The sequence below is a fragment of the Balaenoptera physalus genome, assembly GCF_965194825.1.
Source record: "Balaenoptera physalus genome assembly, chromosome: 18".
In the NCBI taxonomy this organism is placed as follows: Eukaryota; Metazoa; Chordata; class Mammalia; order Artiodactyla; family Balaenopteridae; genus Balaenoptera; species Balaenoptera physalus.
The window spans coordinates 54118425-54190513 of NC_138899.1; positions in this window are offsets into that span (position 1 = coordinate 54118425).

Here is a 72089-nt window from a genome sequence, read left to right on the forward strand (position 1 = left end):
AGTAATGTATCATGAGAATTCTTTAGGAAAAAACCCCTTTCCACTAATACTGTGATATTTCATAGAGAAATAAATTACAGTCTATTTATTGAAAATCTTGCTTTCATAACTGGTTGGTTAATTAGCTGTTTTTGGAAAGGGATAGTGACATTTCAGGAAAGCTTCATTACTTTGGAGCTTTAAAAGTAAAATGGGATTTCAAAGGAAAAAAGAGTAAAACCAAAACACTAGAAGTAAAATATTTTTAGCTATTCTAAAAATTATCAAGTAGACAAGGGAGATGATGCATAGAGTTTATTTATCCATTCATTAGATGTATTCAGCTATCCACCATACGCCATGTACTGTATTAGCTCCCAGGCCTAGACTTCCAGGCTGACCAAATGCATGCATTCAGGGAGTTTATACACAGTTGGGATAATAGAACAAGTAAGAACATAAATACATTAAATAATTATAAATTGTGATAACGCTTGAAAAGAGAACAAATTAGGGTTTAAAACAGGTAAAAGAAAAGGTTGCCTATCATGTTTTGGTCTTCAGGGAAGATTTCTCTGATAATGAGATACTTTTGGTGAGAGTTGAAAGAAGAGAAAGGCTTATCTTGGGATTATGGGTAAAATGGAAGTAAATGTATGTGCAAAGTCCTGAATCTGGTGAAAGCATGGTATAGTGAAGGGGATTAGAGCAGCTGGTAAGAACAGCAGGAGATGAGGCAGAAGAGGTAAGCAGAACCAAGATCCTGCAGGGCTTCTAAAATTATGTTGCGGAATTTGAATTTTATTTCAAAGAATAGTTTGGAGGGTGGAAAGAATTAAAATATAGAGACTAGTTAGAAAGAAGCCATAGTTCAAGCAAGGAGAGGCAATAATCTAAAGCTAATTGTTATATGAATATAAATTTGCTGATGAATTGGGTTCAGAGGCTCGATAGAAGAATGAAATAGATAATAAATGTGGATTTCTCATTTCAGCAAATGGGAAAATGGCATTATTTACTATGAAGAGAAACACCTGTGTAGAGGTACAGATGTCAGAGGTTAAGAAAAATGCTCTTTTGGACAAGTGAGTTCTGAGATAGAAGAGAGTGACATAGAATTGACAAGTAGGGAATTTAATGTATGCTTTCTAGAGATATTAAGCTAGAGATATATATTTGGAACTCAGCATATGATAACTTAGATGTCATGTGAATAATGGAGGTGATCTGGAGAGAGCATGTAAGGAGAAAAAGATAGAGAATGAATACTAATGTAGTAGAATGTAGTAGAATAAACAATAATATGTGGCATCACAGGACTCAGAAAAGGAAAATGTTTCCATAAGCATCATGAAAAAGATGTTTAAACAATGAATAAACTGAATTTAATTTTACAGGCTGTAAGGAGTCTTCAAATGTTTTTCAACATGAGTGTCATGTAATCTTCATTGTGGTATCATAAGACCAGTCTAATAGTATCATCCGGGATGGACTGAAGGAGAAGCAGTTATGGACAAATTAATAAGCTAAGACCAGGGTGCACATTAGATGGAAGGAATTAGAGGCAGGGCAATTTTGGATTCCTTGATGCTGGTGTTAGTGGGAATAGAAAACAGGATGTATTTAAGGTGTATGTAAGGCCAATGTCCCCAGTGTATTGCAGTGAGGGGAAAAACAAGTTTGACTGTTATCAAAGATTCATTAAGTAAATCCTTTGCAAAACACCTGGAAGCAAGAAGATACTGGATATTTTTTTCACAGATTGCTGTGGACATGCCTAATAACCATCCTATGGAGATGTCCATAAAATGTTTAACAATTTCCCAGAAGTTACTGGTAGATTTCATGGTCATAAAGATAATATTTTAAAGCATGGGTATGGATATTATCACCAGTGGAGAGTGATGACACTATATCTAATGAGAGGGATGGAAAAGTAGTAACGTAAAGAGCTAACAAATGAAGTGAAGGATAGAATGCATGTTCTAAGAGGAGTTAACTAGGGAAGGATGGCATCTTTCTAGTCTGGAGGAAAGGCTTCATAAAGTAAAACAGTCAACAGTAGCAAATTCTGCAGGGTTGGAAGAGACTGCAGAGTTTGAGGACATCTGTTTGTTTGGTACTAAGATATGGGGTATTTTCTAAACTTTTCTTTAGGGTATGTTTCTTCTACATTTTTAGCTTAATTCCTCTTTTCTTTTTTTAAACGAATTTTTATTTCAGCTTTAAAAATTGAGATGGGGTGAGGGGTTGGGTGAAATAGGTGAAGGGGATTAAGAAGTACAGACTTCCAGTTATAAAATAATTAAGTCACAGGGAGGTAATATACAGCATAAGGAATAGAGTCAATAACACTGTAATGATGGTTTATTAGACTTATCATGGCGATCATTTCATAATGTATTTTAAATGTTGAATCACTAAGTTGTACACCTGAAACTAACATAATATTGTACATCAAATATACTTCAATTTTTAAAATTGAGACAGGTTCTATCAAAGATGTTTGTGGGTTCAACTTTGCCAAATTAGGCCTGCTTGCACTTTGGGCAGAAGAATTCTACAGCATTAAGAAAACATTTGTCTGTTTGATTTTATTTCATTCTCACCCTCCCTTCTTCACTCTCTAGCTCTTCCTTTCATTTTATTCCATTAACTACAATAAGGTGATTTAATGATCACATTCTCTAAGTGGTAGGATTAATCTTCTACTGAATCAGCAGCAGGCATGTATCTGTTAATTTTTGGCCCACTTTCTGCAGTAAATGGGAAATGGGTTAGGTCAACTTTGAAATTTTTGGTCTATGTAGTTCCAACATGTGCAAAAATGTCCAGAGTTGCTCACATAATCTTTTTTTTTATTATATAAATATTTAATACAGTTTTCAAGCATAGGTATAATATAACATAATCCTTACATTACTCTCCTCAAGGAATAAGATGAAAAATAATCACATTCAATATTTATGAAATCAGTATTTGAAAATGAAGGAGTGTTTACAATGAGAATCTAAATATCAATAACATAAAGTATTTTCAGAATTTGCTGGGTATCTCTTTTTTTAATAATTTTTATTGGAGTATAGTTGATTTACAATGTTGCGTTAGTTTTAGGTGTACAGCAAAGTGAATCAGTTATACATACACATATATCCACTCATTTTTAGATTCTTTTCCCATATAGGCCATTACAGAGTATTGAGTAGAGCTCCCTGTGCTATACAATAGGTACAGATTATTTTCATACAATCCTAATATACTGCTTCAAGTCTCAGCTTCCCTTGAGCTGGGAATTAATACAGAGAAAGTAATGGGATTCTTAAGTGGTCCTTTAATTATTGCTAAAATGGATATTTTTTTAAATTTGTTCTTACAATTCAGTCTCGCAACACATAGTGTTGCATTCCTCAATGTTTTGAATGTATAAAAAGTGTATTTTCCCAGTTTCTAGAACAGATATTAATTTCACCCCTTTTCTGTTGTTTTTATTGTAACCACTTGAGTTTGTGAGAGGACTGGAGTTTATATATTTAATTATGTTGCTTTCTTGAACATGAAGACTCTTTATCTTAAAAATGTTCATACTTCTCTGTTTCCAAAAACAGTACATGTTTATTGTAGATAGTTGGTAGTGTTCTGGTGTACTAATATGTATACATTAATTAGATTATTGATTTGGCTGCTTTAACAGAGACTAAAATAATGGAGGTTTTTAACAAGATAGGTATTGTATTTCTTTACCTAATAAAAGGCAGAGCTGGTTAATGAGGACTTCATTAAAACTTTTGCTTATTTAAGGACACTTTAAAAATTGAAAAGGCAAGCTTCATATTGGGAAAAAATACTTCACAAAGCCATCATAATCTATATCTATATTCATATCTACCTATTTATCTATCATCTATGTCATATGTCAGATCTATCTGATATATATATATATATATCCTTACATGACAAAGGATTTGTCCTTTATGTAAGGAACACTTATAACTTATAATTCAATAAGAATACAAATATAATTTAAAAACTGACAAAAGATTTGAAGGACATTTAATAAACGAATATATTAAAATTACAAAAAACACATTAAAAACACTCAGCATCATTAATCATTAGGAAAGTGTAAATTAAAACCATAATGAGTTATTACTATACACTCACAAGAATAGCTTAAAAGAAAGCTGAGGGACTTCCTTGGTAGCGCAGTGGTTGGGAGTCTGCCTGCCTATGCATGGGACACGCGTTCGAGCCCTGGTCTGGAAAGATCCCACATGCCATGGAGCAGCTGAGCCCATTTGCCACAACTACTGAGCCTGCTCTCTAGAGCCTGCGAGTCACAACTACTGAGCCCTAGTGCCACAACTGCTGAAGCCAGCATGCCTGGAGCCTGTGCTCTGCAAAAAGAGAGGCCACCGCAATAAGAGGCACACGCACTGCAACAAGGAGTGGCCCCCGCTCGCCGCAACTAGAAGAGAGCCCGTGTGCAGCAATGAGGAACCAACACAGCCAAAAATAGTTAAAGTAAATAAATTTTTTTTAAAAAGCTGAAAATATTTTTTTAATTTATTTTTATTTTTTAATTTTTTTATTTTATATTGAAGTATATTTGATTAGCAATTTTGTGATAGTTTCAGATGTACAGCAAAGTGATTCAGTTATACATATACAGGTATCTATTCTTTTTCAAATTATTTTCCCATTTAGGTTGTTACATAATATTGAGCCACTTTTTCTTAATAATTTATTTTAATGACGAATCTTTAAGAGATCAGATATGTGAAAGCTTTAGATTCCTCCTGATTTATTTACAGTGTTCTGGAGTATCTCACTTTGTATTATTTTCCTAGTGCTCTTGGTATTACCATACATGTATTTCACTAACACAGCCTACTGGTATCAACATTTTGGCAGTTCATGTGAAGTGTAGAAACCTCACTTTCATTTAAGTCCCTTAATCTTTCCATGGAAGAAGAAGAAGCAAAAGCTTTCTTTTGTTTCCTTTCTCTGTAGAGACATTCCTTTAGCAATTCTTACAGGGTGGGTTTGTTAGCGATATTTCTCTATGTTTTCCTCATCTGAAAATGTCTGTGTTCCTCCTCCATTCATGAAGGGCATGTTCACCAGCTGGAGAATTCACATCTCACAGTCCTTTCATCTCAGAACTTGAAAGATGTAGTGGCTCTTTCTTTTGGCCTCCATGGTTTCAGATGAGAAATCTGATGTCATTCTAACTGGTCTTCCCCATCAGCCATGCATTATTTCTCTCTGGCCCTTGTCAATTCTTGTCTTTGCCTTTAGTTTTCAGAAATTTAATTATGAGGTGTCATGGACATTGACTTCTTTTTTTCTTTTTTTTTTTGAATTTTATTTTATACAGCAAGCTCTTATTAGTTATCTATTTTATTCATATTGGTGTATATATGTCAATCCCAACCTCCCAATTCATCCCATACCACCACCTCACCTCTCCCGCTTTCCCCCCTTGGTGTCCATACATTTGTTCTCTAAATCTGTGTTTCTATTGCTGCCTTGCAAACTGCTTCATCTGTATGATTTTTCTAGATTCCACATATATGCATTAATATATGATATTTTTCTCTTTCTGACTTGCTTCACTCTGTATGACAGTCTCTAGGTCCAACCACATCTCTAAAAATGACCCAATTTCGTTCCTTTTTATGGCTGGGTAATATTCCATTGTATAAATGTACCACATTTTCTTTATCCATTCATCTGTTGATGGGCACTTAGGTTGCTTCCATGACCTGGCTATTGTAAATAGTGCTGCAATGAGCATTGGGGTGCATGTGTCTATTTGAATTACGGTTTTCTCTGAGTATATGCCCAGTAGTGGGATTGCTGGGTCATATGGTAATCCTATTTTTAGTTTTTTAAGGAACCTCCATACTGTTCTCCATAGTGGCTGTATCAATTTATATTACCCTCAACAGTGCAAGACAGTTCCCTTTTCTTCACACCCTCTCCAGCATTTGTTGTTTGCAGATTTTCTGATGATGCCCATTCTAACCAGTGTGAAGTGATACCTCATTGTAGTTTTGATTTACATTTCTCTAATAATTAGTGATGTTGAGCAGCTTTTTATGTGCCTCTTGTCCATCTGTATGTCTTCCTTGGTGAAATGTCTATTTAGTTCTTTTTTTTTTTTTTTTTCTGTTTTTTTTTTTTTTTAAGATTTTTAGAAATTTCATGTAATGTCTGAAACATTTATATTAACATATTTCCATACATATTTCCATACAAATACAAATATAAGATTTTTAGAAATTTCATGTAATGTCTGAAACATTTATATTAACATATTTCCATACAAATAACCCAATGAAAGTTTAGTATTAGTTGTTTTGTTTGTTTTTTTATACTGCAGGTTCTTATTAGGCATCAATTTTATACACATCAGTGTATACATGTCAATCCCAATCGCCCAATTCAACACACCACCATCCCCACCTCACCGCAGTTTTCCCCCCTTGGTGTCCATATGTCCATTCTCTACATCTGTGTCTCAACTTCTGCCCTGCAAACTGGCTCATCTGTACCATTTTTCTAGGTTCCACATACATGCATTAATATATGATATTTGTTTCTCTCTTTCTGACTTACTTCACTCTGTATGACAGTCTCTAGATCCATCCACGTCTCAACAAATGACTCAATTTCATTCCTTTTTATGGCTGAGTAATATTCCATTGTATATATGTACCACAACTTCTTTATCCATTCGTCTGTTGATGGGCATTTAGGTTGCTTCCATGACCTGGCTATTGTAAATAGTGCTGCAATGAACATTCGGGTGCATGTGTCTATTTGACACTATTTAGTTCTTCTGCCCATTTTTTGATGGGGATTTTTTTTTTTCTAAATATTGAGCTACATGAGTTGTTTATATACTTTGAAGATTAATCCTTTGTCCATTGATTTGTTTGCAAATATTTTCTCCCATTCTGAGAGTTGTCTTTTTGTCTTGTTTATAGTTTCCTTTGCTGTGCAAAAGCTTTTAAGTTTAATTATGTCCCATTTGTTTATTTTTGTTTCTATTTCCATTACTCTAGGAGGTGGGTCAAAAAAGATCTTGTTGTGGTTTATGTCAAAGAGTGTTTTTCCTATGTTTTCCTCTAAGAGCTTTATAGTGTCTGGTCTTACATTTAAATTTTTAATCCATTTGGAGTTTATTTTTGTGTATGGTTTTAGGGAGTGTTTTAATTTCATTCTTTTACATGTAGCTATCCAGTTTTCCGAGCACCATTTATTGAAGAGGCTGTCTTTTCTCCATTGTATGTTCTTGCCTCCTTTGTCATAAACTAAGTGCCCATATGTACGTGGGTTTATCTCTGGGCATTCTATCCTGTACCATTGATCTATATTTCTGTTTTCATGCCAGTACCATACTGTACCTTAGGTAGGTACCTTAAGTAGTTTTATTCCTAGGTATTTTATTCTTTGTGTTGCAATGGTGAATGAGGTCATTTCCTTAATTTCTCTTTCTGATCGTTCGTTGTCAGTGTATGGGAATACAAGAGATTTCTGTGCATTAATTTTATATTCTGCAACTTTACCAAATTCATTCATTATCTCTAGTAGTTTTCTGGTGGAATCTTTAGGATGATCTATGCATATTATCATGTCATCTTCAAACAGTAACAGTTTTACTTCTTCTTTTCCAATTTAGATTCCTTTTATTCCTTTTTCTTCTCTGATTGCTGTGGCTAAGACTTCCAAAACTATGATGAATAATAGTGGCGACAGTTGACATCCTTGTTCCTGATCTTAGAGGAAATACTTTCAGTTTTTTACCATTAAGATTGATGTTTGCTATGGGCTTGTCGTATATGGTCTTTATTATGTTGAGGTAAGTTCTTTCTATGCCCACTTTCTGGAGAGTTTTTATCAAAAATAGGTATTGAATTTTGTTAAAAGATTTTTCTGCATCTAATGAGATGATCATATGGTTTTTATCCTTCAAACTGTTAGTATGGTGTATCACATTGATTGATTTCCATGTATTGAAGAATTCTTGCATCCCTGGGATAAATCCCACTTGATCATGGTGTATCATCTTTTTAATGTGTTGTTGGATTCTGTTTGATAGTGTTTTGTTGAGGATTTTTGCATCTATATTCATCAATGATATTGATCTGTAATTTTTTTTTTCGTAGTATCTTTGTCTGGTTTTGGTATCAGGGTGATAGTGGCTTCATAGAATAAGTTTGGGAGTGTTCCTTCCTCTGCAATTTTTCGGAACAGTTTGAGAAGGATGGATGTTAACTCTTCTCTAAATTTTTGATAGAATTCACCTGTGATGCCACATGGTCATGGACTTTTGTTTGTTGGAAGATTTTTAATCACAGTTTCAATTTCATTACTTGTGATTGGTCTGTTCATATTTTCTATTTCTTCCTGGTTCAGTCTTGGAAGGTTATACCTTTCTAAGAATTTGTCCATTTCTTCCAGGTTGTCCATTTTATTGGCATAGAGTTTCTTGTAGTAGTGTCTTATGATGCTTTGTATTTCTGTGTTGTCTATTGTAACTTCTCCTTTTTCATTTCTAATTTTATTGATTTGAGTGCTCTCCCTCTTTTTCTTGATGGGTCTGGAAAAATGTTTCTCAATTTTGTTTATCTTCTCAAAGAACCAGCTTTTAATTTTATTGATCTTTGCTATTGTCTTCTTTGTTTCTATTTCATTTATTTCTGCTCTAATCTTTATGACTTCTTTCCTTCTACTAACTTTGGGTTTTGATTGTTCTTCTTTCTCTAGTTCCTTTAGGTGTAAAGTTAGATTGTTTATTTGAGATTTTTCTTGTTTCTTGACCAATGGTTGTATTGCTATAAACTTTCCTCTTAGAACTGCTTTTGCTGCATCTCACAGGTTTTGGATCATCGTGTTTTCCTTGTCATTTGTCTCTAGATATTTTTTGATTTCCTCTTTGATTTCTTCAGTGATCTCTTGGTTATTTAGTAACGTATTGTTTAGCCTCCATGTGTTTGTGTTTTTATGATTTTTTCACTGTAATTGATTTCTAATCTCATAGCACTGTGGTCAGAAAAGATGCTTGATATGATTTAAAGTTTCTTAAATTTACCAAGGCTTGATTTGTAACCCAAGAAGTGAACTATGCTGGAGAATGTTCTCTGTGCACTTGAGAAGAAAGTGTAATCTGCTGTTTCACATGGAATTTCCTATAAATATCAATAAAATCTATCTGGTCTATTGTGTCATTTAAAGGTTCTGTTTCCTTATTAATTTTCTCTCTGGATGATCTGTCCACTGGTGTAAGTGAGTTGTTAAATTCTCCCACTATTATTGTGTTATTGTCGGTTTCCTGTCTTATAGCTGTCAGCATTTGCCTTATGTATTCAGGTTCTCCTATGTTGTGTGCGTATATATTTATAATTGTTATATCTTCTTCTTGGATTGATCCTTGTCTCTTGTAACATTCTTTATTTTATCTGATATGAGTATTGCTATTCCAGCTTTCTTTTGATTTCCATTTGCATGGGATATCTTTTTCCATCCCTTCACTTTCAGTCTGTATATGTCCCTAGTTCTGAAGTGGGTCTCTTGTAGGCAGCATATAGATGGTTCTTTTCTTGTATCCATTCAACAAGCCTGTGTCTTTGGTTTGAGCATTTAATCCATTCACATTTAAGGTAATTATCGATATGTATGTTCCTATGACCATTTTCTTAATTTTTTTGTGTTTGTTTTTGTAAGTCCTTTTCTTCTCTTGTGTTTCCCATTTAAAGAAGTTCCTTTAGCATTTGTTGTAGAGCTGGTCTGGTGGTGCTGAATTCTCTTAGCTTTTGCTTGTCTGTAAAGCTTTTGATTTCTCCATCGAATCAGAATGAGATCCTAGCTGGGTAGAGTAATCTTGGTTGTACGTTCTTCCCTTTCATCACTTTAAATATATTATGCCACTCCCTTCTGGCTTGTAGGGTTTCCACTGAGAAATCAGCTCTTAACCTTATAGACGTTCCCTTGCATGCTATTTGTCACTTTTCCATTGCTGCTTTCAATAATTTTTCTTTGTCTTTAATTTTTTCCAATTTTATTACTATGTGTCTCAGCATGTTTCTCCTTGGGTTTATCCTGTATGGGACCCTCTGTGCTTCCTGGACTTGGGTGGCTGTTTCCTTTCCCATGTTAGGGAAATTTTTGTCAATAATCTCTTCAAATATTTTCTCAGGTCCTTTCTCTCTCTCTTCTCCTTCTGGAACCCCTGTAATATGAATGTTGGTGCATTTAATGTTGCCCCAGAGGTCTCTTAGGCTGTCTTCATTTCCTTTCAATCATTTTTCTTTATTCCATTATGCAGCAGTGAATTCCACCATTCTGTCTTCCAGGTCACTTATCCATTCTTCTGCCTCAGTTATTCTGCTATTGATTCCTTCTAGTGTATTTTTCATTTCAGTTACTGTATTGTTCATCTCTATTTTTTTGTTCTTTAATTCTTCTAGGTGTTTGTTCTTTCATTCTTCTACTTCTTTGTTAAACATTTCTTGCATCTTCTCGATCTTTGCCTCCATTCTTTTTCCAAGATCCTGGATCATCTTCACTATCATTATTCTGAATTCTTTTTTCTGGAACGTTGCCTATCTCCACTTCATTTAATTCTTTTTCTGGGGTTTTATCTTGTTCCTTCATCTGGTACATAGTCCTCTGCCTTTTCATTTTGTCTATCTTTTTGTGAATGTGGTTTTCATTCCACAAGCTGCAGGATTGTAGTTCTTCTTGCTTCTGCTATCTGCCCTCTGGTAAATGAGGCTATCTAAGAGACTTACACAAGCTTCCTGATGTGAAGGACTGGTGGTAGGTAGAGCTGGGTGTTGCTCTGGTGAGCAGAGCTCAATAAAACTCTAATCCACTTGTCTGCTGATGGTTGGGGCTGAGTTCCCTCATTGTTGGTTGTTTGGACTGAGGCAACCCAACACTGGAGCATACCTGGGCTCTTTGGTGGGGCTAATGGCAGACTCTAGGAGGGCTCATGCCAAGGAGTACTTCCCAGAACTTTTGCTGCCAGTGTCCTTGTCCCTGCAGTGAGCCACAGCTACCCTTGCCTCAACTGGAGACCCTCCAACACTAGCAGGTAGTTAGGTCTTATATGGGGTCACTTCTCCTTCCCCCTTTGTCCTGATGTGCACCCTACTTTGTGTGTTCCTCCAAGAGTGGAGTCTCTGTTTCTGCAACTCCTGTCGAAGTCCTGCAATCAAATCCTGCTAGCCTTCAAAGTTTGATTCCCTGGGAATTCCTCCTCCCATTGCTGGACCCCCAGGTTGGGAAGCCTGACATGGGACTCAGAACCTTCACTCCAGTGGGTGGACTTCTGTGGTATAATTGTTCTCCAGTTTGTGAGTTACCCACCCAGCAGTTATGGGATTTGATTTTATCATGATTGTGCCCCTCCTACTATCTCACTGTCACTTCTCCTTTGTTTTTGGATATGGGGTATCTTTTTGGTGAGTTCCAGTGTCTTCCTGTCAATGATTGTGCAGCAGTCAGTTGTGATTCCAGTGCTCTCGCAAGAGGGAGTAAGTGCATGTCCTTCTACTCCACCATCTTGAACCAGTCTCGAAAGCTGAAAATATTGACACACAAAGTACTGGCAAAGATGTGCAGAAACTGAAGCCTTCATATGAGGCTATAGGAAATGCAAAATAATGCAACCACTTTGGAAAACTAGTTGATGGTTTGTTAACAAGTAAACATATACTTACAGTTTGACCGATGTATTTATCCTAGTTATCTATCAAAAATAAATGGAGCATTTGGCCATGATAGCCCCTAAATGGACAAAATCCATATGTCCATCAACTGGGGAATGGATTTTTTTTAAAAAGTGATATACTCATAAAATGCAATCTACTCAACAAGAAAAAGGGGACAAACTATCACAAAACAATGTGGATAAATCTCAAAAATATCGTGTTACGTAATATATAATTATATTCATATAAAATTCTGTAAAAGGCAAACTATGGTGATAAAGCAGATCAATTGTTGCCAGGGGTTGGGGTTGAGGATAAGAATTCACTGCAAAAGAACCTAATGGGACTTTCTGGAGTGTTCCAGAAATCTGGAGTGTTCTAAATGTTCATTCTGAAGGTAGCTGCATAACTGTGCATTTATCAAAGCTTATCAAACTGTACAAGTAAAAGATGAATTTCCTTTCAATAAATTATATTTCTTTCAAGTTCTAAAAAAAAATGCTGAGCTGTTCTACGGAGAGGAGCAACTCAGCTTCTCCAGGATATCATTCAGGTCTCCATCACTTCTATGTGTTTTTCCTCCCTATCCTTTTGTGCTGTCCTCTTGTTCTTGGTTAAAGCTGGCTGACCCCTTCCATTCCCACATTTCAGCCTGTAAGAAAAGGAAAAATGTGAAAGTGGAGAGTCAGTGGCCTTTTTAAAGGAACTAACTGCTCATCTTGCACTGACCTGAACTTGGACATGTGATTGTATACAGCTGGAAGAAGACTGCAAAATATAGTCTCTGGCTGGGTGACATGTATCCATTTAAATCTCAGGAGATTTTTTTACTAAAGTATGAAAAAGAAATGTGATATTGACAGATAATTAGTAGTTTCTACCAGCTGGATATCTATACATCTATATTTATATGTGCATCTATTTATCTACTTATCTATCTAAACTTGAAGGTGTATGTACATAATCTACTATAATTTTGAAATAGTTTTGTTAAGACTGTGTAACTGTCATGGAATACTTCGCAAATATGTACAAGTTCATATGTAAGGTGAAACTACATTTTAATGAAATATTGGTTTCTATTTACTGTATTGACATTTGAGGATCCAAATGGTATTCTTATTTTTTTTAGCTCAATGGGAAATAAATACATTAGCAATGATTTTACTGTATTGTAGGGAAAAAAAAAACTAAAAATGGGTAATCCTCTGAAACCTTGAATTTTAGGCTTATTTCTGTAGTAAAGACAATAATTTGCCGTATTTGCCATATATTGTTGCAGCTCAGAAGTTATAAATAATGTCTGGCTTGATATTTCCGAATATTACTGGTCCAATGCGAGATGGAAAATTACATATAATGACTTTTATAGTAGACAAGGAATGTATATTTGTTTAGATAATAAAGGAAGAAAATGACAAAAATATAGAAGTCCCTAAGAAATTTACATGAGTGCAACTTCTTTTTGATGTCGCAATAAGAATATATTAATACATGGCACTCGGAAAGTAAGATGAATTTAAAGTGTCAGTAGCAATAAAATGCCTTTACCAAAATTAAACCAAAATAAAGATTTCCTACAGACTCTCTATCTTCCTCTTGTAGTTGACAAAATATTTTCTATTTAAATATTTGTAGTTCCCATATACTATGCTGATTTACATGCATGCCCTTGGATGATAGTGTCTCTGTTTAGAATGCCTTCCAGTGTTTTCCACCTGTGAAATATCTAGTAAACATCCATTATTTAGAATTGTGTAGTCTTTCTCCACCTCTTGGACTGAATTCAGTGTTTCTTCTTTCCTCCTCCTTCCTACCCCATATATTTCTACCAAGCTTCCTGTTGCAGGTTGTGATCCTTATTCATTTACATATGCAAAGACCATAAATACATTGAGATCAGAGTCATGTTTTTATTCATATTTTATATGTAGAAAGAGGTACAGTGTCTAGAACACTCTTGGGGTGCAATAAATGTCTTTTAAATTAATAAATGAAGAGAAATTCAATTGAAAAGAAACTTTAAAAATCACTGAGCATTTACAAAAGCAAAGTGGACAGTGCTGATGACTTTGAGCAATATCAAATTTGCAAAGAGCTTCCCTAGAACAAAGTCAATTGGCTACAGGCACTGGATATGGATGTTCAATTTTGTTTTTCTTAGAGTAAAGGGCACATTTCTATCTTTCAAACAAATTGGTGCAATTACTGGAACTAGACAGAATTACACTGTTTGCTATTGTATTTGCTCAGTTTCCCAGAATACTGAATATACCTTCAGGGATTTATTAACAACTTTCTATAGTCAGACTATTTTAATGTTATGAAGGTCCTGGACACTGAATCCTCAAGATATAAAAAGAGTTTTATTTCCAGAAGTTTCTAAATAGTACTCTTATAATTTTGATAGGAATAATACAAAATTTAGCTTATAAATGTTCACTGGTCTTTTTTGCCTTTCCTCAAATCCTCTGAAGAATATGCTGACATTGTCTGATTTGCCTTCCAATCCTTATTCTGGCACATTGGGATATAAATTATGGGTAGGTGATGCTAAGGGGAAATAGTTGAGTCAGAGAAGTGGACATATAGAAAGATTTTTATGTTTTATGGGCAGAACGTAACTGGCAGGAGAGAGAATAATAGGAGGAAAAGTAGAGAGAGAGAGGAGAAGTAGAGGGTAAATGAAGATAGAATACAGATGGAGTTGTAGAGTTTAAGAGTGGAATTATTAAGAGACTTGGGGTCATCTGCACATTGTGGGTGAAAGGTAGAGAGTACAGCAATGGAAAAGATGATTTAAAAATATTACAAAGACATCCAAAAAAATAAAATATATATTGCTAAGACTGGTGTCAAAGAGTTTACAGTCTATGTTTTCTTCCAGGAGTTGTATGTTTTCAGGTCTTAATTTAAGTCTTTAATCCATTTTGAGTTTATTTTTGTATACAGTGTAAGAAAGTGATCTAGTTTTATTCTTTTGCGTGTAGTTGTCCAGTTTTCCCAACACTATTTATTGAAGAAACTGTCTTTCCCCCCCCCCCCACTGTATATGCTTGCCACCTTTGTCACAGATTAATTGACTATGTGAGCATGTTTTATTTCTGGGCTATTTCTGTTCCATTGATCTGTGTGTCTGTTTTTGTGCCAGTATCATACGGATTTGATTACTGTAGCTTTGTAGAATACTTTCAAGCATGGGAGCATGATTCCTCCAGCTTTGTTCTTCTTTCACAAAATTACTTTGGCTATTCAGGGTCTGTAGTTCCACACAAATTTTAGGATCTGTCTCCTCAGGCAAGGGAATAAAATAAAAAGCAAAAATAAACTAATGGGACTACATCAAACTAAAAAGTCTTTGTACAGTGAGGGAAACCACAAGCAAAATGAAAAAGCAACTTACTGAATGAGGGAAGATATTTGTCAATGATATATCTGAGAAGAGGTTCATATCAAAAATGTATAAAGAGCTCTTACAACTCAACATCAAAAACAAACAAACAACCCAATTAAAAAATGGGCAGAGGACCTGAATAGATATTTGTCCAAAGAAGACATACAGATGGCAAACAGAAAAAGGTGCTCAACTTCACTAATCATGAGGGAAATACAAATCAAAACCACATTGATAGATCTCCTCACACTTGTCAGAGGGCTATTGTCAAAAAGACAAGAAACAAAGTGTTGGCAAGGATGTGTAAAAAAGGGATCTGTTGTCTATTGTTGGTGGAAATGTAAATTGGTGCAGCCACTATGGAAGTTCCTCAAGAAACTAAAAATCGTATCACTTTACAATTTAGCAATTCAACTTCTGGGTATTTATCTGAAAAAAAAATAAAGACACTAATTCAAAAAATATATAGGGCTTCCCTGCTGGCGCAGTGGTTGAGAATCTGCCTGCCAATGCAGGGGACACGGGTTCGAGCCCTGGTCTGGGAGGATCCCATATGCCGCAGAGCAACTGGGCCCGTGGGCCACAATTGCTGAGCCTGCGTGTCTGGAGCCTGAGCTCCGCAACAGGAGAGGCCACGATAGTGAGAGGCCCATGCACCGCGATGAAGAGTGGCCCCCACTTGCTGCAACTGGAAGAAGCCCTCGCACAGAAACGAAGACCCAACACAGCCATAAATAAAATAAGATTAAAAAAAAATATATATATATATATATGAACCCCAATGTTCACTATTTTCAATAGACAAGATATGGAAGTGACTTGAGTGTCCTCTTGTAGATATACAAATAATGTCATATATATATATATATATATATATATATATATATATATATATATATATATAGTGCAATATTACTCAGCCATAAAAAAAGAGTGAAATCTTGCCTATGTGGACAACATGGATGTACTTAGAGAATATTCTTCTTTATTTTTTTCATATTTATTTTATTTACTTATTTATTTATTTATTTGATCATGCCAGGTCTTAGTTGTGGGAGGCTCACGGGCTCTTTAGTTGTGGCACGTGTGCTCCTTAGTTTCAGCCGGCAGACTCCTTAGTTGTGGCTCACGTAGAGAATATTATTCTTAGTGAAATAAATCAGATAGAGAAAGACAACTACCGTATGATTTAACTTAAATGTGGAATCTAAAACAACAAAACAAATAAACAAGCAAAACAAAATAGAAACAGACTCATTGGTACAGAGAAAAAATTGGTGGTTGCCAGTCAGGAGGGAGGGGCAGACAAAATAGGTGAAGGGGTTTCAGAGGTACAAACTTCCAGTTGTAAAATACATAAGTCATGGTTATGTAATGTACCCATACGGAATATAGTCAATGGTACTTTAACAGCTTTTCATGGTAAGGATGATAACTGGTCTTATTGGTAATCATTTCATAATGTATAAAAATATCAAATCACTATTTTGTATACCTGAAACTAATATAATATTGTATGTTAATTATATATCAATAAAATTCTTAGTTAAATAAAATATTACTGAACACAATATGTTTCTCTTTTAGCAGCATTTTCAGATTATACATTTCAGCAATGTCAATTGTGCATTTGTCTACAAACACTGAAGAATACACAGTCATCCAAGAAACTTAGTCCTATGAGATAATCTTATGAAATACACCTTTACTGATCTTCCTTCTTTTCTTCCTTCCTTCCATTTTTCTTCCTTAAATGAGTGAATACACATGAGGTTATTAGAACAGGATCTGCATTCAATAAATGGTATATATTATTATTGCCTAAAATACACTACAAGGATTATTTCATGATCCTAATTAAATCAGAATAAAGGAAACATAACAGCAGTTTGATCTTTAGAATCTTTGGTGATGATTCACACCATGGAAAGTATAATGCCAAATCTTAAAATAAACATAAACTTGTCACTTCTATTAAGCAATTTACTTTTTTAACATATAAAGTTAATAAAATATGTGAATCAGAATACTTAGAGATGGAATGTGTGTGTGTGTGTGTATCAGAATAACAGCATTTTCCTCAACTTTACCAAACTATTCAAAAGAAAAAGCTCATGGATTGACAAATGGACAAACTCTGTAACAAATTAAATACAAATTTTCAAACTGGGGCTTTCTGAGTAACTAATATTATCCATTAGTAAGATGGCTAGCTTATCTTTTCCATCTGCTTTCTTTTCTATCTTAATTTGATTCATCATTTTAGGACTAACTTAAGTTGGACATTCTTTATGAAGTCTCCACTTGTAAGAGTTTCTCTGTTGAAATCTCACAGCCTTTATAGACTTTCATTCTTTGGTTAAACAAATACTGCCTTAATTTTTTTCATATATATGTGTGTGTGTTTGTTTTTTTTTTTTTTTTTTAATTTGCCACGATCTCCACTTTAAATTTTTATTTTTTTAATGCTATTCTTGTCTGCTTACATTCTTTTTATGTATGTATGTATGTATGTATGTATGTATGTATGTATGGCCGTGTTGGGTCTTCGTTTCTGTGCGAGGGCTTTCTCTAGTTGCGGCAAGTGGGGGCCACTCTTCATCGCGGTGCGGGGGCCACTCTTCATCGTGGTGCGCGGGTCTCTCACCATCGCGGCCTCTCACTGCCGAGCACAGGCTCCAGACGCGCAGGCTGAGTAATTGTGGCTCACGGGCCGAGTTGCTCCGCGGCATGTGGGATCTTCCCAGACCAGGGCTCGAACCCGCGTCTCCTGCATTGGCAGGCAGATTCTCAACCACTGCGCCGCCAGGGAAGCCCTGTTTGTTCTTATCTGGTAAACAAAATAATGCATTTCTTCAGTAAAGAAATTTTTTATACACAGCAAATAACCAAGTGCCAGGCATATGGTAAGCATTTACTGAAAAATTTTATAGTCATCTAAAACTTACTCCATTTCTCAACTTCCATCTTTAATTAGTTAAACATGTCTGGTCACTTTTACTTCTCCAGTATCTACCAAAGCGTCTCTTCATCTTCATTGCTATTGTCATTGTGTTATATCTTTAAGCTCTCATTTCTCACAATAGCTGTTTCTAGGCATTTAATTGGAATCTCTATCTCCTTCCAGTCTGTCACCCAGTCTATAGTTAGAGGTAGCATCTTAAATTGTAAATCTCATATTTATTCTCTCCTGGATTAGTAAAGGATGCTATGGTTAAAAGGACATCTGAAAATGCAGTGATTCAGATAAGATAAAAACTAATTTGTCTCTCAAATAATACGATGGGTAGGCTTTTCTACTCACAGGGTAACTGGCCATTTAGGACGTTTCTATTGTGGTGTTCATCATTCATTAGAATGTCCCTTCACACCACCACGTCTGTTGTGGTCTTCACCATTCATTAGGATGCCTCTTCACACCACCATTTCTGTGTTTCTGATATCAGCGAAGGAGACAAACAGAATGGAGAGTAAGCAGCTTCCTTTTAAGACATGACCTATAATTTGCACACATAACTTTTCTTTATCTGCCATTGACCAGAACTTATTCACGCTTGAATGCAATCTCTAGATGACAAGCATTCTATTTCAAGAAGAAAAATTTTCCACCGCCAACCCCTATGAACACAAAAGTAACTTCCTTCTCATGCATGAAACATATTCCCAGTACATACACACACACACACACACACACACACACACACACACACACACACACACACACCACACACAAACACAAATACACACTGTGAAGACATCTCAACATCCTATCAAGGTTCTCCACCCAGCTCAAGGTCTGTCCAAGACCTCTGGATAAGGAATAGTCCATCCATCAAGTCCAAATGTGGCTCCTAGTTTAACACATGGATTTCTTTACTCCCCTCATGCTCAATTTACAATGGTGGAGTCTGAGCAGAGTTATTACAATAATTCTTCATTGAAAAAACTGGAAGAACGTAGAACATGTAACATTCATCATTCCAAGATAGTTATCAAATTCTGCTTGGCAAAAATTATGAAAAATCATTCTTTGGCAGCTAGGAAGACCATCTGCTACCTCAGTTGCTGTTGCTTGTTCATTATTAATTTCCATGGCCACCTCTGTAGTTGGCATTGGAGAGTATGCCCTACTAAGGCCTACTCAGCTTCATGCTGGTAGAGATTTGGTGTCCCCAATATTTTTTTGAAGTTGAAGAGACATAGACTTTTGCAGGCCAGGATAGTGGTTTATTTGGCAAAATATTTCAGCTGTGTTGGCTTCCAAATATATGATTTAAATTAGTTCCATTTACAAGTACCTATAACCAAATAGTTCATCTATGCATATTTCCTAAGCCTTACATATCTGAGTTCAGAATATCCTCTTCTCTTTCAGGCTGTGTGTGATTACCTTAAAGGCATTTGACATGTTTTGTGAAACTGGAACAACCTGAATCTAATATATTGCTACTGAGCTAATTCCCACCGGGTAGTGAAAGACATTTAAATAGAAGTTCTGAGACAAACTTAGAGTCACAATTATAAATCCTGCTGTTTGGGGTTAAGAAGTAGTTGGTCATTGACACCATGGCAAAACCTCAAATAACTGACCTCCCAGTCACTTTATAGTGCAGGACATGGTCTGAAAGAATCTTCCGTAGAAGAACTATACCCCTTGACATTTCTGCTTCAGTGCAATTATAGTTAAAATTCATATTTCTGATGATATTTTGCTAATAGCTACAAGATAAAAACCAAAAAACAGGGATATTCTAACATTTTATAACCATGTATAGAGTTCCAGATTATGTAGAAATGTGATCTGCCTTCCAAATTGTCAAAGGCGGCTACTTTAACAATGTTTTCCACAGCTGAAGAGGATGAAAAGCTTTCTAGCCTGTTGTGTCAATATCCTCACTGTTCAGCTTGTGATTATTAAGCCAATGTCATATGCTTTAGAATTTTTGTTACAAACGTACCTTATTTCCAAGTATCATTTTTTCTAATTGCGTAGGCTGTAAACTAAATTTCTACAACTAATAGACCTCCAAATACAGTGGATTAAATAAAATAGATCTTAATATCTTTCTCAACATAATAGTTTTGGGATTGGTAAATGGTCTAAAAAGAGTTAGGCTGCTCCTCCTTAATCCTTCCAGGGATGCAGATTCTCTCTACCATTTTAGTCTGATTTCCTCTCAGGTATAGCTCTCATACACATGATTATATCTGGCTCATGTGACCAGAATAGCATGCCACTCCTCACAAAGGGAGAAAAGGGGTGGAGGTAAGCGACTGCTTTTTTGCTTGTTTGTTTATTTTCCAGTTCTACATTAAAAAAAAAAAAATTGGAATGCAGTTGATTTACAATGTTGTGTTACTTTTAGCTGTACAGCAAAGTAATTCAGTTATACTTATACATATACCCACTCTTTTTTAGATTATTTCCCCATATTTTAAGGCCATGTCTTGGAACTCGCATATGTCACGTTTGCTCATATCCCATTGTCCAGAACCTAATTTCATAGATATCTCTGTGTGAAGGAAGGCAAAGAAATACAGTCCTCTACTAATTAAGGAAAGAAAGTGAAAATAGACATTTGAGAGACATAATATAAACTTCAACCTTAGTCCTTTCCATTCCATTAACTCCTGACAAGGTGCAAGGGTAAAATAGAAACTATTTAGCATGGCATACTGATGTCTCCATGGTCATTCTTTCTAAATAATAAAGCTGGGAGGGTGAAGTATATAGTTTGTTGTATATTTCATTATATCATTAATTTGTCTGTTTCTTCTGATATAACAATAAAAACTCAATAACATCTTAAGATTCTCTAAAGTCCACGTTAAACAATGCCTAAATACAAAGTTTTCTGATTAGTAATAATTGCTAATTAAATGGAAATTTCTCCAGCTGAGTTTGTGGGAGAATTATGGTGCAGAAAAAATAGCAAAAATAATTGTCTTAGGTAGGGTGACTTCTATGAAATCTATTTTTCCGCGTCATTTATTAAAGCAATTTTCCATCCAGAATCATCCTTCTTCTCTGTCGCACATGTGCAGAAAGTAGCTTTATTTTATTCAGTAATGTTGAGATGTGAGAAGTCACTTCTCATAATCAAAATATTTTACCTTGTGAGCAGACAGTCCTGAACTGCAAGGGTGAAACAGGAGAGAGTAGGTTCTACCTATTCTTTAATAATATAGTTGATACATTGAGCAAATTCTAAAATTCCTTTGGTTTAAGTGAACTTGCCTCAAGATATTGGACGTTTTACATTCCAGTTTCAAACAAAGAATCCTGAAATGGCTGTGGCATAGTTCTGTTATAGAAAAGCTCTTTTCTGTGACAGAAAGTATTGTTTGCCTTCCTGTTGAGAATATTGTTAAATGCCCCTCCAGAAGTTGAAGAGGATGCTGCTCAAAATTTATCTTGATTCAAGACACGTAATTTGTGTCCCTGATTTACGGTGTTGTTTACATTTTAAAATTTTCTCTATTGTACTTTGCTCTAGATCAACATATATATCTAAGAATTTTAACCCAGGTGAGCTTTAAAGAAATGAGTTTCATAAGTCTGTCTTAAGTCATTGTAATTAGCATGAAACATTATATTTTTATGCACAATTAACAGATGAAATTTCAAGGTTTCTTTTTGCTATGTTTAAATTCCAAGCAAAATGTGGTTCTAATTTTGAATCAGACTTAAATCTTTTCAGAATTAAAGAGAATACTTGTATCAAAAGTACAGTATTTGTTTGAAAGAACATTTTATGAATAAGTTCAATAAAAGAAGGTTTATAAGCTTTATCAATCAACAACTATATACATCACAGAAAACACCATTCTGGCAAATTTAACCTTTGTTATTTGTTAATATGCTGTGTTTTCAAAGTATGGTGTACTTGGACTTCAACTGCCGGAATGGATTTTTAGGTATTCTTTAGAAACAGTTCTATCCTTCAATCACATCTGACTTCTTTGAATAGAGAATGGAATATGACAAGGATGATTTTCCTTGTAATTGATTTTTTTTTCATTCTTATATTAATACTTGTGCATTTTTAAACAGAAACTCATGTTGAAAAGCTTGTAATAGAGCATAATATTATTGTGGCTCTCCATTCTCTTGTTCGACTTTTTTAAAAATGTATTCTGTCCTTTGAATTTACTGCTTTCAACTTTTTATAAAAACTATTTGAAGAGAGGCTGGTTTATATTATCTTATTTGTTAATATTTCCAATGCACTGATATTACCCATTTATAATATTTTTATATTATTTGTTGATATTAGTTTTACATTCTTGTGCATTATTTTGGGGATGCCCTGGGATTCCTATTTATTGGTTTACCTCCATGTTTTGGTCAAGCACATCTTCTAATAGCTTCCTAAAAAAGGGTGAGTGGGGAAATTTTTTTTTGACAATTTCTGAAATTATCTTTATTTTCCTCTTTTCCTTGGTTTATAGTTTTTATAATTTGAAGATTATAAGATTATAATTTGAAGATTTTATAATTTGAATATTTTATAATTTGAAGATTATAAGATTATAATTTGAAGATTATAAGATTTTTATAATTTGAAGATTATAAGATTATAAGTTTATAGTTTTTATAATTTGAAGATTATATTAAAAACCTCAGGCTTTTTTTTTTTTTTTAATTAATTAATTAATTTATTTTTGGCTGTGTTGGGTCTTCGTTTCTGTGCGAGGGCTTTCTTTAGTTGTGGCGAGCGGGGGCCACTCTTCATCGCGGTGTGCGGGCCTTTCACTATCGTGGCCTCTCGTTGTGGAGCACAGGCTCCAGATGCGCAGGCTCAGTAGTTGTGGCTCACGGGCCTAGTTGCTCCGCGGCATGTGGGATCTTCCCAGACCAGGGCTCGAACCCATGTCCCTTGCATTGGCAGGCAGATTCTCAACCACTGTGCCACCAGGGAAGCCCAAACCTCAGGCTTTTGAAATCCGTGCTCCCTTAAAACTTCTCCGTGTTTTTGAGTAATTTAAAGCAATTCTTAACTATTTTACCATGACATTGTTGTTTGAATTTTATTATATTTATTTTTTTATACAACAGGTTCTTATTAGTTACCGATTTTATACATATTAATGTATATATGTCAATTCCAACCTCCCAATTCATCACACCACAAAGATTCCCCCCCACCCCCCGCCGCTTTCCCCCCTTGGTGTCCATACGTTTGTTCTCTACATCTCCGTCTCAATTTCTGCCCTGCAAACCGGTTCATCTGTACCATTTACTCAGTTTCACATATATGTGTTAATATACGACATTTGTTTTTCTATTTCTGACTTACTTCACTCTGTATGACAGTTTCTAGATTCATCCACATCTCTACAAATGACCCAATTTCATTCCTTTTTATGGCTGAGAAATACTCCATTGTATATATGTACCACATCTTCTTTACCCATTCATCTGTCAATGGGCATTTAGGTTGCTTCCATGACCTGGCTATTGTAAATAGTGCTGCAATGAACATTGGGGTGCATATGTCTTTTTGAATTATGGTTTTCTCTGGGTGTATGCCCAGTAGTGGGATAGTTGGGTCATATGGTATTCTATTTTTAGTTTTTTACGGAACCTCCATATTGTTCTCCATAGTGGCTGTATCAATTTACATTCCCACCAACAGTGCAAGAGGGCTCCCTTTTCTCCACACCCTCTCCAGCATTTGTTGTTTGTAGATTTTCTGATGATGCCCATTCTAACTGGTGTGAGGTGATACCTCATTGTAGTTTTGATTGGCATTTCTCTAATAAGTAGTGAGGTGGAGCAGCTTTTCATGTGCTTCCTGGCCATCTTATGTCTTCTTTGGAGAAATGTCTATTTAGGTCTTCCACCCATTTAGGGATTGGGTTGTTTGTTCTTTTAATATTGAGCTGCATGAGGTGTTTATATATTTTAGATATCAATCCTTTTTCCGTTGATTCATTTGCAATATTTTCTCCCATTCTGAGGGTTGTCTTTTCACCTTGTTTAGGGTTTCCTTTGCTGTGCAAAAGCTTTTAAGTTTCATTAGGTCCCATTTGTTTATTTTTGTTTTTATTTCCATTACTCTAGGAGGTGGATCATAAAAGATCTTGCTGTGGTTTATGTCAAAGAATGTTCTTCCTTTGTTTTCCTCTAAGAGTTTTATAGTGTCTGGTCTTACATTTAGGTCTCTAATCCATTTTGAGGCTATTTTTGTATATGGTGTTAGGAAGTGTTCTAATTTCATTCTTTTACATGTAGCTGTCCAGTTTTCCCAGTACCACTTATTGAAGACACTGTCTTTTCTCCATTGCATATCCTTGCCTCCTTTGTCATAGATTAGTTGACCACAGGTGCATGAGTTTATGTCTGAGCTTTCTATGCTGTTCCATTGATCTATATTTCTGTTTTTGTGCCATTACCATGTTGTCTTCATTACTGTAGTTTTGTAATATAGTCTGAAGTCAGGGAGTCTGATTCCTCCAGCTCCGTTTTTTTCCCTCAAGACTGCTTTGGCTGGTCAGAGACATAAAAGTAGGTCTCCATACAAATTTTAAGACTTTTTGTTCTAGTTCTGTAAAAAATGCCATTGGTAATTTGATAGGGATTGCATTGAATCTGTAGATTGCTTTGTATAGTATAGTCATTTTCAAAATATTGATTCTTCAAATCCAAGAACATGGTATATCTCTCCATCTGTTTGTTATCATCTTTAATTTCTTTCATCATTGTCTTATAGTTTTCTACATACAGGTCTTTTGTCTCCCGAGGTAGGTTTATTCCTAGGTATTTTATTCTTTTTGTTGCAATGGTAAATGGGAATGTGTTCTTAATCTCTCTTTCAGATTTTTCATCATTAGTGTATAGGAATGCAAGAGATTTCTGTACATTAACTTTGTATCCTGCAACTTTACCAAATTCATTGATTAGCTCTCGTTGTTTTCGGGTGGCATCTTTAGGATTCTCTATGTATAGTATCATGTCATCTGCAAACAGGGACAGTTTTACATCTTCTTTTCCAATTTGTATTCCTTTTATTTTTTTTTCTTCTCTGGTGGCCGGGACTAGGACTTCCAAAACTATGTTGAATAATAGTGGTGAGAGTGGACATCCTTGTCTTGTTCCTGATCTTAGCGGAAATGCTTAATTTTTTCACTATTAAGAATGATGTTTGCTGTGGTTTTGTCATATATGGCCTTTATTATGTTGAGCTAGGCTCCCTCTATGTCCACTTTCTGGAGACTTTTTATCATAAATGGGTGTTGAATTTTGTCAAAAGCTTTTTCTGCATCTATTGAGATGATCATATGGTTTTTATTCTTCAGTGTGTTAATATGGTGTACACATTGATTAATTTGCCTATATTGAATAATTCTTGCATCCCTGGGATAAACCCCACTTGATCATGGTTTATGATCCTTTTAATGTGTTGTTGGATCCTGTTTGCTAATATTTTGTTGAGGATTTTTGCATTTATATTCATGAATGATACTGGTCTGTAATTTTCTTTTTTTGTAGTATCTTTGTCTGGTTTTGGTATCAGGGTGATGGTGGCCTCATAGAATGAGTTTGGGAGTGTTCTTTCCTCTGCAATTTTTTGGAAGAGTTTGAGAAGGATGGGTGTTAGCTCTTCTCTAAATGTTTGATAGAATTCACCTGTGAATCCCTCTGGTCCTGGACTTTTGTTTGTTGGAAGATTTTTAATCACAGATTCAATTTCATTACTTGTGATTGGTCTGTTCATATTTTCTATTTCTTCCTGGTTCAGTCTTGGAAGGTTATACGTTTCTAAGAATTTGTCCATTTCTTCCAAGTTTTCCATTTTATTGGCATAGAGTTTCTTGTAGTAGTCTCTTAGGATGCTTTGTATTTCTGTGGTGTCTGTTGTAACTTCTCCTTTTTCATTTCTGATTTTATTGATTTGAGTCCTCTCCCTCTTTTTCTTGATGAGTCTGGCTAATGGCTTATCAATTTTGTTTATCTTCTCAAAGAACCAGCTTTTGGTTTTATTGATCTTTGCTCTTGTTTTCTTTGTTTCTATTTCATTTTTTTCTGCTCTGATCTTTATGATTTCTTTCCTTCTGATAACTTTGGGTTTTGTTTGTTCTTTCTCTAGTTCCTTTAGGTGTAAGGTTAGATTGTTTAATTGAGATTTTTCTTGTTTCTTGAGGTAGGCTTTTATTGCTATAAACTTCCGTCTTAGAATTGCTTTTCCTGCATCCCATAGGTTTGGGATCATTGTGTATTCATTTTCATGTGTCTTTAAGTATTTTTTTATTTCCTCTTTGATTTCTTCAGTGATCTCTTGGTTATTTAGTAACATATTGTTTAGCCTCCATGTGTTTGTGTTTTTTACATTTTTTTCCCTGTAATTGATTTCTAATCTTATAGCATTGTGGTCAGAAAAGATGCTTGATATGATTTCTATTTTCTTAAATTTACTGAGGCTTGATTTGTGTCACCCAAGATGTGATCTATGCTGGAGAATGTTGCGTGTGCACTTGAGAAGAAAGTGTAATCTGCTGATTTTGGATGGAATGTCCTATAAATATCAATTAAAGTGGGTCTCCTGTAGAATACGTATATATGGTTCTTGTTTTTGTATCCATTCGACAAGCCTGTGTCTTTTGGTTGGAGCATTTAATCCATTCACATTTAAGGTAATTATCAATACGTATGTTCCTATGACCATTTTCTTAATTGTTTTGGGTTTGTTTTTGTAGGTCCTTTTCTTCTCTTGTGTTTCCCATTTAAAGAAGTTCCTTTAGCATTTGTTGTAGAGCTGGTTTGGTGGTGCTGCATTCTCTTAGCTTTTGCTTGTCTGTAAAGCTTTTGATTTCTCCATTGAATCAGAATGAGATCCTACCCGGGTAGAGTAATATTGGTTGTATATTCTTCCCTTTCATCACTTTAAATATGTTATGCCACTCCCTTCTGGCTGGTAGGGTTTCCGCTGAGAAATCTGCTCTTAACCTTATGGGAGTTCCCTTGTATGTTATTTGTCATTTTTCCATTGCTGCTTTCAGTAATTTTTCTGTCATTAATTTTTTCCAATTTTATTACTATGTGTCTCAGTGTGTTTATCCTTGGGTTTATCCTGTATGGGGCTCTCTGCATTTCCTGGACTTGGGTGGCTATTTCCTTTCCCATGTTAGGGAAGTTTTCATCAATAATCTCTTCAAATATTTCCTTGGGTCCTTTCTTTCTCTCTTGTCCTTCTGGGAACCCTATAATGCAAATGTTGGTGTGTATAATGTGGTCCCAGAGGTCTCTTAGGCTGCCTTCATTTCTTTTCATTCTTTTTTCTTTATTCTGTTATGCAGCAGTGAATTCCACCATTCTGTCTTCCAGGTCACTTATCCATTCTTCTGCCTCAGTTATTCTGCTATGATTCCTTCTAGTGTATTTTTCATTTCAGTTATTTTATTGTTCATCTCTGTTTGTTCTTTAATTCTTCTAGCTCTTTGTTAAATATTTCTTGCATCTTCTCGATCTTTGCCTCCATTCTTTTTCTGAGGTCCTGGATCATCTTCACTATCATTATTCTGAATTCTTTTTTCTGGAAGGTTTCCTATCTCCCCTTCATTTAGTTGTTTTTCTGGGATTTTATCTTGTTCCTTCATCTGGTACATAGCCCTCTGCGTTTTCATATTTTCTATCTTTCTGTGAATGTGGTTTTAGTTCCACAGGCTGCAGGATTGTACTTTTTCTTGTGTCTGCTGTCGGCCTTCTGGTGGATTAGGCTATATAAGAGGCTTGTGCAAGCTTCCTAATGGGAGGGACTGGTGGTGGGTAGAGCTGGCTGTTGCTCAGGTGGGCAGAGCTCATTAAAACTTTAATCTGCTTTTATGCTGATGGGTGGGGATGCGTTCCCTCCATGTTGGATTTTTGGCCTGAGGCGACCCAACACTGGAGCCTACCCAGGCTCTTTGGTGGGGCTAATGGCATACTCTGGGAGGGCTCACACCAAGGAGTACTCCCCAGAACTTCTGCTGTCAGTGTCCTTGTCCTCACAGTGAGACACAGCTACCCCTGCCTCTGCAGGAGACCCTCCAACATTAGCAGGTATATCTGGTCTAGTCTCCTATGGGATCACTGCTTCTTCTCCTGGGTCCCAATGAGTACACTACTTTGTTTGTGCCCTCCAAGAGTAGAGTCTCTGTTTCCCCCAGTCCTGCCAAAGTCCTGCAATCAAATCCCGCTAGGCTTCAAAGTCTGATTCTCTAGAAATTCCTCCTTCCATTGCCAGACCCCCAGCCTGATGTGGGTCTCAGAACCTTCACTCCAGTGTGTGGACTTCTGTGATACAAGTGTTCTCCAGATTGTGAGTCACCCACCCAGCAGTTATGGGATTTGATTTTATTGTGATTGCGCCCCTCCTACCATCTCATTGTGTCTTCTTTTGTCTTTGCATGTTGGGTATCTTTTTTGGTGAGTTCCAGTGTCTTCCTGTCGATGATGGTTCAGCAGTTCATTGTGATTCTGGTGTTCTCTCAAGAGGGAGTGAGAGCACGTACTTCTACTCCTCCATCTTGAACCCGAAAGACCATGACCTTATTTTTACCCTGTGAAAGTCAAAATACTTAACTCTGGTGATCTGAAATTTCAAAATTGTGTTAAATTATGCATTTACTTTTCATTCACTGTTTGGACCTGGTAGGCTATTTCCATGTGGAGTTTTATGCCTTTTTGTTCTAATATTGTCTCATTAGAAATTTCCTCCACACTGTGTTCTTTGGAACTCTTAATTAGAGAGATTTTGCAATTGTTCCTTAAATTTTTTAACTTTTTTCCTTACTTCTCAACTCTTTTAGCCTTCCTTTTACCCTCTGGGAGGTCAACTTTAACTTCTAATCTCTATTCAGTAAATTTTTGTAACATTTCAGCTTTTATACCTTTAATTGCCAATTGTTAGTTCTGGTTTTCTTTTGTTTCCTTTTATAGTGGCTTATTCTTGTTTCACAATGAAATATCTTTCTGATAAATCAATTTTTTTAAAAAAATTTCTCTGCTTAATTCCTCTCATAGATTCCTTTTTTTTTCCTCCCTGCTTCATTTTAGTGGCTTTTTTTTTTAATTCATATTTAAGGTTAAATATCTAAAAAGCAAATGAAATTTTCCCATGGGTGGACCAGTTTGTCTCATGGTTAAATAGTTTTACTGTCTGTTTTTTTTTTTTTTTAGTGGGGGTCCTCTCTCCACATTGTTGTTCCTCTAAGCCAATCTTCTAAACCCAGTCTGTTTCTACAGAGACCTTCTACTTTGGTGTGACAAGATTGAGGGAGTGAGTGGAAAAGAAGGGGAATAAGGGGAGCAGTAAAGTACCCCACCTGCCTTCTGGATCCCTAGTGAGAGAAGGCAGCTGGAGCCATACAGTTTATTATGGTAACCTTCATTTATTCTCTCTTGCCCTATCTTTTATATCTGCTTTTCTCTGAAACCTCTTAAGTTCAGGTTCTCAGACACATTTTCGAGGACTGGTGGTGAAGGGGTATGTATCCAGGTCACACTGGGTGTCTTTGGGGACCTGACCCCATTCTACTCCATTAATAGACATTTAAACAATTTCTTCCTCCACCTTGCCCCCATCTTCTGAGGAAGATTTTTCTTCCAGTTTCTGAGATTTTCTTAACTTCTGTCATGTGAAACAATTTGCTTCTTATCCATCTTATCCTCTGTAACCTTCATTCATCCACTTTTACTCTTCACATAAGTCAAGGTTACAAATATCCTCTAGTTTCATCAGATTTGAGTGTTAGGCTACAATCATGTTTCCAACTTATTTTAATACTCGTGAATGATTTCTGAGCCTAGGAATGATCTTCAATGTAAACAAGGACAGTTGAGTCGTTTGTAAAATGTATAGTCAATAGAGTGATATTTATCTACTCTTACGCTGTCTTGTAGAACTAAAAAAATAAAAGATCACATTTTCATTCAAGAATTTTACTCTCCTTTCAAAACAAACAAACAAAAAAATAACAATGTTTCCTCATGAATTTACTCATCTGTTCTCTGACTACTTTTTGACTACTGTGCCAGGCATTGTGCTGTTGGCTGGGGATTCAAGGATGAACAAGGTATTTTGTCATCTGGTAAGGGATACACAGAATTAAACAGGCAATTACACACTAGTAGAAGTAGAACAGTATTTTACAGGAGCTCATAAGACAACATCTGTCTTGGAATTATGACATCAAGCAAGGGTTAGTATCTAGTGCAGAAAATTATGTCTAAGCTGACATTTGAATGGTGAGTACGAGTCAGCTAGGTTAATTTAGGAGGGAAAGAATGTCATAGCAGAAGTATGGAAAGACCTGAAGGAGAGAGATGGCAGAGCACATTCAAAGAAATGATGTACATTTAGCAAGGCTTGTGGGAACTGAGATGTGGTGGGGAGAGGATCCTGAAAATGTCAGTAGAGGTCAGACTCTCAGTGCCTTAAATTTAATGTGAAGATGTTTGAATAGTTAATAAGGAAAATGGGGCATTCCTCTGAAGTGAAGTAAATGAAGTTGGGTGGAAGAAAGTGTTAATAAGAGATGTTAGAACATAATTTTTGTGATCCAGCCTAGTTACATCAGAGGTTTCTAATGGAATTATAACAAAGATGATAGCAAGAACTATATAGATCAACACCATCATTTAAGTAATGCACAATTAGAAAAATGGGTAAAATAAGAATTTTTAAATTATTTTCCCATTTTTATTCATCTTCGTGTTTAAAATTCAATGAATTTCTTCCTTTTGCAAATTCTCAGCAGCCTTTGGGGGATTATTCCGCCTGGTTAATGGAATTTTCAGGGATCCATAGCTTAATCCATTAACTTTATTGATGTGACTGTTAGAAGAACATTCCTAGGTAGATGGCAGTGATGAGACTTCTAGAACTCACTATATGGTAGATATAATTTTCTAAATATGCTTCTAAGAGATTGTGCTTCACTGATCATAGGTCTTCTAGGTAACTAGCCAATAATAAGCTGTACTGTAAATAAGTTGTAAAACTAAAAATTAGCTCTTTAATGATTTTAACTAACCATTCCCTAAAATGTCACATACAGCTTCATGATTTCATGAAAATGGCTTTTCTCTTAGAAATAATATTTAATAATAATATAGAAAATAGAAATGAAAGAAGTAAACAATTCAAAAATATTGCACTACTTAAAACATCAAACATAATTTTGATAATATAAATTAAGTTGAATATATTGACAGTAAATATATTCACTTAATTTTCTATTATTATAGAATGGAAGAAATTAATTCAGAAACTCCCATTTTTATTAGGTTCCAAATCACTGTTTTAGTATCATTTCCTTACATAAAGTCATCCTTGTGACAAGGCATTATAGAGCAATAGTCTTACAAGGTTAATTCAATATAAATAATTAAATTAGTCAGATCAAATTTTAACATGCAAAACACCCCCCAATATTACAGCAACTCAGATTTTCATGAAATAAACCACAATAAGGATATGAAGATGAAACTACTTTTAATGAGATAATACAAAAAGGGTAACTGTGATGACCAATGGGTAAGAATCTGTATCTCTACCCTTTCCCCCTTTTTTGGAAAGACTTTCTGGCCAGCTTTCCTCATATGAAACAATGCTATCTCAGAAAAGAGAAGCACTAAACAGAAAACAATGATTAAGTGAGATGGCAGACAAAAGATGAGTAGGTTTTAAAACCTTGAAAGGAAAAGTTGCAAAAACTTGCTAAGTAAATTAACACTACCAATACGAATTTTGTCTGAAATTTCGGATATAGATTACATGGGTTCATCAGGCAATGGTAGATATCAAAAGATTTTGGTGATGTCTGGGTGCCAGTGGACACACTGAGGATCATTGGAAAAAATAGCTTCTTGTGGGGATATATAAAAGAGGGGCTGAGAAAGTTTTAAGATAAAATTGGAGTGATGTTGGTGTTATGCTTTCAGTGGAATCATAATGCTATAATTTCTATTTTGAATGTTTACCTCATGCTAGGTAGAATACTAGGTTGTTATATGCAGTAACTAATTTAATTTAATCCTTAAAGCACCCCATAATTAAGCATTTTATGAACATTTTAGAAACAGAGAATCATATCTCAAAAGAAAGATGTAACTCTCCAAACTGAACCTACTAAGTAAGTAATATAGCTGGCATTTGAATCCAGCTCTGTCTTATCCCAAGTCATACACTTGCCCTTCAATGCTGTGACGCTTAATTATCATTAAAATATCGGCCTTGGCATTTTTTTCTTAATCAATAGAAAGTCTTCATATAATATCAAGACATATAAACATATTTGGTATATATATATATATATATATATATATATATATACATTTTTCCAATTTGATTCAATTAATTATTTTTGGTAGATACAATTTTGGATTTTCTTTTATTTATATTTAACATCTTTATTGAACTATAATTGCTTTACAATAGTGTGTTACTTTCTGCTTTATAACAAAGTGAATCACCTTTACATATACATATATCCCCATATTTCCTCCCTCTTGCGTTTCCCTCCCATCCTCCCTATCCCACCCCTCTAGGTGGTCACAAAGCACCGAGCTGATCTCCTTGTACTATGCAGCTGCTTCTCACAAGCTAGTTTACATTTGATAGTGCATATATGTCAATTCTATTTTCTCACTTTGTCCCAGCTTACCCTTCTCCCTCCCTGTGTCCTCAGGTCCATTCTCTATGTCTTCGTCTCTATCCATGTCCTCCCCCTAGGTTCTTCAAAACCAATTTTTTTTTTTTTTTTTTTTAGATTCCATATATATGTGTTAGCATACAGTATTTGTTTTTCTCTTTCTGACTTACTTCACTCTGTATGACAGACTCTAGGTCCATCCATCTCACTACAAATAAATCAATTTCATTTCTTATTATGGCTGAGTAATATTCCATTGTATATATGTGCCACATTTTCTTTATCCATTCACCTGTCAATGGACACTTAGGTTGCTTCCATGTCCTCAATATTGTAAATAGTGCTGCAATGAACATTTTGGTACATGACTCTTTTTGAATTATGGTATTCTCAGGGTATATGACCAGTAGTGGGATTGCTGGGTCGTATGGTAGTTCTATTTTTAGTTTTTTAAGGAACCTCCATACTGTTCTCCATAGTGGCTGTATCAATTTACATTCCCACCAACAGTGCAAGAGGGTTCCCTTTTCTCCACACCCTCTCCAGCATTTATTGTTTGTAGATTTTTTGATGATGACCATTCTGACCAGAGTGAGGTGTTACCTCATTGTAGTTTTGATTTGTATTTTTCTAATGATTAGTTATGTTGAGCATCCTTTCATGTGTTTGTTGGTAATCTGTATATAATCTTTGGAGAAATGTCTATGTTAAATTATAGTGGTGAGAGTGGGCAACCTTGTCTTCTTCCTGATCTTAGTGGAAATGTTTTCATTTTTTCACCATTGAGAATGATGTTGGCTGTGGGTTTGTCATATATGGTCTTTATTATGTTGAGATAAGTTCCCTCTATGCCTGCTTTCTGGAAAGTTTTTATCATAAATGGATGTTGAATTTTGTCAAAAGCTTTTTCTGCATCTATTGAGATGATCATATGGTTTTTCTCCTTCAATTTGTTAATATGTTGTATCACATTGATTGATTTCCATATATTGAAGAATACTTACATTCCTGGGATAAAGCCCAGTAGATCATGGTGTATGATCCTTTTAATGTGCTGTTGGATTCTGTTTGCTAATATTTTGTTGAGGATTTTGCATCTATAGTCATCAGTGATATTGGCCTGTAGTTTTCTTTCTTTGTGACATCTTTATCTGGTTTTGGTATCAGGGTGATGGTGGCCTCATAGAATGAACTTGGGAATGTTCCTCCTTCTGCTATATTTTGGAAGAGTTTGAGAAGGATAGGTGTTAGCTCTTCTCTAAATGTTTGATAAAATTTGCTAGTGAAGCCATCTGGTCCTGGGATTTTTTTGTTGTTGTTGGAAGATATTTAATCACAGTCTCAATTTCAGTGCTTGTGATTTGTCTGTTTATATTTTCTATTTCTTCCTGGTTTAGTCTCGGAAGGCTGTGCTTTTCTAAGAATTTGTCCATTTCTTCCAGGGTATTCAGTTTATTGACATAGAGTTGCTTGTAGTAATCTCTCATGATTGTTTGTACTTCTGCAGTGTCAGTTGTCACTTCTCCTTTTTCATTTCTAATTCTATTGATTTGAGTCTTCTCCCTTTTTTTCTTGATGAGTCTGGCTAATGGTTTATCAATTTTGTTTATCTTCTCAAAGAACCACCTTTCAGTTTTACTGAACTTTGTTATCATTTCCTTCATTTCTTTTTCATTTATTTCTGATTTGATCTTTATGATTTCTTTCCTTCTGCTAACTTTGGGTTTTTTTTTTTCTTTTTTGTTTTTTTTTTGGTTCTTCTTCCTCTAATTGCTTTAGGTGTAAGGTTAGGTTGTTTATTTGAGATGATTCTTGTTTCTTAAGGTAGGATTGTATTGCTATAAACTTCCCTCTTAGAATTGCTTTTGCTGCACCCCATAGGCTTTGGGTCGTCGTGGTTTCATTGTCATTTGTTTCTAGGTATTTTTTGATTTCCTCTTTGATTTCTTCAGTGATCTCTTGGTTATTATGTAGTGTATTGTTTAGCCTCCATGTGTTTGTATTTTTTCCAGGTTTTTTCCTGGAATTGATATCTAGTCTCATAGCGTTGTGGTCAGAAAAGATACTTGATACGATTTCAATTTTCTTAAATTTACCTAGGCTTGATTTGTGGTCCAAGATATGATCTATCCTGGAGAATGTTCCATGAGCACTTGAGAAGAGTGTGTATTCTGTTGTTTTTGGATGGAATGTCCTATAAATATCAATTAAGTCCATGTTGTTTAATGTATCATTTAAAGCTTGTGTTTCCTTATTTATTTTCATTTTGGATGATCTATCCATTGGTGAAAGTGGGGTGTTAAAGTCCCCTACTATAATTTACTTACTATCAGTTTCCCCTTTTATGGCTGCTGGTATTTGCCTTATGTATTGAGGTGCTCCTATGTTGGGTGCATAACTATTTACAATTGTTATATCTTCTACTTGGATTGATCCCTTGATCGTTATGTAGTGTCCTTCTTTGTCTCTTGTAATAGTGTTTGTTTTAAAGTTTATTTTTTCTGATATGAGAATTGCTACTCTAGTTTTCTTTTGATTTCCATTTGCATGGAAATCACTTTCAGTCTGTATGTGTCACTAGGTCTGAAGTGGATCTCTTGTAGACATCATATATACAAGTCTTGTTTTTGTATCCATTCAGCCAGTCTATATCTTTTTGTTGGAGCACTTAATCCATTTACATTTAAGGTAATTATCGATATGCATGTTCCTATTACCATTTTCTTAATTGTTTTGTGTTTGTTGTTGCAGGTCTTTTTCTTCTCTTTTGTTTCCTGCCTAGAGAAGTTCCTTTAACATTTGTTGTAAAGCTGGTTTGGTGGTGCTGAATTCCCTTAGATTTTGCTTGTCTGTAAAGTTTTTAATTTCTCTGTCAAGTCTGAGTGAGATCCTTGCTGGGTAGAGTCATATTGGATGTAGGTTTTTCCCTTTCATCACTTTAAATATGTCCTGCCACTCCTTTCTGGCTTGCCGAAAATCTGCTGTAAGATCAGCTGTTAACCTTATGGGGATTCTCTTGTATGGTATTTGTTGCTTTCCCCTTGCTGCTTTCAATATTTATTCTTTGTATGTAATTTTTGATAGTTTGATTAATATGTGTCTTGGAGTGTTTCTCCTTGGATTTATCCTGTGTGGGACTCTCTGCTCATCCTGGACTTGACTGACTATTTCCTTTCTCATATTAGGGAAGTTTTCAACTATAATCTCTTCAAATATTTTCTCAGTCCCTTTTTTTTTCTTCTTCTTCTTCTGGGACCCCTATAATTCGTATGTTGGTGTGTTTAATGTTGTCCCAGAGGTCTCTGAGACTGTCCTCAATTCTTTTCAATCTTTTTTCTTTATTCTGCTCTGAGGTAGTTATTTCCACTATTTTATCTTCCAGGTCACTTATCACTTCTTCTGCCTCAGTTTTTCTGCTATTGATTCCTTTCAGAGAATTTTTAATTTCATTTATTGTGTTGTTCATCATTGTTTGTTTGCTCTTTAGTTCTTCTAGGTCCATGTTAAACATTACATGTATTTTCTCCATTCTATTTCCAAGATTTTGGATCATCTTTACTATTATTAGTCTAAATTCTCTTTCAGGTAGGCCATCTATTTCCTCTTCATTTGTTTGGTCTATTGGTTTTTAACCTTTCTCCTTCACCTGCTGTGTATTTCTCTGTCTTCTCATTTTGCTTACCTTACTCTGTTTGGGATCTCCTTTTCGCAAGCTGCCAGTTTGTAGTTCCTGTTGTTTTTGGTGTCTGCTCTTAGTGGGTAAGGTTGGTTCAGTGTGTTGTGTAGGCTTCCTGGTGGAGGGGACTGGTGTCTGTGATCTGGTGGATGAGACTGGATCTCATCTCTCTGTTGGACACAACAATTTCTGGTGGTGCTTTTTGGGGTGTCTGTGAACTTATTATGATTTTCAGCAGCCTCTCTGCTAATGGGTGGTATTATGTTCCTGTCTTGCTAGTTGTTGCATAAGGTGTCCAGTACTGTAGCTTGCTGGTCATCGAGTGGAACTAGGTCTTAGCGTTGAGATGGAGATCTCTGGGAGAACTTTCGCCATTTGATATTATGTGGTGCCAGGAGGTGGACCAATGTCCTCAACTCGGCTCTCTCACCTCAGAGGATGAGACCTTACACCCTGCTCATTTATCTTAAGGAAAAAGAGCTTTGCCTTCCTCCAGAAAAGCTGAAAAGTAACTGTCCCTCAACCTGGAGTATAACTGGCTGCTGTAGATGCCTTACTTTCCCTTCTGGGGTCTGGAGAAGAACCGAGAGTATATATTTATTTTATTTTACTTTTTGAAGTATAGTTGATTTTCGATGTTGTTTTAATTTCTTCTGTACAGCAAAGAGATTCAGTTATACATATATATAAATTATTTTTTTATATTCTTTTCCATTATGATTTATCATAGGATGTTGACTATCATTTTCTGTGCTATATAGTATGACTTATTGTTTATCCATTCTATATATAATAGCTTACAACTGCTAACCCCAACCTCCCCCTTCACCCTTCCCTCAACCCCCTCCACCTTGGCAGCCATAAGTCTGTTCTCTATGTCAATAAAGCTTTATATTCTTAAAGAACTCCATCTGATATCAGAGAGTTTACTGGATTGTTAACAATTCACCTGCCACACTTTAAGAATTACTGACTGGAATTACTGAGTAACTGGTGAAAATAATTCTCAAAACTACCATAATAAACAAGGCAAATTTTTCTCCTAGTATGCTCAAGAGCTTAATACCTTTAATGCCTTCTTTCTAGTGTTTAATATAAATAACAGGGAGTTTATTTTTTCACTCTTCTCTACTTCAGTAGATTCTCTTTTAAATTCTATATTAATTTACTGTTTCTTCTATCTATATTTGCTTGTCTCACCCAATATCTTCCTTTACTTTCTTTTTGTACCCTTACCCTTTAATTTATTTCCTCTTCTTTCACAAAATCTCTTTTCTCATATTTCCTGTCACAAATTCATGTTTAACTTGTTATAGAAGCTTCCTTACAGTCTCATAAATATTCAGGTTAATATGAATTCCCTTTCTCTTTTCACAAAGATATATAGTTTATTTAGAGGTCTAAACTGCTCTTGTCATTATTTTTCTGGCAAGGGCAGATCTCTGTTACTTCAGACCTACTGACAACATTTATTGCTGGATCCTAACGAAAATCCACCACTCATCTTTCGAAATTTTTCCATATTTATTTTGAGGATTCCAACAAAGCAGAAAGATTCGTAAGCAGTCTGCTTCCCACCAGAATCTTCAAGACTGTTCCATTTCTCATAGATACATTAAACGAAATTCTTTAAAATCCATTAGAGAGCTCATGATTTCAAATCATGATCAAAAAGCATGATTTTAACAGTCCAGATCCAATTTAATCAGGATAGTTTGTTGAAGTCTTTCCCAAATATATTCTAAAAAATGTTTTTCCAAAGCTCTCTCATTCAATAAAGACTTATTAATTTTGAAATAAACTTGATTTCACCACTAAATATATTTTAGGGTTTTATCACACATCAATTTAGGCAATTATATTCTACAAGACATTACAATGAATAATGAACACTATATTGCATGTTTTCTTTACTCACAATGGTGATTATTAATATAAGAATTTAAAATTTAATGGTATACCCTACAGAGCCTATATCCAGATTAAATATTCCAGATTTTTTTTTTTTTTTTACAAACTGTTTATTTTCCATCAATTTATTTTAATTTCCTGTTGAGTCTGTGGGAGAACAGTTTAAGACCACTCAATGGTGGTCCCTACCCATTCAGTGACCTGAGCAGTGCCTGCGCAACCCAGTCCTGGGGGAGGACCTATGCCCATAGACCAGACTGTGACCTCGGGTGAGTAGCAGAAAACTTGGGAGCTGGAACAGCCCACTCACCCTGACACTCTTCCTTGGGCACAACTTTTCCAGCAGTGGCCTGGAAAACTATTCACAATCTTCAGGGTCTCTGCAGAGGCAGAGATCAGGCCAGACCTCCTAGGATGGTCCATGGCAGAGGGTGTCACGCATGTACAGAACATCCAGGGACGGTGTCTACCACCTCAGACCTGGTGAGCAAGCTCTCCTGTTGTTGCCTGGATGGCAATGTCCACACAGCACAGAGGAGACACAGAGCAGTAGTGGCAGGTTGACACAGGATGCCTCTTGGAGAAGCTGGTGTGCAGCCCCGGGATCTGTAACAACCAGAAGTCTCAACTCCTGGAAGGGAGCCTGGACCCAGTTAGTGAGGTTCCAGGAACAAAGCGGCAGCAACAGTAGTGGCTCCAGTGGCAGCAGAATCTTCAGCTCAGCTCACTGACCATTATTCCTAGACAACAGGACGCTGACATCAGCCAGGTTTTCAATGGCAACAGTGACATGAGCTGCTAGCAGAAGCTTCACCCAAGTGCTCTTCAGATATATGATGTAGATGCCATCACTTTTCTTTTTGTAGTTGGGCTGTTCCCTTGGGAAGTCAAGGTTGATTTCCCCCAAGTCGGTTCCTGCTGTGAAGAATTTGAGGATGTCTTCCTCTTACATCTTCAGGACATCAAGGGCTCCAGACAGTGTGAAAGTTTCCCTTTAATTTAGGACAGAAACCCAGAACAACACTGTATGGATCCCTCTTGGGAGAACATAAAAAGCCTAGGTTTCTTAATTAAGTTTTTAAAAAACTATGATATCAGTTATCATAAAAACATAACTCTTGTTTATTTTAAAATAGCAATTAGAATGATTAATTTGGAAATGGAAAGGGCATTACATGTGATCTTGGCCAGTTCGTTATACATGATGAAACTAAAGCATAGATATGAAGTGACACAAGAAAGGAAATAGATCTTTTTTTGATGAACTCTGAAAATCTAGGTTACTGTTTTCACACAGAACTCAGTGTATTGCTACTTCTCCTTATCTTTATGTTCTTTAGTCTGTTTAAAACCAAAATCGAGTGTATTTATAATTGTAAAGTGTTAAGTGATTCATTAGTGATCACTATATAAAGCTTTGCAATAATTTCTTAAGAAAGAATAGTAAAAAATTAACATGATTTTAGATTGTTTTCCAGATACAGATTTCTTAAATTGATTGCCCTAAGTATTTTAAATTACAAAAAACCTATATCCTCTAGAAGATTTATTTCTAAAATAACTTTGATGATAGTTGCCTTCTTTTCTACATTTTTTTTCTTATTTTCTTCTTTTCAATTATTTAATGGATGGTATTTGTTTGTTGATATATAAATACAGCCAATGAATACCTGCCCTTTACCTTATGATGGTAGTCTGAGAATCTCTGGAAATGTGATGCTAGCACAAGTGAACTAATGGGTGGATTATGATAGATACTCTTTGTGATGAATACTGAAGAGGGCATGCAGAAGAAAAGTAAAACTAAAATCTAGTGCAGATTGAGGAATATTTATAAGTACACTTACACGTGTAGGTAATTTAAATTTTTGTATATCTATTTGCTGTCTTTATTGGGAGAGTTAGAAATGCCTCTTGCTAATAAGAACCTGCTTTATAAAAAAATAAATAAAACTAAAAAATTTAAAAAAAAAGAAAGGAATGCCTCTTCCTTCATTATGGGTTACACAGGCCTGGGCCTTTAAGATGCTCTCTAAATATTATATGAGTAAGGAGAGAATGGGAAATTCTGATATTTATTTATTAGTTTTTGCTTTAATTTAAATTTATATCTGTCAATATTTAATCATGACCATATTTTAAAATAAGCCTAAATTAGTGTATTTTTTCTTTTTCACATTAAAAAATGAAAATAACATCTTTATAAAATAATCACAAAATGTTGTGCAATCAATTTTTGAAAAAGTAATTTGATTTTAATAATAATGATATTAATAACACTTACGGGACCTTTGTAGTATGTAAGGAAGTATGTTACAATAAATGAATAAGCTTACTTAAATCTCAAAATAACATTGTTATTTATCCACTATTATCAACTCCATTTTACACATGAAGAAACTGAGGTTAGTACAGTAATTTCTCTAAATTTAGATATTGTGTAAAAACTGGAATTGAGATTATAATCCAGGAGTCTGACTCAGGGTCCATGATATGGCCTCCATGAAGTGGTAATAATGTAGACATTATTTTATTCATTTTACTTCTGTGAAAGTCATGGTTTCTTTGATGAGCATGTATTATTTTGAAATTGATGGAAAAAATCAGCAGTGATACAATCAAAAATTTTCCAGGGAATGAATAAAAAAGAACTTTGCTCAACAGTTTATAGAAATCCAGATATTTCAATTCAAACTGAACATGTGTATTGAACAGATGGCACTGTGAAACAGTTCTTATTTCTTTTGCTAAACTGCCCTGAGTTTGAAGAAATGATAGATTTTAAAGAATTTTATACAGTTAGTGGCAGAAAATAACTTCTCAATATCAAAAGTGGTTAGTAATTATGGAATGAACTTTATTTTTTGTCTATGTTTTGGAGTGCAGATCTCAAGAAGTGTCTCAATTACAAAGTATCTGTGATCTTTCAAGTGTTAGTTTCCTAAGGTGCCGAAAATAAACTAGTTCCACTAAAACTCACTGTAAAATAGGAATTTCAGGAACAAGTAGATGTGTTCCTCAGACCATAAGCAATATACAAAAACTACATTTCATGCTTGGGTCCATGGTTCTGTAACTTCTCTATGAAATTTCCTTTCTTTTATGTAATTTCTGAAAATGCAGCTAAGCCCTACTAACAACGATGTAAAACTGGTGATATGACTGAGATTTATTTAGATCTGATTCACTTCTTTACTCTTAAGATTATTTCAGGACATGAGGGTATTTGTTGAGTTGATCAGAGATGATCAGTGACTAGTACCTTGCCAAGACTCTGTACTCAAAGAACGAAGTTCACGAAATGTTCATGAAAATACAAGGACATAAGAATAATACATAGTATACACAGATGTTAGACATATGATGTGAAATCCATAATTGAAATAGCAAGTAATGGTAATCTGATTGTGTTTTTTATCTTACCAGCCAAACACACACATCTTATATAATAAAACATCTGAAAATAAAATGACAAATACATTTTGGCTAAATAGCTGTGCTTAAAGTATAATTCAATTTGATAGAGACACTCTGAATACAAGTCTTAAGTAGCTATAATGTATGTTGATTATTTTAAATATGTTAAATGAAAAAAACAACAAAAAAAAGTCTCTAACAGGAGTGTTAGGATAAACTGAGATGTAAACGTTGAACTATGTACTAAAAGGCTTTGGGAGAAAGGAACTAAAATGGATTCTGGAAGAGAGATAGAGAAATAAAAAAGCAAAGAGAGAAAGTAGAAGAGGGGTCAGGAGTAAAGGTGTGCATGTGTGTTTGAAAAAGTAGGGCACACTTCCTGCATTTCTTCATACCAGCCCATTGTTCTTTCCCAAAGCATTTTCCTGCCCAATTTATATTCTCTCTGAAAAATAAATCTTGTTAGCATGATATGACTGTTAACAAGTGCTCCAGGCCCCTTATAGAAAATACTATCAAATTAAAATCTCAAGAAGGAAGCCCATTTCCTATCCTCCAATAACTCTACCCATTCTTGTCTACATTCTTAACTGGTAGTTTGCATTTTAGTTTTAATATGTATAAAACTTTGCTTTACTCCAACATTCCTGAAGAGCTGTTATAGGGAAGCAAGGTTTAAATTACATGCATTTGATGGGAACTCAGGCCCAATAGATTTGGAGGCAGAATAGTAAGAAAAAAGAGGGGGTGATAGAAAAGGTAAGAATGCAGAAGAGACACTTATGCAATTTTTAATGACCTGGGGATAGGCTTTCATTAAATAACATAATTTCAAATAAAATGAAAACATGAGTAGGTGCTTTTGCTTCCCTCACTTTTGTTTAATGGAGCTGTTTATACACTAGTTCACAGTTCTCAACTCCAAAATGATTGGTTTTTTCTTGGCTTTTTATCCTAGGAAAATGATGAGGCAAGCTAAGTGTACCAGGTTATCAGAATACAAAAAATAAAATGTTTTATATAAATACATAAAACTGTAGCCATAAAGCAACAAAATGGTATTTTGTGAGTGCTTGCTTTAGCAAAGGAAACATTCTTAATAGTAGGGGAAAACATTCTATTCTCATATTTTAAAACAATAAATCAAATAGTAACCATGGAGTGAGAATTCTTTAAATAAAAACTGCATGTTCTGGGGGATGAGTCAAAATGGCGGTGTGGGAAGACGTGGAGTTAGCATCTCCCCACAACTAGGGCACCTGCCTGCAGCTGATGGGGGACTCTGACACCCGAGGAGACGGGAGGAACCCCAGAGTGAACCGGTAGGACATAGAGGGACTGTGGGGGAAGGAGAAGTGGAGGTCAGACAAGATTGGTGCCCCTGAGGCCAAGGAGATCAGGAGAGGCAGGTGGGAGTGACTCTCTGAGAAGAGGAAGAGCAGGAGCAGAGTAGAGGGTGATTGCTCTGCCCAGTCGGGCCCAGGGAGCCTGCTGAGCTCCCAGGCCATTCCCCTGCCCTCTAAAGCCCTCTCCAGGATGTGTGGGTCCTCGGGGGCATAGGAAGGAGGCTGAGGGGAGAACAGGAGAGGCAGGTGGGAGGGGCCCTAAGAGAGGAGCAGTAGAGGAGAGGAAGGGTGATTGCCCCACCCACTCAGGACAGGAAGCCTGCTGAGCTCCCAGGCTGTTCCCCTGCCCTCCAAGCCCCCTCCAGGGTGTGTGGGTCCTTGATGGCATAGGAGGGAGGCCGGGGAGATAAGGAAAGGCAGGCAGTTGGGACCCTCCCAGACCCTAGACCAGAGGAGTAGGAGAGGAGAGGAGGGCTTTTGCCCTGCCCACTCAAGCCCAGAAAGTCTGCTGGGCTCCCAGGTAAGGTCCCCTGTCTTCTGAGACAAGGGGTGGGGGGCATGCCTGGGCCCCTTCTGTTCCTTGAGCCTAATCCCCACCCCCTGACAGCTCCCAGGGCCTTTTCCAGCCCTGTGGGTCCTGAGCATTGGCCTTGCTCACTGCCAAAACCTCACTCTTGCTTAGGCCCTGCTCTCCACAGCCAAGGCCTCCACTTCAACCGTTTTGTTTGTTTGTTTGTTTGTTTGTTTTCTTTTCCCTCCTCCTCTTTTTTTCCTATTGTGGTACTGATATACCTTCTGGTTGTTGATTCATCTATATTTTTATTTTTACATTCTTTCTAACATATCTGTTAGTTTCCTAGTCTAATTTTATTTTTTACTTTACTATTGTTCTTCTTCTTTTTTTTTTTTTGCCACCACACATGGTTTGCGGGATCTTGATTAGGGAGCCCGGGGTCGGGTCAAAGCTCCTGCAGTGGGAGCTCTGAGTCCAAACCACTGGACTAAAAGAGAACCTAAGACCCAAGGGAATATTCATTGGAGTGAGGGCTCACAGAGTTTTTCATCTCAACACTGAGATCCAGCTCTACCCAATAGCCTACAAACTCCAGTGTTGGAAGTCTCAGGCCAAATAACCAGCAAAAGAGGAACACAATCTCACTCACAAAAAAAAAAAAAAATGAGATGGCAAAAAATATGTCACAGATGAAGGAGCAAGGTAAAAACCTACAAGACCAAATAAATGAAGAGGAAATAGGCAATCTACCTGAAAAGGAATTCAGAGTAATGATAGTAAAGATGATCCAGAATCTCGGAAATAGAATGGAAGCATGGATTGAGAAAATACAAGAAATGTTTAACAAAGATCTAGAAGAACTAAAGAACAAACAGAGATGAACAGCACAATAACTGACATGAAAAATACACTAGAAGGAATCAAAAACAGAATAACGGAGGCAGAAGAATGAATAAATGAGCTGGAAGACAAAATGGTGGAAATAACTGCCAAGGAGCAAAATAAAGAAGAAAGAATTGAAGACAATCTCAGAGGCCTCTGGGACAACACTAAATGTACTAACATTCGAATTATAGGGGTCCCAGAAGAAGAGAAAAAAAAAGGTCTGTGAAAATATTTGAAGAGATTATAGTGGAAAACTTCCCTAACATGGGAAAGGAAATAGTCACCCAAGTCCAGGAAGCACAGAGTCCCATACAGGATAAACCCTAGGAAAGACACACCAAGACACTAACAAAAACTAACAAAAATTAAATTCAAAGAAAAAATAATCAAAGCAACAAGGGAAAAACAAAAAATAACATAAAAAGGAATCCCCATAAGTTTATCAGCTGATTTTTCAGTGGAAAATGTGCAGGCCAGAAGGCAGTGGCAGGATATACTTAAAGCGATGAAAGAGAAAAACCTACAACCAAGATCACTCTACACAGCAAGGATCACATTCAAATTCGATGGAGAAGTCAAAAGCTTTTCGACAAACAAAAGCTAAGAGAATTCAGCACCACCAAACCAGCTTTACAACAAATGCTAAAGAAACTTCACTAAGCAGGAAACATTAGAAGATAAAGACCCAAAAAACAAACCCAAAACAATTAAGAAAATGGTAATAGGAACATAGATATCAATAATAACCTTGAATGTAAATGGATTACATGCCCCAACCAAAAGACACAGACTGGCCAAATGGATACAAAAACAAGACCCATATATATGCTGTCTATAAAAGACCCACTTCAGACCTAGGGAAACATACAGAACGTGAAGGGATGGAGAAAGATATTCCATGCAAATGGAAATCAAAAGAAAGCGGAGTAGCAATATTCGTATCAGATAAAATGGCTTTAAAATAAAGACTATCACAAGAGATAAGGAGGGACACTACATAATGATCAAAGGATCAATCCAAGAAAAAGATATAACAATTATAAATGTTTATGCACCCAACACAGGAGCACCTCAATACATAAGGCAAATACTAACAACTATGAAATTAACAGTAACACAATAATAGTAAGGGACTTTAAGACCCCACTTACACCAATGGACAGATCATCCAAACAGAAAATAGATAAGGAAACACAATCTTTAAATGACACAATAGAATGAATAGATCTAATTGATATTTATAGAACATTCCACCCAAAAGTGGCAGAATACACTTTCTTCTCAAGAGCACATGAAATATTCGCCAGGAGAGATCACATCTTGGGTAACAAATCAAGCCTCAGAAACTTTAAGAAAATTGAAATCATATCAAGTATCTTTTCTGACCACAATGCTATGAGATTGGAAATCAATTACTGGAAAAAAAAAAACTTTAAAAAAACACAAATACATGGCTAAACAGTGCACTACTAAATAACCAAGAGATCACTGAAGAAATCAAAGAAATCAAAGATCACAAAGAAATCAAAGAACAAATAAAAAATACATAGAAACAAATGACAAAGAAAACACGATGACCCAAAACCAATGGGACACAGCAAAAGCAGTTCTAAGAAGGAAGTTTATAGCAATTCAATCTCACCTCAAGAAACAAGAAAAATCTCAAATAAACGATCTAACCCTACACTTAACACAACTAGAGAAAGAAGAACAAAGAAAAGCCAAAGTCAGTAGAAGGAAAGAAATCATAAAGATCAGAGCAGAAATAAATGAAATAGAAACGAAGAAAACAATAGCAAAGATCAATAAAACTAAAAGTTGGTTCTTTGAGAAGATAAACAAAATTGATAAACCCTTATCCAGACTCATCAAGAAAAAAAGGGAGAGGATGCAAATCAATAAAATTAGAAATGATAAAGGAGAAATCACAACTGACACTGTAGAAATCCACAGGATTATAAGAGACTACTACAAACAACTATATGGCAATAAAATGGACAACCAAGAAAAAATGGACAAATTCTTAGAAAGGTACAATTTTCCAAGACTGAACCAGGAAGAATTAGAAAATATAAACAGACCTATCACAAGTAATGAAATTGAAATGGTAATTAAAAATCTTCCAACAAACAAAAGTCCAGGACCAGATGGCTTCCCAGGTGAATTCTCTCCAACATTTAGAGAAGAGCTAACACAGATCCTTCTCAAACTCTTCCAAAAAATTGTGGAAGGAGGAACACTCCCAAATTCATTCTATGAAGCCACCATCATCCTGATAGCAAAACCAGACAAAGATACTACAAAAAAAGAAAATTATAGACCAATATTACTGATGAACATAGATGCAAAAATCCCGAGCAAAATACTAGCAAACAGAATCCAATAGCACATTAAAAGGATCATGCACCATGATCAAGTGGGATTTATCCCAGGGATGCACGGATTCTTCAATATATGGAAATCAATCAATGTGATACACCACAATAACAAATTAAGGAATAAAAACCGTATGATCATCTCAATAGATGCAGAAAAAGCTTTTGACAAAATTAAACACTTATTTATGATAAAAACTCTCCAGAAAATGGTCATAGAGGGAACCTACCTCAACATAATAAAGGCCATTTATGACAAACCCACAGCAAGCATCATACTCAGTTGTGAAAATCTGAAAGCATTTCCACTAGGATCAGGAGCAAGAAAAGGATGTCCACTCTCACCACTCTTACTTAACATAGTTTTGGAAGTCCTAGCCACAGCAATCAGAGAAGAAAAATAAATAAAAGGAATACAAATTGGAAAAGAAGAAGTAAAGCTGTCACTATTTGCCAATGACATGGTACTACACATAGAAAATCCTAAAGATGCCACCAGAAAACGACTAGAACAAATGAATGAATTTGGTAAGGTTGCAGGATACAAAATTAATGCACAGAAATCTCTGGCATACCTATACACCAACAACAAAAAATCAGAAAAAGAAATTAAGGAAACACTTCCACTTACCATTGCAACAAAAAGAATAAAATACCTAGGAATAAGCCTGCCAATGGAGACAAAAGACTTGTACTCAGAAAACTATAAAACACTGATGAAAGAGATCAAAGATGACATAAACAGATAGAGAAATATACCATGTTCCTGGATTGGAAGAATCAACATTGTGAAAATGACTATACCACCCAAAGCAATCTACAGATTCAATGCGATCCCTATCAAACTACCAATGGCGTTCTTCACAGAATTAGAAATAAAAATCTTACAATTCGTATGGATACATAAAAAAGACTCCAAAAGGCTGAAGCAATCTTGAGAAAGAAAAATGGAGTTGGAAGAATCAGGCTCCCCAACTTCAAACTATACCACAAAGCTACAGTAATCAAAACAGTATGGTACTGGCACAAAAACAGAAATATAGATCAATGGTACAGGATAGAATGCCCAGAGATAAACCCATGTACATATAGGCACTTAATTTATGACAAAGGAGGCAAGAACATACAATAGAGAAAAGACAGCCTCTTCAATAGTGGTGCTGGGAAAACTGGACAGCTACATGTAAAAGAATGAAATTAGAACATACCTAACACCATACACAAAAATAAACGCCAAATGGATTAAAGACTTAAATGTAAGACCAGACAGTATAAAAATTTTAGAGGAAAACATAGGAAAAACAGTCTTTGACATAAACCACAGAAAGATCTTTTTTGACCCAACTCCTGGAGTAACAGAAATAAAAACAAAAATAAACAAATGGGACTTAATTAAACTTAATAGCTTTTGCACAGCAAAGGAAACCATAAACAAAACAAAAAGGCAACCCTCAGAATGGGAGAAAATATTTGCGAATGAAACAACAGACAAGGGATTAATCTCCAAAATATACAAACAGCTCATGGAGCTCAATATCAAAAAAACAAAAATGCAGTTAAAAAATGGACATTTCACCAAGGAAGATATACAGATGGCCAAGAGGCACATGAAAAGATGCTCAACATCACTAATTATCAGAGAAATGCAAATCAAAACTACAATGAGGTATCCCCTCACGCCAGTCAGAATGGCCATTATCCAAAAAGCTAGAAACAATAAATGCTGGAAAGGGTGTGGTGAAAAGGGAACCCTCCTACACTGTTGGTGGGAATGTAAATTGGTAAAACCACTATGGAAAACAGCATGGAGGTTCCTTAAAAAACTAAAAATAGAACTACCATATGACCCAGCCATCCCACTACTGGATATATACCCTGAGAAAACCATAATTCAAAAGGAGTCATGTACCACAATGTTCATTGCAGCACTATTTACAATAGCGAGGACATGGAAGCAATCTAAGTGTCCATTGACAGATGAATGGATAAAGATGTGGCACATATATATAATGGAATATTACTCAGCCATAAAAAGAAATGAAATTGAGTTATTTATAGTGAGGTGCATGGACCTAGAGTCTGTCATACAGAGTGAAGTAAGTCAGAAAGAGAAAAACAAAATACAGTATGCTAACGCATATATATGGAATCTAAAAAAAAAAAAAAAAATGGTACTGCTGAACCTAGTTGCAGGCCAGGAATAAAGAGGTAGAGAATGGACTTGAGGACATGGGGTGGGAGGATGAAGCTGGGGCGAACTGAGAGTAGCATCGACATATATACACTACCGACTGTAAAATAGTTGGCTGGTGGGAAGCATCAGCATAGCACAGGAAGATCGGCTTGGTGCTTTGTGATGACCCAGAGGGGTGGGATAGGGAGATGGGAGGGAGGCTCAAGAGGGAGGGGATATGGGGACGTGTGTATGCCCATGGTTGATTCACTTTGTTGTGCCACAGAAACTAACAAGGTATTGTGAAGCAATTATAGTTCAATAAAGATGTATTAAAAAAAGAAAACCTGCATGTTCTGGATTGGGTATATGGTCTAAATCTGGGGGAAAAAAATGTAATTCAGCTTTGTGAATCTGGTAGGAAGATGTCATTGTAAAAGCAGAATATAGTCTCCTATTATGTTTTTGGATATCCAACCATTGTTGTCTCATTTACAGCATGAAGGAAAACTGTGAATGAATCTGCAAGTACCACTTCTTACCCTAGAACTTGAAGATGGAATTTAATGTAAGTAGAGGAATCACACTAGGTCAAGAAGGTTAAATGCATTTAACTGTGAGTTTAAGGATCTAGTATTCTGTCAGTTTTAAGAGGGCCATCTGCCAGAGCAATCAGACATCTTCCCTGAGTCTATAGAACACTTTCCCAAAGCGCAAGGATAAAGAATAATTGCCTTTACTAAGGAAATCTGCCTAATGGCTCAAAGGGAAGCTGTTTGGACTCCTTTAAAGAGGTCACTGAACCAGAACACCCATATAGGAGGTGACACGAGGTTCAACTTCAGCCCTTTTCTACAGTCCTTACACCCTATATGCATTTCTGGGTTTATATTTCAGACTCACACTCTTCTTGCTTAAATTAGAGCATTGACTTCCCCTTTTCAGGTGACAGTCTTCAAATCCCAGGGCCTTACACCCAAGAAAAATTGTTAGAAAAAAACCTTAGCCAAAAGGTATTTAATTTTTCAACTCAGGCGTAAAGAAATTGAGGAGGTAATCTATTGTGTTAGTTTTCTGTGGTTGTATAACAAATTACCACGAATAATGATTTCAAACCGCACATTTTTTTTTTTTTATATCATTGTCTCTGTGGGTCTGGGAGTGCCTAACTGGGTCATCTGCTTGGGGTCTCAAGGCTACAATCAATCAAGGTGTCAGCCAGGCTACATTCTCACTTGAAGCTACACGGTGGCAGACTCTGCTTGCAGTTTCATTCAAGTTGTTGGTGGAATTCACTGTCTTGTAGTTATATTCCTAGGACACTGGCTTTCTGCTGTTCCTAGAAGTTGTCCGCCATTCTCTGCCACAAAGGATTCCCCAACGTGGCCCCTTAGTTTATTAAGCCACAGGGAGGGTTTCTTGCTCCAGTCGACTAAAAAAAAAGTCTTATGTATTGTCTAACATCCCATCATCTTTAGCAAATACTATTAGTTAAAAGTCACATATTTCCCCCACAGTGAAGGAGAGAGGCTTATCCAAAGTCATAAACCTAGAGATGAAAATCCTTAGGTGTTTGCATCGGGTTTGTCCTCTGTAACTACTTAAATTCACAGAGCAAGTTAAAGGAAAAACTTGAATAGTAGAACAGTTCTCTTGCAAGCCACACCAGTATCTCCTTCAATTACTGCCTGACCTCACTTTCCCTGTTGTTCCTATTGTTCCATTAGTCATTACAATGGATTTTAATGGAAAATTCTCTCAGATGTTATCAAACACCTCCCATCACAACATACCTTAAATGATTCTCTATGTTATGACTCTAAGTTAAAATTTTGCAAATTGTTTTTTTCTACCTCTGTACTAAGGTAAATGTATGAGACAAAGTAGGGGTAGGAGGAAAATTAAAATAAACAAAAGAAATTATTTTTATTTTATAATATATATATAAATAGATTATATATTTGTATTGAATTTCTCAATCTGTTGCAATAGCATCATATTTTAAGGGCTCTGAAAATTACTGAAATTAAATCAGGAGAGTTTTAGCCTTGTCTCCACGACATTTTCTCATATTGTTGTAGTATTGCAAATGAAATGTTACATTATAATATTGCAATTTGAAATCCTTTGCCATCTGGCCTAGAGAACTATGGCAAATCCTTTAAACACTTTGAATCTCATATTTCTGTTAACTGAATGGGCAATAATATAAATTATAAGGTCTCTTTAAGGACTAAATAAGTTCCACTATTGAAATGTTTGTTTGTTTGTTTTGATGGTATTTTTTTCTTTGCATGTAAATGGAAATAGCTGAACTGCATTTGTACTAAATTTTCTTTCAGCTGCAATTTTCCAAAATTCTATGAGAATAAAGGTTGACACCTAGGATCTCCCTTGGGATTGATAGAGGTCTGCTGAAAGTCTTTGACCATGTCAAATGGTCTAAGTCTGCGCTCTTACAGAACTCAGACAATGCTGAAATAGAGACTGGGGATTTCAGAAGTGTATCTGATAGGCTTTTTTCATTTTGCAAGTAGAACTGACATGATCCTGAGACATTATTAATATATTTTCCTATTTTTAGATTTTTTTTTTTTTCTGTACAGAAAATTATTTGGCCAGTTATCTCTGGAAGGATTACATATCACTTCTATGTTCATGATCTGCTGTGTCCAGAATACACTAAATTATTGTAGTACATAACAGAAATTCCTTAATTTTTATTTATAATACTCAGAACATTTCTTGGGTTATATTATTCAGATTCAATGTATTTTCCCTTAAATGTGTGTCAAATATTTCTCTATATGCATGACATTTTTTTTTTTTTGCCCATTTTCAAATGCTTTGAGCCTCTGTAAGACCATTTCAAATAGCACCAATCTCAAAACTTTTGACTGATTTATATTCCTTCTAATTTAATCCTTTATAGCCCAATCATACCTTAAGTATTTAGAAAGGTTCATGAAAGTAAAGTCTCAAGAGGTTATGGTTTAAAGTAATGAAAATTTTCTTTGAATATGATACCTCATCCCTATTAAATCCCCTAAAAACCATTTGCTGTTTTCTGTCGACTGCGTTTTGCCTGAAAGGAAGAAAGTAATTACTATGAACAGGATTAGATTAGTTTGGGAAATATTTTCATGGCTCCCTATAAGCATTTTAGTCGACTTTGAAACTATAGCTAAAATAAATTAGCTTTATTTCCTTCCTGATTTTGTAGCTTTCTTGCTCCCAGAGAGTTATAACATAGTGACTGGTGTTGCTTGCAAGCATATTGGATTTCATTGGGTGCCGGATCATAACATTCTTTTTACCCATGTTACTTTCATAGATGATTTGCCTTACTGTAAAATCATTAAGGATATTCATTAAGCATGCCACTCTTTTGTAGGGGATCAATATTTCTAAAATAAAAGGCAGAGTTGTTTGCATTTAATTTCAGTCATGTTTTCTTTTAGGCTTTCAGTATTTTGTTTTTAATATGCCAGGGTAACTCCTCATGTAATGAGATGGCACCTTGTGTAATGAGCTACTGTTTATTGTTATTCCTGGCAACAGACCATAGAAGGGCAAGGCCTGTTAAATACATGTGCATATATGAGCTGCTCCTTCAACCAGAAGAGAGGGCCTATTTGAGCACGGAAGGATAATATTTTGCCTTCTGTTTAGTCTCCAGACAGATTATCCTGGCTCCAGCCTTTGTCTAGAGGCCTGGATCTGCTATGCTTGGTGATTCTTTCCCCTGCAAGTTCACTGATATTTTCCAATCCTCACAAACTTAGAAGCAAAAAGCAGGAAACATTTGCTCTGTATTATGCTAAATAAAATTTTAAAAAGTAGGACCAGAATTAAGGCAGCTCAACCCAATCCACCATGAGCTCAACCCAATCCAGCATGAACTCAACTTGCACCAGGCTAGAGCAGCACAGGGTTTTAGTCAAGCAACACATGCTTAGTCAACTAACCAATTCTTTGCTTTCACTTGAGTTACTTTTTCCAAGCATTATAGTTTGTCTTTAATTTGGGCAAGCTGGAGAATGAGGTTTTTGTTTGTTTGTTTGTTTCATTTTTTATTGAACACAACTTTAATTGATGAAACCTCAAAAATATTGAAAATAATCAAATTATTTTAAGTTACTTAGTAGATGACCATCTACTGATTACCTTAGATGAATGAGGAGCAATATTGGTAAATTAAAATGAGCAGGGCAGGGGGAACAAGAAGACCTATGAAGACACAACTCAAAATGAATTTAGACAGAAAAGAAAATTGCATATACAAAATAGTAATCACTTGAATTGAGAAAGAAGAATATCCATGGGAAAACCACTATTTGTAGCATGAAAATTTTAAAATGTTATCCTGTATTTTGAATATTTGACAAAATGGTAAAGAATAAAATCTGATTACAGCTGTTTTTTGACCTGGTGAAAATAGAAACAAGAAAGAAAAGGGATTTTAGTGTTTTGTTCCAATAAATTTGACATTATATAGGCTCAATGTATCTTAAATATACGTGCCATTTAGTAAAAAATCATATTATGACAGGTTATGGCATACTATGGGAGCATGACATGTGAGTATTCAGCATGGATCTATGAAACATTTAGCCCTCCTACCAGTATGTCTCTCTCAGTGAAGACTTGGAATAGATAGTTTCTAAGATCCATTACAGATATACAATTCTATGACCATATTATTAGTATCTGTAAATATATATCCAAACACAAATAATCAAGTCAGATTCTCAATGTGATGCCATCAGGGCTACTTTCTGCATAAAAGAATGATTACATTGCTTAAAAAAAAAAAGCCCAATGAAAACCTGAAATGAATACGACTTAATTTAGCTCGTTCTACAAGTAAAACAAGCATATGCAACTGATACAACTTTCATACGTTTTCCCTATAGATTTTCCCAACTAAGGCAAAAATAACTTATTGGCTAATTTTGAACTATTGACTTTCAATCTACACACTATAATGTTGTTGATGACAGATGAGTCAATATAAAATTTAATATCTCTATACATGCTTATGAGAACTTCCTATTAGTTTCATTTAGCATCTTTTTGGGCTTAAAAAAATGTCAGATATATTGCATGGCATAGTATCCATCCTCTAGAAGTGTAACAAATATATTTTTTTAAATTTATAACAGTATATATTTAATTATAAATTATACACAAAGGTAAAACTAGGGTTATTAGAACCTCCCATTCAATTAATGTTGAACAGTGTTACTGGTAGGCATTGAATAAGCAGTGGTTAATATAGGGAGTGGCTAAGTATGTGGAATTTGGCAAATAAGATAGGCATCTCATTGCCAGTAATTGAAAATGAGCTATAAAACTTTTATCCCCCTTTCTTTTTTTAAATATAACATATCACAATATAAAATTATTTATTATTCAGTAATTACTGAATGATATATAAAATTTATCATCCTATTTAAAATAAATTCCTTTTTAGATTTTGAAGGATGTTCATAGGGTTACTTTTCATATTGAAAAATGTATACAAGAATTTAATTTATCTGTAAGACTATATTTCTTAGAAAGTAACACGGGGTTTTATTGATTAAATAAGTAAAATGTAGGTAGATAATATCAATGTTAACAGTGGGGGAAACTGGAAGAGAGTTCTGTATTATTTTTGCAGCTTTTCTATAAATCTAAAGTTAATTCTAAAATGAAAACACTTATTTTTAAATAAGTAAGTAAGTAAATAAATAAATACATAAAATGAAGGTAGAGAAGGGAAATTTACCAACACTAGATATTAAAAAGAAATCAACAGCATTGTAATAGCCCTGCATAATAGCAGTCAACAAAAAGAAGTTCTTTATTTTAACAAATTAAATTCTCATGACATAACAAACTGTTGCATGCAAAACATCTTCCTCAAATTCCCTAAAATAACTGCCATTAATGTTCTCTTGATAAATTTACTGTAAGTGTACTATATAGTTATGGAAGATATTTTGGACCATGCAGAAATAAAAAGAAGAAACTAGAAGTCATCATAATCCTGACATTCAGAGATAATACATGTTTTCTTGTTTAAGTCTTTTTGATATGCCTATATGTACATAGAGAGAAAATGGAAAATTACACTATGTATTGTTTTGTACCCTACTTTTGTGTGTTTATTTTCTAATTATAGAAATTAAGTATAAATGCATTTCATAATAGTTTTGTGCACTTTTCATTCCTTTTTGTACAGATTTAGATACTATATACAACATACAGTGCATTTTAACATAAATTTGATCACATAATTGTGTTTTTCAGGGTTGTAATTTTTCATTATTACTACAGTGGTTTATATTAATGTCTCTCTAACCCATGAACTCTAAATTCTATAAGGCACATACCAAGTCTCTTTTGTTATCTTTGTAAACCCATGTCTCAGTATCAATCCTGGCATGGCTATAAAATCAATACCTCTCCATAAGTCTAGATGTTAATTTCAATTCTTTCCCAGATATGTCACTAGATTTTCTATCACTGTGCTTTTTCTTTGTTTGATTTGTGTTTGATGATAAAAATTCACTTTTTCTAATTCTTTTAAAACATAGTTTAGTGTTATAATTTAAAAGAAGCTGCACTATGAGCTACATAGGTCATATCTTAACCTGATCTGTGTGCTCAGTGTTCTGTTACAAGTAGAATTACCAAGAGAATAAATTTGAGTAGTTGTGAAAACTAAGGCAAAATATTGCTTTTTTATTTAATGTCCAAAAGAATATTCAAGAGATACTATGCCTGAAAATGAAACCATAGTTACCTTTACACCAATATTCTTCTCATTGGCCTCCTATTGTCAAGTTTCCTGTAGGAAGACGTTTGCGGCTGATCAGATCCTCCCACTGTGAATTTTAATTTTTCCTTCGTAATACTCATCACACTTGTAGTTACTTACTTATCATTTGCGTTTCCCACTAGATTGTAATTAGAAGACAACAGAGATAACGTCAAGTTCTCTCACCTCTGTAAGCACTGCACCTACAATCTGCTTGTCACATAGTTATTTGTCAAGTTGAATTGAGCAGAACAGGTTCATCCTTGGGTAGTATGCTTGATCTTCTAGATCAGTACTTCCTAGCCAAGAAAAAGTAATCATATAAATTTGCAAAATCAGTAGATGTAGATAGATGTGCTTATGGAATTATCAATATGTATCTTAAAAATCTTCATATGAACCTACCATGACAGTGCCTACAAGCACACAACTGAGGCTTAATAAGTATTTATTGAAGGATATATGATTCACTGAATGGTGATTAAATGAATACAAATAAATAAATACTTGCTGTGTAGGTGAATGAGACAAGATGTCAATTATGAGACATTGTCCTTGTATTGAGTCCTTTTTGTCACTTGTTGGTTATAACCCAGATCAGATTACTTGAACAGATTTCCTCACATGGAAAATATAAATAATATTTGTGTCACTGGATAGTTCTGGACCTTTATAAGATATACCTGTGAAAACGCCTAGTAATATGTTTGGTACATAATGAATACGAGGTACATATTCTGAAGATTCTGGCCACCATAACAAATTCCACTCCTGGTGTGAATTAGAAAATTCAAGATATGTTTGCTGGGTTTTTTGTTTTCTTTTGTCTTGTAGAGGAAGCAAGTTGGACTTTTTTTTTTTAGGGTATGTAATACCTAATCTGAATGATCCCAATGAATTTTATAAAATAATATTATTCTTATTAAAATGTTTAGGGCATGCTTTAATTGCATCTTGTGAGGTTATTTTTATCTTATAAAAGCTTCTTTAAAGATTTGCCTTGGAAAGATTTTTAATTTCATAAGATTATAGTAGAATGTGTTATTTCTAAGTAAAGATATTTCTTGATGCCTCTTTACTAGGAACTAAATTTCCTGCTTCAATCATCAATAATTCCTGAAGCCTACTCATTGATTTACTCTGTAACAGTATGACTAATTAAAATATTGAAGATCAAGGTAGGAGGCAATATGCAGAAGTAATATTTGACTTTAATGGATTGTTTTATAATAAAAGTATTTATTGCTTTAATGTCTTCTAAAGATATTTCATGCTGTTATCAAAAATATAAATTACTGATATTTTACTATTAAACAGGATATATTTTTAAGAACTTGAAATTATCTGCCTTCTTTTTTTTAATAAATTTATTTATTTATTTTTGGGTGTGTTGGGTCTTCGTGTCTGTGCGAGGGCTTTCTCTAGTTGCGGCGAGCGGGGGCCACTCTTCATCGCGGTGCGCGGGCCTCTCTTGTTGCGGAGCACAGCCTCCAGACGCGCAGGCTCAGTAGTTGTGGCTCACGGGCCTAGTTGCTCCGCGGCATGTGGGATCTTCCCAGACCAGGGCTCGAACCCGTGTCCCCTGCATTGGCAGGCAGATTCTCAATCACTGCACCACCAGGAAAGCCCATATCTACCTTGTTTTACTATCAAACTTCTTTGAAGAGGTATGTGCTCACTTCTCCACTATCATTCACTGCTGTGTTACTGCATATTCTTATTCTCTTCCTAAACTTCCAATTGCTTCCTTTTTCTTCTTCTTTTGGAAATCAAATTCTGGCATCACAAACATCAAGATCCTTGTTCTCTCCAGATATCAATGTCCTCTGGCAAGAAAGGGATTTTAAGATACTTACCAGAGCCACAAGTTTATGATTCCATTTCTTTTAAAGACCTTCTGTCTTATATCACCTTCTACACATATGTATTTACCAAGATTTATTCCTTGACTTTTCTCTCCTCTCCTCTACACAAAAAGGAAATCTTATCAATCTCTGCTTCAAAATTCACCTCTACGGAAACTCCTAAATCAATACCTCCAGGCATAATGTTTGGCCATATTCTGTCTTCATTGAAACACTTCAACTTGCTGTGTCTCTGAAACTCTTCAGGAAACAGAGTAGAATAAACCCCATGAGAGTTCTCTCTGGGTTCTGAACATGTCTAGAATGTTGCCTGGACCGTTGTAAAGGAATATAATGCAAATACAATACAGAAGGCCCCTGTTCTTACAGAACATATGGTCTGGTTCTCACTCTCAGATCCAATTGGAAGAAGCTCCCTCTATCTTCTGTTCTCAAATTTCCTATAGGCATCTCTCGTCTGAGACACACCCATCCCTGTATTCCTTGCAGGGCATTTTACATACTTGGCATGCACATAGCTTTTAGTAAATGAAAGACATGTCTAATTTTAGATATTATGTGAGATAGAAAAAAGCTTAACCTGTCTGATCATGTAACAGCATAAGGAAATTAGAAAAAGGGAAGGTCATATGTGTAGACTTAGATGATCATGATAGGACAGTAAGGAGTGAGGAAAGAGAAATATGGACTACCGTGTGCAAGGAGTAACTTGTGTGTGGTTTCGGAGGAAGGGAGAGAAGAGAGTCAGATCTAGGAGTCTCCATTACTCACAGCACACTTTCAAAAAAGAAAGATTCGAATCGAATTTCTTAGGATTTGACATCGGTAACAGTTCCCAAGAGCAGAGAATAGTCCTAGGATACAAAAAGAGAACTCTATTTAGTTTCCAAGCAGCAAGTAACACTGAGAGAGATGTGTCAGGAGTAAGTCCTCAGGCACATGGCTGATATATGCTGAAGGATTTTAGTTCTTTATATGAATGTAAGAGATTTTTTTTTGTAACATCTTTATTGGAGTATAATTGCTTTACAATGGTGTGTTAGTTTCTGCTTTATAACAAACTGAATCAGCTATACATATACATATATCCCCATATCTCCTCTCTCTTGCATCTCCCTCCCATCCTCCCTATCCCACCCCTCTAGGTGGTCACAAAGCACCAAGCTGATCTCCCTGTGCTATGTGGCTGCTTCCCACTAGCTATCTATTTTACATTTGGTAGTGCATATATATTAATGCTACTCTCTCACTTCGTCCCAGCTTACACTTCCCCCTCCCCGTGTCCTCAAGTCCATTCTCTACATCTGCATCTTTATTCCTATACTGCCCCTAGGTTCTTCAGAACCAATTTTTTTTTTTTTTTTTAGATTCCATATATATGTGTTAGCATACGGTATTTGTTTTTTCTCTTTCTGACTTACTTCACTCTGTATGACAGACTCTAGGTCCATCCACCTCACTACAAATAACTCAATTTCATTTCCTTTTATGTCTGAGTAATATTCCATTGTATATATGTGCCACATCTTCTTTATCCATTCATCTGTCAATGGACACTTAGGTTGCTTCCATGTCCTGGCTATTGTAAATAGAGCTGCAATGAGCATTGTGGTACATGACTCTATTTGAATTATGGTTTTCTCAGGGTATATGCCAGTAGCGGGATTGCTGGGTCATATGGTATTTCTATTTTTAGTTTTTTAAGGAACCCCCATACTGTTCTCCATAGTGACTGTATCAATTTACATTCCCACCAACAGTGCAAGAGGGTTCCCTTTTCTCCATACCAAAACCAGACAGAGATGTCACAAAGAAAGAAAACTACAGGCCAATAACACTGATGAACATAGATGCAAAAATCCTCAACAAAATACTAGCAAACAGAATCCAACAGCACATTAAAAACATCATACACCACGATCAAGTGGGGTTTATCCCAGAAATGCAAGGATTCTTCAATATATGCAAATCAATCAATGTGATACACCATATTAACAAATTGAAGAATAATAATCATATGATCACCTCAATAGATGCAGAAAAAGCTTTAGACAAAATTCAGCACTGATTTATGATAAAAACTCGCCAGAAAGTAGGCATAGAAGGAACCTACTTCAACGTAACAGAGGCCATATATGACAAACCCACAGCCAGCATTGTTCTCAATGGTGAAAAAATGAAAACATTTCCTCTAAGATCAGGAAGAAGACAAGTTTGCCCACTCTCATCACTAGTATTCAACTTAGTGTTTGAAGTTTTAGCCACAGCAATCAGAGAAGAAAAAGGAATAAAGGGAATCCAGCTCAGAAAAGAAGTAAAGCTGTCACTGTTTGCAGATGAGATGATACTATACATAGAGAATCTTAAAGATGCTACCAGAAAACTACTAGAGATAATCAATGAATTTGGTACAGTAGCAGGATACAAAATGAATGCACAGAAATCTCTTGAATTCCTATACACTAATGATGAAAAATCTAAAAGAGAAATTAAGGAAACACTCCCATTTACCATTGCATCAAAAAAAAATAAAATACCTGGAAATAAACCTACCTAAGGAGACAAAAGACGTGTATGCAGAAAACTATAAGACACTGATGAAAGAAATTAAAGATGATACCAACGGATGGAGAGATATACCATGTTCTTGGATTGGAGGAGTCAACATTGTGAAAATGACTATACTACCCAAAGCATCTACAGATTCAATGCAACCCTTATCAAACTACCAATGGCATTTTTCACAGAACTAGAACAAAAGAGATTTTTGAGAACCAAATAGAGCACCAAGCCTTAGGACCAAGACACAGTATGTGACCAAGACAAGGACTCAGATATTGTGAACTGAGGCAAGAACTCACTTATCAAACTCTACTTCAAGGATATAAATATTTTTAGAACAAGGCATATGTCTGGTTATGGGGGCACTGAGTGGTGTATGGGCTCTAAAAGTAGCAGGAATGGTTTTATGCTGAGTTTATTAAAGCTGGGCTATACGTACGTGAGACCTTCTTGTCAGATGACAGGGTTAGTCTATCAACCTAGGACTGAGACTGCTGGTTGAGGTCAATATTTTTTAAAGGATAAAATGAAAGGGATGCACAGGTTACAAACAGCAGGGGACAAATCAGTGATGTATATGTAACCAAAATAGGAAATATTGTAGCTAGTAATTTTTAGAAAGTGAAGCATTATGTAAGCTCAAAGTAAAAGTTATTGTTATCTTATATAACATAGAACTGTTTATATTTACTAATTAATATTAAATAGTTTAACAAAAATAATTGCTCCAAACAAAATGTAAAGCCTCAATTTGAAATGTACTCATGGAAAGTAGAATAAAATATAATTTTTTGACAAAATGGAACAAAATGGTCTTATATCTTAACATGCTCTAACATTTTTTTCAATTGATGTAAATTATGCAAGAAAAAGAATAATTTAGTTTTCTATTAACATCTACAACTACACCAGAATAATTTTAGAATAATATGACTTATTTTTGCACTCAGTATATGTTTGTATCTATGCTAACAGTTTTTACCTACATCCTTTCCCTTAATCCCTTTTATATCCATGTATGGCAAATATTATTTTCCCTTTTTAAATGATGAGAACTTTGAAGCTCAAAAAGGTTGTTTGTTCAGAGTCTTGCCATTAGTGAATAGAGTTAAATATTCACTAAGTGTCTGGTGCGTTCCAAAGTCCTAGGATTTAAAGCACATACTACTAAAAATAGGTCAGTGTGAATACACACAGCATCTTAATATGGAGATGCCATCAAACTCATCAGAGGGAATGAGGGATTTTGAATACATACCTATAAGGACAGTTTTCATGATAACACAGGCTCACTCATCAATGAAATGGTGAGGTAGAATTGTAATTTATCTTCTGAGTTGAACTATTTCCTGCATTTGTCCAGAAGTTGATGTTTTTCTACTCTCCTTGCACCAACAGATAGTGATGAAGGAATATGTGGGAGGGGAGAAAGTCTATTTTATTAACTTCCACCATGGGCCCCGGTGATATTACTTATTCCTCTGTAACTTTCCTTCAATGGAATGACTTAATGGGGATTTACCTTACTTACTGTCATAAAATAATTTGATTTTGTTACCTACAATTAAATTTATATCCTTTGAACAGTACCTTGAGATAAGAAAGCACAGATCATTACCTAAAAAGTGGCAAACAGTGAAGATCCTGCAAAATGTATAGTGATCTTCTAATTTGGTGAAGAAATTTTATAATTAATTTAATAACATACACTACGATATGTAAAGCAATTTTGCACAGCTATGTACAAAATTTTTAATTTATTTTGAATAAATTTAAAAGTCTATACCTTTAGGTAGTAGAAAGAAACAGAAAATATAAAAATGAACTTTAGTTTTAATTAACTTGTGAACACAGAAAAAAGGAAAGGGATAATTTTTCTAATAAATGTAAGGCTCTATTCATCAAAGAAAAAATATTCATTCTATCACAATTCTGGGAGTTATATGAAGAAAAGCATTTTATAAATATAAATTATGCTTATTTTAAAATATTATGCAATTATATAAAATGTAAGTTGTGTTGTTATGTCTACTTCTGGTTCCAGGAAAACAGTCAATATATTATCTTACGCACATTTCCAATCTCTTTAGTGCTTTTAAACTTCCAAGACAAAAGATTACTTAAAACTGAAGACATATAAGAAGTGTATATTTTTTTTAAATTACAAATGAAGATAACTGTCTTTTTCCTCAATACTCTAAACAAAAATGAAGTTAGACAAAAAAACAAAAATCCCCCTTTGCTGTTGGACATTTAATTAGATTGAACAGCAGGATTTCTTAGCCTGATAAGACTCACAGTCATTTCCAACTCTGAGTAGAAGAATTGTTTAAGGTTTATTAATTGCATAAACTACTCTTGTTGCTCTCTTTTTATCCTCGTTTAGCTTTACTCTCATATTGTCCAAAACATGCAAAGGTTTAGCTACATGTATCAGAATATAACTAAGTTTTCACAATTAGCAGCCAAGTGGTTTATTCTGTTTCGGTTATCACAGAAGTCCAAGGAAAGTGAAAGTATTCAGTTATGAATATGCATTAATAGGAAAATACGATTATGATGAAATATGCATAATACTGGCTTTGGAGTCTGAAAGAGCAGGTTTGGAGGCCAAGATTTGCATTTACTAACAGTGTGGCCTCTGATAAGCTCCTTAATTTCTTTAAACCTCAGTTTCCTTATATGAAAAATAATCACACCCTAGGGTTGTTCTGAGGATTAAAAGACATAACATATGTAAATCACTTCCCACACTGTCTGGCTTAGAGTAGCCACTCAAAATTGTTAGATCTCTCTTCCACTGATGAATTAAGATAGTTGGGGTTTACATACTAATAGGTAACAATGGGTCTCATTTTGGTTTTGAAAATTGGTGATTCATAAGATGAGTAACTGATGGGAAAACCTAACCAACTCTAAAAATGCTGCCTGATAACAACATCTACCCATCATAGATGTTTATCTACAATTCCTCTGTTTATCCGTGTGCTTTGCTTTCTCTCTTGTAGCTAGATTGACTCTCAGAGTAATTATCTAAAGACAAACCCTCCTCTTGGGCACCACACCTCAAGCACTCTTACCTAATAAAAGTCATTCTTTAAGTCTCCATTCTCTCTCTTAGATCATCAGTTTTTCTCCTACGTGCTGGATCATTCTTAAGTTTAAAAAGACTTCTCTTGACCACAGTGGTGTACCTAGGGCTTCAGTAGAAGCAGAGTGCAGGCAATATTAGGAGATGATTATATGATGTTATATATAATATGTGTGTATGTGTGGTTAAGATTGGAATATGCATTACTTATCCTTTCACAAACCTTACATTTATGTGAAAGTTAATTTCTAAAACCCCACGTATAGTCTTCAACCGACACATGAGAACCAAGGTATTCATTTTGAGGATTAATTAATAAGTGTTTGGAATTATTTGAGCTTGCTTCAGATGGAATTCATGTCTTTCACCAAGGTGCATGACAGTACAAAAAAAAGGAAAAACATAACAGATTAATACATGTAAATTACTCCAGTGAATTATCTAAGAAAAGGAAAAAAATAGATGAAGGAAAGCTTCAGTAAGGCTTAGAAAATGATTTGTACATAGAATGACAGGATTGAAGTAACTCAAGTTCTATTTTCCATGTTTACAATCATTGTGTTCTCATTGCCCGCTTTGAATCTCCTGTCTAAACACAGGAACATGTCACAGCCCTGAGGTGCTCCAGTCTTAAATTAAGAGCAGCCACCAAAATAAACAGGTATATATTTACTTAAGAAAACAATTAAATAGAAAAAATTATCTTATATATTAGATAAAAATGTATGGTCAAGCAAGAGGAAACTATTCATTGTTTCTTTACAATTGTATGGATGATATTTTGTTCTCTTTTTAGCTAAGCAAAGTGTTTCAAACTTTACAAAGAAAGAACATCTTATCTTGTTAAGAGTGGATGAGTATGAATCTTCTGAAATTATTTTACAAGATCTGCATGCAGAAAATATCTCTTGGGAACGTACTGAAGATATCAGACTACACACTTAAGCTCCTTCAGCTCTAGAAGAGTTCATTTACTCTAAGGTTTTTTAATTGATGCATTTTTGCAAGATTGTCAGACTGTCCCGACAATTTCAAAAGAAAATCTCTTTTTATTTATAAGAGTCTTAAGAACAAGTTTAATATCTTATCCATGAGATGACTATTTTATTCTTATCCATGTTTATTATCTGGCTTTTGCACATTTTGTCATTCTAAAACATTTTGCTAGCATGATCTCATTTATCATTTATTGCTTCTCTTATCTTTTTTGCTACTGGCAGGACACTCTCTGAATTGTGTACCTTTTCAAAGTAACACATGCTCCATGAGGCAAAGTGCCAAATATCACTCCCCAGGTTACCCTCTCTCTCTTGAAATATTGATTTTCTTCTCTGAGGTTGATCCAAGAGTCTCATGATGTTGGTGGCTGTCTACTGATCTCCCCAATGAGGAGGAGGACCCCCATGGTTCCAGTCTTGGCAAGTAGTCCGTAGCTTTAAAAATTGGTGCATGCTCTGTCAGTAAAGAGAGATTAAATTGTAACCTCGCTGTTTCACACTTCACTGCTAATAACATGGCCATCTATTAAAAGTGCTCTTTCTTTGGAGGTGAATACTGCTGTTTCTGCTAAAATATCACCTGTGTGTCATTTAAAAATCTTGTGATATAGAAAATTGCAAAAAATAATAATAGAATTTACAGGCAAAAAAAATCTATGCAACTTTGTAACTAGAACACTAACAGCTTTAAACAATATGGAAACAAATTAGAGATACTACCACAGTTAAAAACACATTAAATTACTAATGACCTCCCCTTTAAAGCAATAATGATAGCTTGATGGGAAGTATGGAAGGAAAAGATTGTAATAACTGAGTTATTTAGACAAGGACAAAATACACAAATGTAGTGGACAACACCAACAAACACTTCTAGAATAGAGTATCTAGAATTAAAAAAAAGAATAGCGGATGAATGGCATCATCTGTAGCAGATATATCTCCACTATTTAGGAACTAAGCAGTAGTAGTCTAATATGGGTATGGCTGCCCTCTTGGCAGGGCAAAATATGAATGCATTAGGGAAAATCACAAGGAAACAACAGAGTTTCATTCTTTAAGGGTTGAAACTGACAGTTTTCCCTGATGAACCAGAGAAAGGTATGTAGCTCTACCTTCTTATCCACGAGTGTCCCTTAAAAGAGGTATATTTTCAGGCATTATCACCATTGTGGGTAAGGAGACCATAATATGTGTAAATATCAATTCTCAAAAAGAGAAAAGGAAACACAAATTTGTGAGAATTGAATTTTTAGATTTTTTTGTATTTCTATGTGTTCACTTATTTAAACATTTTATATTCTCTTACATCTAGCTTATTATTTTCAATTTAAAGATGGCTGTACATCTGGGTTATTTCCACATTTTAGCAAAAGAGAAAATGATCAGAATTATTAACAATAATTTTATACAAAATTAAATACGTATGATGTTTGAAATTATGGATCATTATAATACTGATGTTTTCATTTACTTTTTTTTCTTTTTGTCTTTTGATATTTGCAATGTTCTCTTATAATGGAAAACAAAGATTTGGAAGGTCAGATTTGCATAATTGATAACCCTAATTGAGAAATTTTGTGGGCCAGTAACATGGTAATGAGCTGATCTGATTTGATTCTAAAGGTGACAACTACTTTACACAGTGTATATCATTGATAGTTATATTTTACAAATGAGAAACCTTAGGCTAAGGAACATTACGTAAATTCCTATGTTACAACTAGTCTAGTAAGTGGTAGCTCCGTGATTGGAATGCAAGCAGTTTTATTCACACCTCATGCTTTTAGCGATATAACATATTAAAACATGGAACTAAATACTGATTCTGAGTGTTAATAAAATACAGAAATATAGGAAGAGGTAAATGATCTAGAAAAGGTCCACAAAGAGAAGATGACTACAGAAAATGGCTTGAGAGGAAGCAGAAAGTGCGATACCCTCGGCAAAGAATAAACTTAGAGACAAATTGTTGCATGGAGAACACAGGGAAAGGAAATGTGTTTCTCTTTCCTCTGGAACAAAGAGCAAGACCTTTGGTACCCTATGACCTTGGGATTCAGAATCGGCCTGACGCATGCACAGTCAGCATGCCTGGAATGTGGATAGGGTAGGATCCAAGAGAATCGAAATTTTAACAATGTTAACAATCATATCTTAAGAGCTATGACCTACCTAAACTCAAAAAAATTCAAATTAGAAGCTGATTTCATATTTCACAGTCACTAGTTAAGGTTTATATATAATCTGAAAAGAAAGTCAGATGTAGATACCACAGGACCTGGAATATGCTTATCAGATACATATGTCAATTACTAAATTAACACTGTCTTATATTGTTTAATGATATTTTTAACAAATAAGCCCTATATTTTAGATATTCCTAGAAGAGTTAGGTAAAAGGTAAATATTTCAAGATGGTGATATTTCATGGAAATATTTAGCTAGAGAAATTCACATAAAGATGTCCTTGTTAAATGTACTTAATAGTCAACTTTTTTTCCTTCTCCACTTCAACTATTAGCCTAATCTCACTAAAGAAATTTCTTCATGAAAAGGTATTAAGAAAAACTGCAAGAGACAATAGTATATTTAGATTGATGACATAGTGAACAGCATAGAATATACATATCGCCTTTTATAAGTTATACTACTAGTTTAATAGCATCAAATCCATAAAAATTTAACTTGTGTTTTTGAATTCATTGACTTTAAAATGGATCTCAATTTCGGAAATATTAAAAGAAGAACAGATGAAAAAGAATTTTCAAAAGAGGAAATATATTAATTGTTAAAATATTATTACTTCAAACAAGTATACTTCAGTAATTTTATTAATATGAAAATTTATATAAATTGGCAAAAGTAAATCACCATAATTCCATCATAAAGGACTGGCATTTTGTTGAGTAATCTTCTTTACACATGCTGTATAGATAGAAGATAGTAACCATAGTTAGATAGCTAACCAGCTAGATGACAGCTAGCTAGCTAGCAAGATAAACTATTGATAGTGATCTCTTGTCTGTTGCCTCAAAGTCTTCCTTCTATAAGTCTCTTCTGTGTCATAGAAGGTTGGAAGCCTTAAGGTTGTATTTCTCAGATTCCCTTGCTATCTAGGTTCTAGTTAGTATTGGCCAACAGAAGACTCTGGCATTTAAGAAGACAGGAAGAGAAAAGCCATTCTGCTTCTTGCTCTAGTGGTGGTAGAGGCAGCAGCAGAGGCCAGTGACTGAAAGAGACTGTGGTCTCCAGCAGAGTTGGTTTCCCCAGCAGGGGCAGTGGGGGAGAGACCTGAAGTGGCAGCAGTTGTGCTTCGAGCAACTGGACCTGAGTACGGACTCCAGGGCAGTCCATGGACAGTGGCAAATTTTTGCTGTCTGAGTAACAACATTTTAGGTTTGTTGCTCTTCTATCCTTTCCAAGAATTTTGTAATTTTTTTTTTTCCTTTTTGGTATAAATTTCTCTCTGCTTGAAAGAAAAAGAAAGAAAGAAGGAAACAAAGAAAGGAAGGAAGGAAGGAAGGAAGGAAGGAAGGAAGGAAGGAAGGAAGGAAGGAGGGAGGGAGAGAGGGAGTCAAAAAGAAAGGAAGAAAGAAAAGAAAAAAATATTAATGTACCATTATTGGAAGCCTTCTCCCCTTCTTCTCTTTCTTCTGTTTCTCTCTGTAGACTCCTGGGAATTTATGATAGTATCCAGAATTTGGTTGATGAGAAACAGATAATGCCAAGCTAAGTTAAAATGTTTTGTTTTAAAACACTGAATGCGAAGCATATAAGAAAGAAAAATTAAAGGACCACTCAGACAGGCACTGAATGATCAAAAAGGAAGAGAAAAAGGAGAGTTAAGAACGTCATAAGAAAAAAGGGCAAGACAGGAATTTGGGGGAGAAAATGTGGAAGAAATATTGGACACAACTCTGCTGATTTTAATGGTTTTTGGCTTGAATTCTACTTTGATATCAGTTCATAAAGTTACTTTCTTATTGCCTCAATTTGCCTATTTAAAAAAAAAAAACTCTTTTAAAAATATTTAGTGTTTATCACTGTAATGCTTTTTTCTTTTCACTGGTATATAACATATAGTTAGTTGGCCTTTGATTTTGAGTCAAACTGAAATCTTGTTTTCTTCTAATAGGTAAGTTTGTTGACTCCATTAGTTGATAACACTGACATTTATTCTTTAATTTGTCAGTCTGTTATAATCATTATGCATATCATTTTATATTTGCTGAATTTGTTTAGTTTCCTTTGCTTTAAAAAGATGTTTTGGTATTTTAAAAAGTTGGCATTTTTGTTCAAGTGGTTACCTTTGTGCTTTCATCATTTTTTTATCCACCTTTTAACACCTTCATAACTTACTTTCTTTTCCTAACTGATTTGACAGTTTTTAAGCAAATCCTTTAACGCTCATCTACTGCTTAATCAATGGGTTAATTCTTCTTTTCTCCTTTCTTCTTCCTATATTTTTATTTCATCTCTTGATTTTTAGCCTATATTTCTTTGGTTTTCTACGATAGCAGAATATTCATCTTTAATGTATCACAGCCTAAATTTACATAATAATAGGATACTTCAAACAATATAAGAACGTTTTAGTTCTTAAAGATTAACCCATTAACCGTAAATGGGTAATTGTATTTTAAAGTAATTAAAGATAATCAAGAGTTGTTTTATATTTAACCAGATATTTTTCTTCTTTGATATTCTTCATTACTTTTCAAACTTCATTACTTTCTTCATTACTTTCTCAAAAATGAGAAACCTTTTTCAATTTACAGCATATATGGCATCTTTTTGTGTCATTGGGAATCTTCCTGGCTCTCCAGGCCCACCGCCTAGTTTTCTGCCCTCAGCAGCTCTACCTTGTTTCCCAGACCCCAGCCTTCCTAGAGCAGCTGCAGTGCACTCAATGAAGGGCTGAAGAGCCTTGGAGAAATTTCCTCCAAGTGCCTCCAGTTTGCGCTTGGTGAAAATCAAGTGTGCCCTTTAAAAACTTCTCTAAGTTCTGTTTCCTGGTCTCCAGCTAAAATATGGTGGCAAGAGTACAGGAGTTTGCTTGTAAACATGCTCAGAAATAGACTAAAAGAACTGCTAGAAAAGAGACTGTTTATGTATCAACTGGTAAAATTAAGTAAACAGACTGGTTGATGTGAAAGAAAAAAATAGTCCACGCTCACTAAACACAATGCATTCTTTGATAATGAGTCTCAACTCCAGGAATTTACAGAGAAGTATTAATTGAGTATATGGGAAAAGAATCTAGAAGAGTTGACATATGTATATGTATAACTGATTCACTTTGCTGTACACGTGAAACTAATACAACATTGTAAATCAAGTATACTCCAATAAAAATTTTTTGAAAAAAGTAAAAATTGAATGAATTTTAATAACAACAAAAAAGAGAGAGGTATTAATTGAGGGTAGGTTGAGAAAAATGCATTTTCAGAAAAAAGATGCAAAAGTGAAGAATGAGGCCTTTTGGGGAGCAAGGTTAGTCTGACTTATGAGATCTTGTTGGTTAATACCGGGGTTCAGGGAACAGTGGAAGAAATATTTGCTGCAAACTTTTGCACCCCACCCCAACATATTTTATCAGAAACTCTTGGGGAGGGTGCCCAGCAATCTGTGTTTGAAAAACGCTTCAGGTGATTCTGATGCACAATCAAATATGGAGACCACAGCTTTAAAAAATTTTTAAATGTTTAACTTTTAATGCAAAATGAACTTTTAATTGAAAATACAATGTAGAAAATTTGTGACTTCAAAGCATTCAGAGTTTAAGAGCCTTTAGGTACATGTGAAGTACTGTTCTCCAATATTTTACAGCAAATCCCTAGGAAGTAACAAAAAGAAATTTCTATTGAATCTGCATATTTCTGTTCACATATCATATAAAACTAACGTAGAATAATTTTTCCATTTTGGGGAAAGACTGTTCTTTTCCTTGAAACTCTCAGAATGGAATTATGAAAACCCTATGTGATTTATTAAAGACCAATGGCAATGCAACAGTCAAGAGACAGATTTAGTGATAGTTGGTATAAAGACATGCCCATTTCTCGCAATGAAAGACTAGAAGTCATAAAGATCCCCCACCACACACACAAACGCATAGTATACTTTGTTCTTTATGCTACAGCACTTTCCTCTGATATAATAAATGCTTTGAGAAATAAGGGCAATTGTTATTTTTCATTGTTGTTTATGGATGATTTTATTTGACCAAAATCTTGGGATCAGCCCTATTCCTAGCCGTCAACCTGTTGGAAAAACACAAAACAAAACAAAATGAAAAGAAGTGTTTTATAAGCAAGCAATATTTCCTAGATTTAAAAAATTAATAAAATAGACTGAAACATGAATTTGAAACATAGTATTCTTGGACCCTTATACTTAAATCTATTTAATTACAGTTGTTAACTCATACCAAAGAGAGTAATAGAGGGAAAACCTGTATTATGGTGGAGATGAATACATAGTTTCATAAGGAGATTTTGAATTTTGAATTTCTTTGATGGGAATTTCAGCATATTGTAGAAGACATTAAAAGATCATCATCTACAAAAGAGTTTAGGTAGTGCAAAATGAGAAGGGAAAATAAATCTTAGAAACATCAAAATCTCATTCCTTTCTACCGAAGTTCTAATTTACTGTCCACTGCAAAGCGGTGTTTCTCTGCCCCATCTCAGTTCATTTACCATTCTGCTTTGGTCACTACCGCCTCTGCTACCACCCTGATGGGAGCCACCATCATTGCTCACCTGGATTATGGCCGAATGACACCCTGCTCCCAGCATCCCTTGCTCCATTTTAGTCAACTACTCAGCCCCAAACACACTGGTGTCTGTGACATTCCCATGACACATCAGATATGCTCCTGCCTTGGTGCATGTCTTTTCTGCCTTCTTTTTCTTCTGATCTTTAATCAAATATCAGTTTCCCCAAAAAACATCTTTGGCCACTATCCAAAATTGAAAGCCCCTTTTTACTTTATTTCCCCCTTTGAACTTGTTTTGTTTTGGAGACAGCAAATTATGCTCAGAAACTAACTTTGCTAATAGTTTCTTCAACAAAGTTTCACTGGGGTAATTAAAGTAATTTCACAAGCCAACAGCATACAGGATAATGTCTCTTAATAAGCCAATAAAGAAATAACATACTCCAAACAAATGATAGATTAATTACATTGTTGTTCCAGGCAAGGGGGGATGACAGAAATAAAATCCAAATTCAGTTGATATATACTTTTTCTAGGAGGTTGGTTCTTTGGAGAGGTGGCTTAACCAACCAGGATGCCCAGCTGCCAGGTGAATGGAGGTGAAACATCCCCCTGTGGCTGGAGCACGTTGCTAGGGAACCAGGGCACCAGTGTTGTCGGGAAAGGTGACCTTCTTCCCTGGGGCCACTGCAGTGAGGTAAGAATTGACTTTACCAGGAAGGAGCTAATGTCCCAAGGTCTTCAGAGAGCTAGATCAGCAAAAGGTACCTTTACACAGTCGAAACTCTCAGAGCGTCCTTATGAACTCCGGGTATCTATAGTCTAAATGTCCCCTCACCATAGTTGCTTCTTCATATCATTTTTTTTTTTTTATCAATAAGCCCCCAGCAGGAGCCTCTCTGTAGCTGAGCTCTGAGTGCTTATCAACCACAACAGATGAGATGACATCCTGACACAGCTTACTGCATTCTTATATCAAAACAACTTTACTTCAAATAAGTTTTTTTATCC